We start from the raw sequence: 72,089 nt of genomic DNA, 5'->3' as shown, positions 1-72,089 counted from the left end.
AAGTTCAATAGAATCCTTATCAAACTCTGTGATTGTATCTTCTAGCCCTGAGATTCTACCTACACAATTATTTCCATACCTTGAAAGATCAATTCTCAACTTCTTATTGAAAAGCAAAAAACCCAAAAGGGCTAAAACAATCCTGTCCAATAAAAGATCTTCTGGAGTAAACTCCATTCCTGATCTCAAGCTGTACTATAGAGCAACGGTAATAAAAATGGCATGGTACTGGCAAAGAAATAGGATGGTTGACCAATGGAATCTAACTGAAGACCCAGAAGTAAAACCACACACCTAAAAACACGAACTTTGACAAAGAAGCCCAAAGTATACAATGGAACAAATATAGCATCTTCAAAAAATGGTGCTGGACTAACTGAATGACTAGATGTAGAAAAATGTAAAAAGACCTTTAATTATCACTCTGCACAAAACTAAAGTACAAGTGGATCAAAGATTTCAACATAAAAGCAAACACTAAATCTGTTAGAAGAAAATATAGGAAAGAGTTTTGAACCTATTGGCATGGGAGACAATTATGACAAGGAAATATTGATATTTGTAGGCAAAGAAATGGAACTAGATTCTTTCTGCTTCTGGGTTAACTCACTCATTATGATCATTTCTAGCTCAATCCATTTATCCACAAATTTCGGGAATTCCTTGTTTTTAATAGCTGAGTAATATTCCATAGTGTAAATGTACCACAGTTTCTTTATCCACTCTTCTACTGAGGGACACTTAGGCTGTTTCCATGTTCTGGCTATTATGAATAAGGCTGCTATGAACATGGTTGAGCAAATTTTCTTGTTGTGTGCTGGAGCATCTTCTGGGTATATTCCAAGGAGTGGAATAGCTGGGTCTTGAGGAAGCCCTATTCCCATTTTTCGAGATAGCCACCAGATAGATTTCCAAAGTGGCTGTACTAGTTTGCATTCCCACCAGCAATGAAGGAGTGTTCCTCTCTCCCCACATCCTCGCCATCATGTGGTGTCGCTTGAGTTTTTGGTCTTAGCCATTCTGATGGGTGTAAGATGGAATCTCAGAGTTGTTTTGAATATACTCACTTATATCTGCATACTAGCCCAAGGGGCATGTCCCACGAACGCCTTCACTTACCAGGAAACTGGGACAGAGGGGAGGGCATCCTATTGGGACTCTAAATGAGAGACACATGGGAGAATAGCAAAATAAAAGGATACAGAGGGTCCTAGAAATCTACAAGTAGAACAATATGATAGGCAGATTTGGGCCAGGGGTCCCGCTCAAACTAAGGCACCAGCCAAGGACAATACAGAGGTAAAGTTTAAACCCCTTCCCAGATCTAGCCAATGGTCAGAATATTCTCCACAGTTGAGTGGAGAGTGTGATATGACTTTCTCACATACTATGGTGCCTACATTTGACCATGTCCCCTGGAGGGGGGAGACCTGGTGGCACTCAGAGGAAGGACAGCAGGTAGCCAAGAAGAGACTTGATACCCTAGGAGAATATATAGGGGGAGGTGATCCCACTCAGGAATAGGGGAGGGGAATAATGGGAAAATGGGGGGGGGGAGGAATGGGAGGATACAAGGGATGGGATAAACATTGAGATGTAACAAGAATAAATTAATAAAAAAATAAAAAGCAAAAAAAAAAAAAAAAAAAAAAAGAAAGTTATGGAACTAGAGCTGGTCATCCTGAGTGATTTAACCCAGATCCAGAAAGACACACATCTTATATACTCGTGTGTATGTGGATATTAACCCAACATAGAATTCCTCTGAAAAACAAAGAAAGGTATTGGGACTTGCAGCTCAACCCTGGACAGAGAGATGTGAGTTGTATTGAAGACTTTGAGAAGTGAGGAATTTATGGGCCCAGAGGTGAGAGGTCAGGAGCTCCATAGAAAGACCACAAAGGCAAGGGTATCTAAACATGGGGGGCCTACAAAAACTGATGCACCTACCAAAGACAATGCATGCAGAGTACCTAGAACCTCTCTTCAGATGTAGCTGATGGACAGCTCACTCATTCTAGATGTGTGTGGGGAGAGAGGAGAGAGGGGACTGCCACTTACATAAACTCTGGTACCCATGATTTGACCACAATAACTTGCTGGATGGCGTTGCAAGGACACCGAGGAAGGTGATGCTGGCTGCCATGAAAAGACCTGATCGATTGCGATCAGAAGGTGAGAGAGGAGGCCAGTCAGGGATCTAAGTGAAGGGAATACTGCAGAAGAGGAAGGGAGAGTAGCAACTGGAAGAGTGAGGGGATAACAATCAGAATGTAATGTGAATAAATTTTAATATATGAATAAATTTTAAAATTTAATATGGATACCATTACTCTCATCTTCATATTATTAGAAATATAACCAAACCCCAGAATGTTGGCTTCGTAAAACAGTAATTAGTATTGAATCGTATTGAACTCATTCTGTCAAACTGTATAGAATTTGGAAATCTCTACATAGTTTTTCTTCAGACAAGGTCTCAAGAAACTCATGCTGGATTAAAGCTGGTTATGGTGTGGAGGAATGCCTTGAGTGTATGTAGCAGTTGCCAATAAAGAGCATTTTGTCCAAAAAGCTGGGCAGATGGACAGGAAATGGTAGGGAGTAGTTTGAGGGTGAGCAGGAGGAGGTTGGTGGAGCAGGTGGTGGAAAAAAGAGACTGAGTGATAGAATCCACCCCAAGAGTCATCAGACTGGCAATGTATAGGTTATATGTAGATTTTAAGGTTATTAGGATTAGTGTAGCTCAGATTCTGCCAAGCATAGAGCTTGCAGCTTAAAAATAAACCATAGTCTATGTGTCTGTCATTTGGAAAGTAGCTGGTTAAAGAAAACTATTGACTTAAAATTTTACTGTGTTGACTAATGCAGGAAGAATAAAAGGTAAATCAATACTATGAAGCAGACGGTGATTTTCAGTATCTAACTTCATGTAAGGAAGTAAAGTCACGTTTTTTAATCAGGGGAACCACCTGGGACTCTAGTTTGGAATGTAATTCATCAGGAGCCCTTTCTTCCCCAGAATAAATGGCTAATCCCAGACAGTTAGGGTGGAGTGATATAGCAAGACAGTCTTTATTTGTGAATCAGAGATTTCTAAACCTTGGGCAGTGAAAAAATATTTAAGGGTGAATGTGCCTGATTTAATGAAACTAGACATGCCATGGCTATTTAATTTATATATAACAAAACAGCTTTTTCATGAGAAGAAAATGTAGTGTTTAATTATACTATAGGAGGAGGATAATCTCCTTTTAACTAAAAAGTCATTGGTTGAAATCCAAGACACCAACACATCTTGTTACCATAGGGTCATTATCTCCAAGAATCCCCAGGTGCTTGCTGGACAGGATTCTTATCAGGAAAGTATTGGGCCCATAATATTCCCTGAGGGTTTTGTGATATTTCTTAGGGGAACTAGGGCCCCCCATATCAGGTAAAGAGTGGACCCAACAAAGAAAAGGAGTCTACTATTCTTGTACCAAGTCAGAAGCTTTCCAGAAATGCTTGACTTTGTGTTTCCAAGCAGTGCCCTGAGAGAGAGAGAGAGAGAGAGAGAGAGAGAGAGAGAGAGAGAGAGAGAGAGAGAGAGAGAGAGACATATCATTTATAGACCAAAGAATAATTAACATAAAACAAATGGGTTAAGAAGCTCCTATCCACAAATTTAGAAAGTCTCTCATTTTATTTTACTTGAAATATATGTTAAAAATACAGATTAAGGGAGAATTCCAAGATGGCGGCACCTATCACACACTGTATCTGATCTACATCACAGAAGCCAGGGACTGGATTGGGAGCCACAGACAGCAAGAACTGGAGAACACTAGGTGAGTGGGGTCTTCCACAGTGCAGACCAGAGGTGGGCTTGGCCTCTGGCCAAACAACAGCCCACGGAGGACCTGAATGAACTTTCCAGACTTTGGAACGGAACCACCTATGAACTGCAGCTGGCCTTTATAGCCCAGGAATAGTGTGTGCTATGGTGGAATAGCAGAGAACATGGCCTGGAAAAGTCTCAAGGAAACAAGTGAATCTCTTCTCGGACACCCCCACCCATGTCACCCCAATCCAAGTGGAGCCCCTGGAGGCCATGGCAAAGCCAACAGTACCCAGAAACAGAGTACATGTTTGGAGTGGATCTAGCCAGAGCCAGGCAGCTGGCCTCAGCAGACCGAGGCTGCAAAATTGGACTGATAGAACACAGCTAAGACAGTCCCCATGGCCTGACAGGGAATCCCACACTAGTGGGAGAAGCTGGACTGCCCTTAGGGTCTGAAAAGGGGTATGAATTGTGGCCACAATTCAGTGTGAGGGAGCCACCAACGGTGCACAATCTAGACTGGTCTGCTATCTAGACTGATAATGGCAGGAACCTGTCACGGGCCACAGTGGTAAGGGCCTGGATAATTGAGCAGATAAAACCACAGACCCCACAGCCTTGCAGGGACTCCCATGCTTATGGAAGAAGCTGGACTTCCCTGGGTATATGGAGGGGGATATGAGTTGTGGCCACAGCTCCTTATGTCTGAGCCACCAAAGGTGTGCAACCTCGATTGATCCACTCTATAAACTGCTCTGGGCAGGAACCTGTCTGTTGACCATGGCGGACTGGGCCTGTACAACTGGACAGATAAAACCACAGTACCCACAGCCCCAGAGGCACTGCCCAGGCTTGGGGGAAAAGCTGGACTGCCCTGGGTGTTGGGAAGAGAGTCTGATTTGCAGCTCTGACTAGATGGGATTAAGCCACTAAGGGTGTGCAATCTAGACTGGTTTGCTGTATAGACTGATCTGGGCAAGAACCTGTCTGTGGGCCAAGACAGTCTGAGCCTAGACTATTGGGCAGATAATGCCACAGTCCCCACTGCCCATCAGGGTCTCCTACACACTTGGGAGAGGTATCGGGACAGTAAATTAAACAGCGGCCCCCAACACAGATAGTCTGAATCTCATCAATAGCATGAATGGAATCAGGCAGTAGCCTACCTCTGATAAGCCAGTCAGTAGGTTATCGAGTAGAAAAAATCTCCTGGAGAAGAAACTAGGTTTCCTGCTTGTTCCAGAAGAGAACTCTCTGATCCCCACAAGCAAGGACATGTGACATATTCACTCACCAAGTACCCACTCTCACACCAGAAGTTACCAGCAAACATTAGAGATAGCAAGATGACTAAAGGACACTGTAAGAGTGTAAACAACAAAACCCAAAACAACCTGTCATACCCAGACACCAGCTATCCCAAAGAAAGTAACCCTGAAAACCCAAACACAATAAAAATAAAAGAAAATGACCTCAAATCCTTAATAATAACAATGATAATGGAGGAAATGTATAAAATCCGCAATCAAATGCAGGGAGACACAGCCAAACAGGTGGAAGACATAAAAGAGGCCTGTAGAGTGGCACTGGAAAAAAATCAGGAAAATACCAACAACCAGATCAAGGAAATAAATAAAACACTTGAAGATCTGAAAATGAAAATGAAAACAGTCATAAAAGCACAGAAGAAAAACGGGAACTAGAGACCTTAGATAGGAAAGTAAACAACACAGAATTGAGTTTCTCTAATAGAATCCATGAAATGGAGAAATAAATCTTGGGATTAGAAGATACAATTATAGAACTTGAAGTGCCATCAAAGACAATGCCAAATCTGAAAAATTCCTGACACAAAATATCCAAGAAATCAAGGACACCATGAGAAGATGAAACCTGAGAATAATAGATATCAAGGAAAGAGAAGAGACCAACTCCAAGGCCCAGAAAATATATTCAAGAAAATCATAGAGGAAAATTTCCCCATTTAAAGATGGAGATGCATATAAACATACAAGAGGCCTACAGAGCACCAAATAGAATAGACAAGAAAAAAATCTTCCCTCACATGATAATAAAAACACAAAAATATACAGAACAAGGAAAAAATATTAAAAGCAACAAGAGAAAAAGGCAAAGTAGCATGTAATCACAAACCTATCATGATTACAGACGACTTCGCAGCAGAGACCATAAAGACCAGGAAGGCCTGGACAGAGAGTCCTGCAAACCCTAAGAGACCAAAGAAGCCAGACAAGACTACTATACCCAGTGAAAATGTCAATAACCATTGATGGAGAAAAAAAAAATGTTCCATGACAAAAACAAATTCAAACAGTAACTATCCACAAATCCAGCATTACAGAAGTTACTAGATGGAAAATCCCACCCTAAAGGGACAAGCTGCAACCAAAACTACACAGGAAATAGATACCTACACCATCACAAAACAAACAAACAAACAAACAAAAAATTATACAAACTCTCTACTGTAACAAACATCAAAAATTAAGAGACTTAAAAGTCACTTGTCACTGATATCTCTCAGCATCAATTGTCTCAACTGTCCAATAAAAGGACTTGATTAACGGAATAGATACTTAAACAAGATCCAACATTCTTTTGCATTCAAGAAACACATCTTACCCACAAGGATAGACATTACCTCATAGTAAAAGACTGGAAAAAATAGACCAAGCAAAGGGTCACAAGAAGCAAGCTGGTGTAGCCATTTTAATTTCTAACAAAGTAGACATTCATTCAAAATTAATAAAAATGGATGAGGAAGGACAGTTCATATTCATCAAAGGTAAAAATCAAGCAAGAGGACATCACTATTTGGAAAAACTATGCTTCAAAGACAAGGGCACCATATTTGTAAACGAACTATTAACAAAGCTTAAAACACAAATCTGTCAACACATTTTAATAGTGGGAGACTTTAACAACCCAATTTTACTGACAAATAGGTTATTGAAACAGAAACACAGGGCTGATATCAATAAATTATAAACAAAGAGAAAAATTCAAAGAATCAACAAAATCTTTGAGAAAATCAACAATACAGACTAACTGTTAGCAAAACTAACGAATAGGCAGAAAGACACTATCCAAATCAACAAAGTCAGAAACAAAAAGGGAGACAACAACAGACACTGAAGAAATACAAAGAATCATAAGATCCTACTTTAAAGGCATATATTCCACAAAATTTGAAAATGTAAGGGAAATGGAAATTTTTCTTCATTGATTTCACTTGCCAAAATTGAATCAAGATCAGATAAATAAATTAAATAGCCATATTTCTCATATACAAAGAGAAGCAATCATTGATAGTCTCAAAAAAAAAAAAAAAAAAAGCCTTGGCCAGATGGTTTCAACTCAAAATACTAGCAGACCTTCATAGGAGAGCTAATACCGATACTCTTCAAGCTACTCCAAAAGATAGAAATGCATGGGATATAATCAAATTCATTCTATGAGACAACAGTCATGTTCATAAGTAAACCCCCAATAAAAAAGAGAATTTCACAACAATTACTCTTATGATCATTGAAAAAATACTCAATAAAATACTCACAAGATGAATACAGGAACATATCAAAGATATCATTCACTATGACCAGGTAGGCTTCATTCCAGACATTCAGGGATTGTTTCATATATGGAAATCCATCAATATAATCCACCATAAACAAATTGAAACAAAACAACACGTAATCATCTCCTTAGATGCAGAAAAAGCATTGAACAAAATCCAACACTCACTCATGTTTATAGTTTTGTGGAGATCGGGAATACAAGGCACATACCTAATCATAATAAAAACTATATACAGTAAGCCAATAGTCAACAACAAATGAAATGGAGAGATACTCAAGGAAATTCCTCTAAAATCTTGCACCAGAAAAGTCTGCTCACTTTCTTCATTTCTATGTAATATAGTTCTTGAATTTCTAGTCAGAGTCATAGGACAACGAAAGGAGATCAAGGTCATCCAAATGAAAGAGGAAGAAGTCAAATTATCCCTATTTGTTGATGATATGATAGTGTACATAAGTGACTCCCAAAATTCCACCAGAGAACTCCTACATCTAATAAAAAAACATCAGAAAATTGGCTTGATACAAAATTAACTCAAAGAAGTCTGTAGCCTTCCTATATACAAATGACAATCATGCAGAGAAAGAAATTAAAAACATTATGCCATACCCTTCACAATAGCCACAAGCAATATGAAATATCTAGGAGTAACTCTAGCCAAGCAAGTGAAGGACTATTTGAAAAAAACTTTAAATCTCTGAAGGAAGAGATTTTAGATGACATCAGAAGTTGGAGGGACCTCCCTTGTTCATGGATTGGGAGCATTTACATAGTAATGGCCATCTTACCAAAAGCAAGTTACATATTCAATGCAATCCCTGTCAAAATACGTACAACATATTTTAAAGACATTGAAAGATCAATTCTCAACTTCATACGGAGAAAGAAAAAGCCCAGAATAGCAAAAACAATCCTATATAATAAAAGATCCTCCAAAGGAATCTCCATACCTGATCTTAAGCTGTACTATAGAGCAACAGTAATTAAAACAGCATGATACTGGCACAGCAATAGGCTGGTGGATCAACAAAATGGAATTGAAGATGCAGAGATGAAATCACACACATTTGTTCAGTTGAATTTTGACAAAAAATCCAATTTTATTCAATGGAAAAGAGCATCTTCAACATATGGTGCTGGTCTAGCTTGATGTCTACAGGTAGAAAAATGCAATTGGACCCATATTTGTCACCATGCACTAAACTGAAGTTCAAGTGGATTAAAAACCTTAACATAAAACCAGAGACACTAAATAGGTTGGAAGAAAAATTGGGGGAGAGCCTGGAACACATTGGCACAGTAGACAACTTTTTGAACAGAACATCAACAGCACAAGCCTTAGTCACCAATGAACGAATGGGGCCTCATGAGGCCAGGAAACTTCTGTAAGGCAGGAGATACTGTCAACAGAACAAAGTGACAGCCTACAGACTGGGAAAAGCTCTTCATCAACCCTACATCTGACAAAGGTCTAATATCTAAAATATATAAAAAACTCAAGAAATTAAACACCATCAAACAAAATAACCCAATTGAGAAATGGGGCTCAGAACTAAGCAGAGAATTCTCAACAGAGGAATATTAAATGGCTGAGAGACACTTAAAGGCATGCTCAACTCTTTAGTCAACAGAGATATGCAAATCAAAATGACTCTGAAATTCCATCTTATATGCATCAGGATGGCTATGATAAATAACACAAGTAGCATCACATACTGGCAAGTATATGGAGAAAGAGGAACACTCCTTCATTGCTGGTGGGAATGCAAACTTGTAAAACCACTTTGAGTGTATTTGGTGCTTTCTCAAAAAAATGGGAATAGCGCTTCCTCAAGACCCAGAAATCGCACTTCTTGGAATATACCAAGAAAATGCTCTGGCACACAACAATGATATATGCTCAATCATGTTCATAGCAGCCTTATTCATAATAGCCAGTAACATGAAAAAGCCTAAATGTCCCTCAGTTGATGAATGGATAAAGAAACCGTGGTACATTTACACAAATGGAATATTACTTAGCTATTAAAATCATGGCAATCTTGAAACTTGTGGACAAATGGATGGGACTATAAATGATCAAAATGAGTAAGTTAACCAAGAAGCAGAAAGACGCACATGGTATATACTCACTTATAATTGGGAACTAGACCAAATGGAACATCCCACAAAAGTCTTCACTTCCCAGGAGATTAGGATAGATATGATGACATCCTAATGAGACTCAAGGTAAGAGGAATATAGGAGATGGGTAAATTGAAGGACCCAGAGGGTCCTAAAAATCTACCAGAAGAAAATCGTGATGGGTTTATCAGGGACCAGAGGGGTCTTCTCAAACTATTGCACTAACCAAGGACAATACAACAGTAAACATTGAACCCGTACTCTGATCTACCCAATGGATAGGACATTCCCACCAGTTATGTGTAGAGTTGGGACTGACTTTGACATAAAATCTGGTGTTCCATAATTGATCACCTCTCCTTGGTGGGGAGTATGATGGCACTCAAAGAGAGAATAATCATGCTACCAAAATGAGACTTGATAGCCTATGACCATATCGTGGGGAAAAAGGTCCTCCTGTGTCTTAGACCTATGGTAGGGGAATAGGGTAATGTGGGAGACATAGAGGAATGTGAAGATACAAGTGATAGGATAGTAGTTGAGTTGTAACCTGAATAAATTAGTAAAATTAAAATTCAATAAAAATAAAACAAAAATAAGTTGGAAAAAATAAGGATTTAGTAAAATATGTTACATCAAAGGGATCTGTAAAATATATCATGTAAAAAGGATCCAGTCTCATTCCCAGGGTTTGTGTTATGGTTTAGATTTCTTTTTCTACTTTGCTTTATTATTGTTTATGGAAAAATAAAGATAATCACAAACCCTAAAAGTACAGGACTAAATGTAATACAAGAGTATGGCTAAAATCTTTCATCCATTCCTTTGTAAATCCTTACTAACAAACCCTGTGTGCACAGCTTTAAGTCTATCATGATATGTTTATGCTCTACTCCCCCACCTGTCTATCTAGATATTATTTTAATTTTTTGTGTTTGTGTGTGTGTGTGTGTATGTGGGTCTTTGTGTGTACTAGAGGAACCTCAATTTTCTTTTTTCCAGTGTCATTATCCCCCTTTCCTCCCTTTCCCCTCCCCTCTCCTCTCCTCCTTTCTGCTACCTTTCCTTCCCCTCTTCTTCCTTTCTCAACTCTGTTTTCTCTTCCCTCCTCCTTCCTTCCTTCCTTATTTACTTTCTTTTGAGGAGGACAGACTCAAAACCTCTAGTTGACTTGTAACACCAGTTCAGCTAGGCCAGCTGGTTGAGCAATACAGTCTGCATCACTTGAGTTCCAAGCACTGGTCCCCCATTTCTTGCAATTCTTTTTTAAAATGTTGTTTCTGAGAATCATGCTCAAGTCCTCATTTTTACAAGGCAGCTCTCTTCCCTCCTTAGGTAGCTTTAAAAAAAGACTGATTGAATCTACTGTTCAGACATTGATCACAATTTTGCATTTAGTATTTTTATCAAGACAATGTAAGAAAGGATCCCTCATTTTCTGTCCATCACATACCTGAGTATTTTCCTAAAAATAGACAAATTCCTGAGAAAGATATAGCTCTTTCTGGAAGTGAGAAGAGTATTCACATAACTTTGATTTCATACAGATTTCACTTATTTAAATGCCAAATTACTCTCATACTTAGTATTTTAATGGATGTAGAGTAGTTGTGTGTATTTTTGTATGTAGGTATACTTAAACCACGATTGAGAGCAACAAGGTGTAATAGGAACAAGACTTAATGCAACTCTTTTAACATTTTTTGAGAAACTAAGAAACATAAAGTAGTAAACTATATTATTCATAACATTTAACTTTTTAACAAAATTTAATTTTGTATCTTCAATTTTCATAGATAAATATGAAAATTAAATTACCATGTAGTTATATAATACTTCAGAAGTTTACATCAATTAGGCTAAAATAGAAGACCGACTAAGAGTGTTCGGAATCAAATATAACTCAAGTCAGCTTATATCTAACTTTCATAGAAACACTTCTAAAGTATGGAAAAAAGAATCTTCTCTGGGGAATAAGCAACATGTTCATGAGTCTACCCAACATTTCTTCATGTTAGACACAGTAGGTCATACCTGCTTGGAAGGGAACTGTATTTTCACTGACATGGGTATGCAGAGACAGGATGAGAGGAAACTGGGAAGACATCGTCACAATTGCTGTTTTAAAATATGTGCATTTGAGCCCATAGTGTTAGGAGAACTGTGGCATATGCTTATGAAGGACACCACAGCCAAGCCACTAAAACATTCTCTTTTTTTCAAAATATTTTCTCAGAAGTTGAGGAAGACTTCTGCACCATCCATCAGGAGCCTTCTGATGTGAACCTTCTTCAAATCACTCCAAGCCTTTATGCCCTGGGCTAGGATTGGATCAACGAGCACAGTATTTTTCATGTTAGAATGGAGGCTGTGTTTGAATGCCAAGAATCACATAAAAGCTGGGTGAGCAGTGTCTGTCAGCCTATTGTCACTATAGAAGAAAGGAGGCACAGAACAAATAAATCTCTGGAACCTTAGGGACAGCTAACCTGACGTGCTCATGTATAATTATGAGCAAAAAGATACTGCACAACAAATAATATGTACCTCACATTGTCCTTTACTCACTGTGCATTCCTACATGAAAACATGCAAATACACATACCTCACAATCACACATGAGAAAATGGTAGTAGTAATAGTTATAGTAGTAGTAGTAGTAGTAGTAGTAGTAGTAGTAGTAGTAGTAGTAGTAGTAATAGTAGTAGTAATAGTAGTAGTAGTAATAGTAGTAGTAGTAGTAGTAGTAGTAGTAGTAGTAGTAGTAATAGTAGTAGTAGTAATAATAGTAGTAGTAGTAATAGTAGTAGTAGTAATAATAGTAGTAGTAATAATAGTAGTAGTAGTAATAATAGTAGTAGTAATAATAGTAGTAGTAGTAATAGTAGTAGTAGTAGTAATAGTAGTAGTAGTAATAGTAGTAGTAGTAATAGTAGTAGTAGTAATAGTAGTAGTAGCAGCAGCAGTAATAGTAGTAGTAGTAGTAGTAGTAGTAGTAGTAGTAACAGTAGTAGTAGTAATAGTAGTAGTAGTAGTAGTAGTAGTAGTAGTAGTAGTGGTAGTAATAGTAGTAGTAGTAGTAGTAGCAGCAGCAGCAATAGTAAACCAGAATTTTTGTGGAAATATGTTACCAGTATTTGTAATATCATATTTCTTCTGAAGGAAATATTATTTATTATTGGATTATGTTTTAAGAATGAAGAAATTTGTATTAAACAGTCATTCAATTCAATCTAACCAGTGCTGAAGGTAAAATGGTCCTATGATACTCATCTTTTCAGACATACTTTGAGTCTGTAGCCAAACATTTTTGACTTGCCTCTTTCAGAGTTGGCTAAGAATAGAAGCTCTAATTTGCTATAGTTACTATGAAATGACACTTATAAATAGAGGACTAAAACCTGTTTTGTAATCTAAGATGTATGCTTACTGTTACTAATAAGTTAGAAAACCTGTGACAATCAGATCAACATGGTGACATAAACTGAGTCCAAGCACTAAGGAAAAAAGGGAGAAAGATCAAGTATTTAAAAATATACATAATTACTAAGAGAAAGCCTGTCATAGAATTTTTTTTAGATCACAATGCCAAGCCTATATAACATATTTTTACCAATGTCTGTAAATCAAGGCTCTAAAATCTGGGTTCATTTATCCAGTGTCTGCCAGAAAGAAACACCCATTAAAATAAAATGAGAATCACTACAGACACAGGGGTTCAAGCAGCAGGAGCACACCATGGGGAGTGAGGTGGTTCCTAGAACTTCCTCCTCAAAATAAAGTCCTTAATGCTTAGAACATGAATGTGTGCCCTCTATCACCAAGAGAAAGTATCTTCTCATGGTCATGAGGAGAAGACATCTTGACATCAGGAAACAATACATGCGAATAACCACACACCTAGCTCACAGTGACAAACTATACCTTCCTTTCATCTACCACATTTTTCACCACTACTTTGACAATCAATGAAGCATTTTCTTTTTAGAGATGTTCCATGAGGGCCAGGAAGCATGGCTTCTAATCTTTGTGCAGTAATGAGCTGGTGAAAGTATTTACAGACACTTCAGGATTGATCCTTATCCATGAATACATAGAGACTGCAAGGCTGGAATGCAAGTGAGATGGGGAGGGAGCTCTGCCAAGGGTCTTCACTCCAGATCTTCCTAAGACATTCCAGTTTATACACAGGACACCTGAGGTATGGGATCTCCTGCTTCACAAAACATTTCCTCATTCTTTAGGAAAAGCTAAGGGAGGACAAAGGTTCAGAGAAATGAAGATGGGGACATTTGGTGTAATTATGACAAGGAAAGTCAGTTGTTACCATGATTCTAGGTCCTTTTTGGTTCTGAGCCTGGTTGATTATGAATTATCCTTTATCCAGTGATGTGCAAAAACTTTCATACCCATGCTTCCACATACCTAAGAAAGCTTTAGCATATCTCATCTATGTAAAGCTAAGGATACATCCCTGGGCTTCAAGGACGATAGGTAAGCTCTCTACCGACTGAGCTACAATCCCTACATTTAATATTGTTTAGTGATATAGATAAAAGAAGTTTGAACAGATCCGGTGAGCCTGATAAAGATTACTAGTGGCAGCATCCAGTCAACTCAATACCTCATGATATCTCCTGCACTCTTGAAAATTGAGGAGACTGGAGCCACCAGACGTGAGCACATAAAAGCTTACTCCAAGTCATAGAAATGCCAAGGCATTGGAGATGGCCCTGAAGTTATTAATTTAATACATACTTGTTCCTGAGCATGTGTTATACAAGCACAGACTCAGACATCTCCTGCACTCTTGAAAATTGAAGAGACTGGAGCCACCAGATGTGAGCACGTAGGAGCATACTCCAAGTCATAGAAATGCCAAGACATTGGAGATGCCCCTAAAGTTATTAATTTCCTACATACTTGTCCCTGAGTATGTGTTATACAAGCACAGACTAAGAAATTCTAATGTGTTGGCTCACAACTCCCCCAAACCATGAAAAATTGTCCATTTCATGACAGAGCCTGGAGAAACAGCATTAAGTTGGCCTAGCTTCATCTTTTGCATAATGAGGATTGCATTTGATGCCTCCTTGTTCCTATACTTGCCCTATGTAAAGAAGCCCAAAGATCCCATCGAAACAACACAGGCTCCATATGGATAGCATCAGGGTCAGTCTTTTGACTAGTTTCAGGAGGTAAAATCAGAGATTAGTCTCTGTTGTTCTTCTGCTATTATCCTGATTACATTAGAATTAAATGCTTTCCCTAAGGCACATGAGCACCCTCTCAGGAATGCCACATCATGAGCCACCCTGTTGCTCCTTCTAATACTATGAAACTCTATATCTATGGAGAAGAATGGATGACCAATATAGTGCCCCCAAGGTCTGTGGACTCCTCCACCCCCAAGGAATCACAATCTAGCATCCCTTGAATGTGTCTAGTCCTGAAATTTTTTTGATAATCACTTGAACACTTTACTTTCTACTACAAACCCAAAATATCCTCTATTCTGGTAAAAGTCCACTGGCAAGCTCGCCTGGCCACCACACATGCTCCTGTCACTGAAGCTCAGGACATAGACTCTTTACTTTTCTAGCATAAGGAACTCTATCTAAGAGTCAAAAGAGAACTCAAAGTGAGGAATGAAAAAAGTGTCCCAGTGGAGGAAGAAGAGGAAAAATGGAGGGAAAGCAGAGTACAAGGAGACAATAAGGTAATGAGGAGGAGTAAGGGAAAAAGAAGAGGAGATAACAAAAGGCCTTTAGGAATGTATGGAAAAAACTAGTGACATCATTCAAGGCCCTTACTACAAAGGTGAATATCCTTTGCATGAGGCACTTTACTGGAAACCATCTTCTCCAGAGGCTTCCTAAGTATTGGGTACACATGTAGCCATGGACTATTAGCCTGTGTTAGCCCACATAACTACACATGTCATTGCATAGCAAATATCTGCCACAAATCCACCTCCTTAGTTACCAAGGAAACAGTCACAGGAGGAAAAGCTTTGTGTTAGTGCAAAATTAGCTGTGCTCATCCCTAATTCTCAGCGCAGGCAAGAGGTAAGCCACTACCCCTCCACTGCCTTTGCGACCTCACTGCAAGATGGAGGCAACCTGCTAAGCAACTTCATACAGACATGGATGGAGAAGACTGGGCATTTTGTCAAACATGTAACAAAACAGCCAGATCTTTTTCAGATGATCAGGTAGGTGCCTTGAATCACAACAGGCAGTGCTAGCAGCCTGCACTGCCCCTCAACTTTCCCTACCTTTCCTAAACCACAAGTGTTGTGAGTATCACACCCTTTCTCCTGGTTCTTTGTGCTTTTAGCTTCGCAGTTCCTCCTCCTTCCATTTCTTTTGTTCGGGAGGCTGTTGAGCTTTCCATCATGCCTGTTCTTCTGCCTCTCCTCATAAGCTTACCAACAGACACTATTTCACTTCATTTGTCAATGCCTTCTGAGTCTTTGTGATTTAAGTCCCTTCTTACATGAAAGAATGCCCCACCTAATGTGAACATATGCTGAGGTGAGACCTGATACAAATATAATCCACTAAAATTTAGCACTACTGCAGCTCCTCCCTAAGACCCTGTGTCCCATCCTGTATTATTCAAGCCTCTCTTCTGCAAAAGGGAATCCCCCTCACCAATATGTATAATTTTCTCCTCCTTCCTTTACTACCATTCATCAAACCTTTTTTCCCAGGATCCTCTTCCCAGCCTTTTCAAGCTCAGCATATGAATAGTGGGACAATAGACTCTGCTTGCTCTTCTAGAGTTCACTGTAGTGTAATCACTTCTGGAAGTGCTTAATCAATGTTTCCCTTGAACCTGCAGTAAAAGACCTAATAGATAGCACTCATCATGGCACGGGGTCATCACTGTCTAGCTCTTCCCATCATCATCAGGCAGCAGTAAGTCAGAATGAAAACCACAGAAATGAAAACCACAACAATCAAGATGCTGTTTCCTCTCCCAGAATGGAAAGCAGTCCAGTGCTCATGGGAACACTGATGGGTAGGTTTAAAAGCAGGCATTCACTCATTGCTTTGCTAGCTTTCCTATTCTGCACTAAAACAACCAGAAAGCACATATATATGTTCTCTTATCTAGGAGTATTAAAGAATTTATAAAAGTTTTCCTGCTTGGGCTCTTTTATTTTTATAATCATACATAATGGTTGTGATATTCAGCTGTATTTTTGTATACTTGTGCAATCTGTATTTTGTGCATTAATGTTATTAGATTTACACCAGAAATGACACAGTTTACTGCCAGTTGGAAGTCTTTATTCCAATCGGCAAGAACTACAATCAGATATTTCAGGACCGAGGTGTAGAACTGAGCATTTATTTTTAAGTAAAAACCATATCCTGGTATTTTAATCTGAAACTGTAGGGGAGGTTTGTCCAAGCAAATAGTTCAATAGATGTTAATGTAACTCTTTAGTTTCTTTGCGAGGTTTGTACAAGCTCGCAGTTTAACAAAGCTAACAATCTCAAATTCCTGGAATAGATTTAAATAGTTCTCCATGAAGACATCAAATTCTAGTTGAACCTGAAATTGCCTCAGCAAGAATACAAGATGGAGAAACCTTTGTCACACTAAAGCTTATTTCTGAGTAGTCTTTTCCATAGATCAAAGTTAGTATAGTGATTGAGGTCTTGGTAGTTTTTCTGTTTTGTTTTAGTTATTAAAGGGGAAGCAGCTATTAATGCTCTTATGAAAAATTTAAAAATGCATTATCTAGTTTTATTAATATATAGTGTTATCTTTATAATAAATTTGAAGTTATTTATTTTTCACATTTTAACAAAACAAAGGAACACTACATCATTTACTTGCTATATCAAGTGTTTTAAATGAAGTTTTCATTTATTGTTTGTTAAAGTCACACATGTGTTCATGGCCCATAGGCCCATATTCCCCGCTTATGCCTTCTACACATCACTCTGATAACTCCATCATTGTGGGAAGCTCGGCATATCAAAGGCAGAGGAGCTTATTTTATTCCTTTATTTTAATATTTATTTTTGGATTACAGACACACATGAATATTTGACAGTTTCACAGTCACTGTTTTGGAACTATGTAGATATAACAAATTTCAAAAGGTAAAACAAACAGAGAAATTTGTGATAAAATACAATGTAAGAAAATGTCAAGCTGTTATAAATGATATTTAGGGGGATTACACAACTTGTTTAATCACATTTCTAGCCTGAGAGATACCACTTGGACCAGGCTTGGACACATGCAAGGGAAACATTCAAAGATTAAAAAACAAAACAAAACAAAAACCAGAAAACCAGCAAACATATCACAAAAGTCTATATCCTTAGTGCTTCGATAAAAATAAATGAATAACTAGTGTGGCATTGCATGGTGTAACCCAAGTGCTAGGAGAAGGCAGGAGGCTGCTAGGGACGTGTTCAGTCAGCATGCATAGCTCCTGGGAGTAGACTGTGCACTGCACACCACTTCTTCACTTACCACACTGGAGAGTCTTCAGACGGGGAAGTGAGTTGTCTGGGAAACATGGAAGTTGGTCAGTGTCACAGAACAAACTCTTTGTTGGACTACTTCCTTACCCTCTTCCTCCGATATGCTTCTCCTTTTTCCACCATTTCTCTATTCTTTCCTTTCCTCCTCTATAACACATTTGTTAGCTCTCTCTGTCTCTTATTTTTAACCTCCTCCATCTTCTCCATCTAGTCATCTTGGCTGTTCTGTTATTTTGTTGCTTTCCTCTCCATACTTTTCTTCATTTTCTCCATTCTCATCTCCCACTCCTCTTCCTTTCTCCCTTATACCCATGTTCATTCTCCCTTTTCCCTTCTACCCCTCTTCTGTGTTCCCAACCCTTTCCCTTCTCCTCTTCTAAATTTTCCCCTTCCTCCTTCTGTTTTTTCTCACCTCTCCTTTCATTCCGTGCCTCCTCCTCATCATTCTTGCAGTTTTTCTCCATTTAATTCCTTTTCCTTTAACTTTCCTCCCCCTTCTGTCTCTGGTGCTTTGCCTCTGTCCCTCTTTCTCTTCCTCTTTTTCTGCTTTGCTTACCTCTTTCTGCTCTCCTCTTTTCCATTCTCACCTTCCTTTTCTTTTTTTTTTCTCTTCAACATTTTCTTCTTCCCAAGTCTTCCTCTTGCTTAATTTATTTATTATAGAAGCCTGTGTTAGCATCCTTGTCTATAGGACAGTATAACATAATGAAGAACTTGGATGTCTCTGACCTGAAGTAAATGTCCTTTATTGGGCTTATAAGAAGCAGTGTTTTGTTGGAAAAAGTACCTCAATATGCTTATTGTGAAGAAAAGCATAACCCAACACAATGAAAGTTGGCAGGTGTTCAGAATAGAAAAGGCTTCAGGGTCCTCATAGAAGTCTTGGCTATTTTCTTTTTTGCTCAGTGTGAGTGAGAAATTCTAGAGCAGCCTAAGGATGTGAGGATAAAACAGAAGAAATCAGTGATATGATAGGTAGAAATATAGACTTGGAAAACTCCATTCCCACTGGGAGAAGCAGTCAGGAAATGGCCAGGTGATGCTTTCCAGAGAAGTTTTTAAATTATAGGTGTGTGACATAATATCTGGAGGGTTAGAGATGTTCTGACTTGAGTCTTGTTCCTTCTTTACTTCATAAACTCAATTATAACAGAATTATCATATGAGGGACACACTGAATGTTCTGTCACTTTTCTTTCTAGCCTTTAGTCATATATGAAAAGGAACAGCTACTGACATATAATGAGGTGACCAGAAAGAAAAATGATATAGAATAATGAAAGAGAAAACTGAACTGCAACAACTGTCTTCTTACCTCCACATATGTGTGCTGTGGAATACATGCCACATCCCATACAAAGAGTAAAAATAATACAAAATTGAAAAGAAATGCACACATTTCTTAGGAAACTATAGAATCAACCTAATTCCCTTGAATATTAGAGGGATCTTTGGTTTTGTGTTTTAAAAACAGTAAACAAGTATACAGTAAGTACCCATCATATACTGGATGATGGTAACAGGAACTCACACTGTGTCACCTGAATAAAGTTCAAGAATATAGGCAGTACCCAGGAGATCCTATCCTGCCTACTCATGACAATCTGTCTTCAAGAGAAATAATCAAACTCCCAGTTTAAAAACTCACACTTTTTGCCTTGATTTTCAGCTTCTAAAGTATTTACCATGCACCATTTCTGTCAAGAAATGTGTGTTCATCTGCAGAATGGAGCTGTGATATATTTAATGTATTTTAGTTGACTATTACATTGCATATGTAAGTAATGGTAATCAATCTTGCTTATTTTGGTCTGTGTTACTGAAACAGTACAGTACCTGTTACACAAACAAGTGAGAGGACCTCAGTTTGGCCTCTATAACTGACACATATCCATAAGGTGGAAGAAAAAAGTGACTTCTGAAAGTTCTGCTCTGACATGCACATGCATGGTACAAGCATCCCTACTTGTGCACAATGTGCTCAGAGAGAAAGAGAAAGTGAAAGAGGAAGGGAGAGAGAGGATGAAGAAGAAGAAAAAGAAGAAGAAAGAAGAAGAAAAAGAAGAAGAAGGAGGAGGAGAAGGAGAAGGAAATGGAGAAGGAGAAAAAAGGTAAAACTAAAGCCAGTCACTATATTACACTAACACACATTTTTTATTCCACCCTGGGGTTGGGGAGAAGAGACAGGTGGGTTGTAAAACTCACTGCCTAGATAGTCCAGTCAAGGAAGCAAGCTTGGAATCAAGTGAGAAACCTTGTATGAAAAATAAGACATAGAGCAAGAGAAAAAGACATCTCAGTATTAATGTCTTGCCTCCATATGCACCTGTCCATATAAATACACCTGAACATATGTTCACATGTGTACATATGCTTACATTATATACATATATGCAAAATGTCATTCTGTTCACTGTTGATACAAATGTAAGATTTTCTTTCTCTAGTGACTATTTCTGAATTTATGTGCGACAGGGAGCTAGAAGAATAGATCCACAGTTAAGAATATACAACATTCTTGAAGAAGATCTGGGTTCAGTTACCAACACACACATAAGGCAGCTCACAACTGCCTATAACTCCAGATTTGGGGGGAGTTGCCTATTACATCATTTTCTGGCCTCTGCAGGTACCTGCATGCATACACTACACATAAAGTTACACAGGCACAAGTAAATAAACAAAACAAAATAAAATATTTAAACTTATATTTAATTTTGGAATCTCCAGTTCTTACTATAGTATTCATTGTTTGTTTGTTTTTTAAAAGTACACATTCTGTATCATATATCATTAAGTTGCCTATCATAGCTGCCCTCTGAGAGGCTCTACCCAGTATCAGATCAAAACAGATGCTCAGACTCACAGCCAATCATTGGGTGGAACACATGCAGGCTTGTGGAAGAGTAAAGGAAGAAAAGAAAGACCCCAGAGGACACAGGAGCTCCACAAGGAGACCAATAGAGCAAACTAACATGGTCCTAGTGGTGGTAACAGAGACTATGGGCCAAAACAAGGTTTGTGCATGGTCTCAACCTAGCCCTCTTACACATATGTAGTCAATGGGTAGTTTGGACATCATATGAGTACCCTAGAAAAGGGAGTTGAGTCTGACTCTGAGATAGACTCTGTTTCCTGCTTTTCAATCACTTTCTGCTGGCAGTGCTGCCTAGGCAGGCCAAACGGGAAGAATATGCACTAAGTCCTGAGGTGACTTTATGTGCTGGTACAGGGGAAGGGGGAGGTGCTCTCCTTAATTGAGGAGTATGGTGAGAGAGAGTAGGGGGAATAGAAATGAAGGATGAGAACAAAAGGAGAGGAAGAAGGGCCTATGATAAGGATGAAAAAATTTTAATATAAAAAAATCTTTTTAAAAAGTACACATTCTCTGTATTTCATTAAGTTGCCATTTTGAATTCCTCACTCTACAAGAAAATTCATGTATCTTGTTGGTGCATTTATATTATGTCTAAGTTTAATTTTTTGTCATGTATTCTAGGGATTCCACTAAGCAACAGGAGGCAGAAAGATATAAATAAAGACCACAGTGACTGCAGAAAAAGAACACACTGTTGTAGCTATTTAAGCTACTGCCTAGCTCTTTGTGAGTTATCTCACTTATGCTGCTTCCTGTTGCTTAATGGAAAAATTTGTTCATTATTGGCTTTGATGCCAATAAACTGGTTTTAATGAGTATGTATTCTGGATTAATTCTAGATCATTTCTATAACAGAAGAAACAATGCTTGGTCCAAATTCCAGTAATCAGACAAAAGTTTTGACTTCTAAATTGTGCTTTATTAAAATCTCTGATCAGAAGCCAATTGGTGGAACAAAGAAACAAACAAACAACAACAAAAAAGAAAGCATAGAACAGAATTAGCATCCCTTTTTTTTTCTTCTGGTGTATTTGTTTTCTGCTGAAGTTCATTTTTGGCATCACTTATATAAAGATAGTGAGGAGATAAAAAGTAGTAACTCTAGGACAGACTGATTATGCATGAAGTAATGTGACATTCCTCCTTAATAGAACTAAGGTCTACACAAGATGCATAATGTAGTGATATGAGTATTTTGAACAGCAAAGGATAGTAAAAATGTTAGGGAATAAAATCAGAAATTTTTTTCTTTTTTTTTTTATTAATTTATTCTTGTTACATCTCAATGTTTATCCTATCCCTTGTATCCTCCCATTCCTCCCCCCGCCCATTTTCCCATTATTCCCCTCCCCTATGACTGTTCCTGAGGGGGATTACCTCCCCCTGTATATTCTCATAGGGTATCAAGTCTCTTCTTGATAACCTGCTGTCCTTCCTCTGAGTGCCACCAGGTCTCCCCCTCCAGGGAACATGGTCAAATGTGAGGCACCATAGTATGTGAGAAAGTCATATCACACTCTCCACTCAACTGTGTAGAATATTCTGACCATTGGCTAGAATTGTTAAGTTTCTATTGACTTCATGTTTTGTCTTTATACTGTTCCTCTGTCCTTTGGTTTTAGTAACCTAGATGAAAACCTAGACTATTCAGAATATTAGGTGTAGCTACCAATATGTGCAGAAATGCTTTCAAAAGACTATATTTCTAGCATAAACAAAGAGAAATCGGGCCTCTACAGAGGAGAAATGATGAAGGAGCTTCTTTAGGTTCACATGCTGTTGCAGGTCTGTCAGAGAGGAACAGAAGGACCTGACTAAAAATGTCTCTTATGGGCCTGGGGGAGAATCTTTTCCATTTGTGGTGACAAAGTTATGAGGGAATGACTTTGCTCCTATCAAAGTGATACTTCTTCCCTAAGACAGAATCATAAAATATTAGAACTAACAAATGCACACAAATGAAACTTGTGTTCTGTTTTTGTTTTGAAGAATCAGAAATATGGGGCCTTCAGTTCCAGAAAATGTAAAATTATCTAGAGAAGGGATAACAAAATGACTTTTAAAAATCTCCTCAATCAAGGTCAATTTGTGCTTCCTGATCCAAGAAGTATTGCAAACTTTGAAAACTGTACAATACATTGATACTGCTTAGTTCTCAGAGTTGCTGTTGAATGACAGAATCCAATGATTGATAATACAAATACAAAGACTTCAGAAATTACATGAGATCAGATCCATAACTCTCATGTCTGTAGAATTTTGGTTGAGGAGAACATTATTATCAATCATATATTTTTTTTATTTTACTTTTTAGACTTTAAATTGTTTACTGTTTAGACTTTAAAATGATAAATTTGGAACATATTTTAATGTGCTAATATCTGTTAACCATTGTCCTTGAAACATGAACATTAGCTTTCTCAACAAGAATTTGAGACTTCATCACTTTACTCATGGAAGATTAACCCTACAAAGATGTTGAAATTCTCAGTCTCATGCCTAAATCAAGTAGCAAGCATATTGGTAAATACACATAAGACATGATAAGCACTATCATTGAAATACAACATAACAGACATTCATCTTACAATCCATCTAAGTGTAGAAAAACAAATTATTTTCCAGTATACATTAAACATAGACAACATAAATCTAAACATTTATCACAAGATTATTCTTGAATTCATAATATTAATATGAACCCAGAAGTAAAGGATAAAACTTTTCCAAAAAAATGAATGAGTATCTGTAAAGAAGTGAATAGGAGAATGAAAAATTTAGATAAAGTAACTTATAAAACACAACACCAAAAGATACCTGGTCTGTCCAAGTAGCAGATAAGAGCAACAGAGGAAAGAGTTAAAGCATCAAAAAGATACTTTTGCAAATATTCTATCATAAAAAGAAGAAAATTTAAATAAATAAGCAAGCAAATATATAAATAGCCCTTGATAGCTATAACAAAAAAAAAAAAAGAGAGAGAGAAAGTTCTAGCTGAAATTCGTTTTAGCAGAACAACAGAATGAAACTAATAACAGCATGCCTTAATAAGTATAGGAGGGGCTAGAAACAACAGCTTAAAATTATGATTATTTTAGCAAGTAAACTGGTATAGGCCATTCAGTTGGATGAGTAACTGTTTCAGTGGGAAACCTAGAGCATCAGAGAGAAGAGCAGAAGGAAGGCTAATTGCCTGCTTACTCATAAATATGCTCCTTTCTCCTCTAAATGCATTGATAGCATGTACATGAACAATGTTACCATTAAAAAATGACTGTCAATCCATGAAGAAAAGAAGTAGTAACAAAACAACACTGACTCTTATATATTGGTAATAATCAACAGCTTTGATCAATAGGAGAGGATTTCAAACTTTGCACTGTAAGTCTTGCCAATTATGTATGATTAGTGATGTAATGGAGCAAAAAGGAGTGCCTTTTCTAGAATGAAACTCAATTATTCTTATTATAATGCCTAAAACACAACTCCAAATGAATCAAAGATCTCCACATAAGACTTAATATTCTTAATCCTGCCCTGTCTTTGCACAATTTGGCCATCTACTCTGTCTTGCATCTAAGCTTGCCCATTTTAAAGGCAGAATTTTGTGCATCATCTTGAGGTATGTCTTCTAAGGGAATAATTTATAAAAAAATCAGATAATGAAACAGCAATGAAATTTATTTTTTTAATTATATTGCATTTGTATGTAATGTAATTATAGACTTTTAGGCCAAGACAGACATGGGGAAACTAGGAGACATCTTTATGGGACTTATTTTGACCATCTTTATATGGTTATCAAGGTCAGGTTTCCAGCTTTGCACAGCACAGAAATTTTCTACTGAGCTGTCTCACTGATGTTCAAATATGATTATTTGAAATATTATATCATTAAAACATTGTCTTATTTTTATTAAAAACATATTTTCATCTAAGGATGGCATAAAACAGTATGATTTGAATAATAATATACATTTAATAACAAAAAAGCAAAATGTAAATGGAAACTACTTTGAAATTTCATTTTACTCCACTCTATGTTAAGATGATATGAAGAATAACAACAAACAACAAAAAATAAATAATTACAAATGTTGAATTTTAGCAAGGGTGTGGGAAAGATGAAGCATTTATTTTTGGTAAGAGAGTGAACTCATGCAGGAAGTATGGATATCTTGTGGAGATCCCTTAATGAGTAAGGAATACATCTACCACATGATCCAAATATACCACTCTTTGGTTTTTACCCAAAGGACTCTTTTCTCCTACTATAGAGACATATGTTCAACTATACTCATTACTGCTTTGCAAACTAAAGCCAGGGAATGGAAGTAGAATGAATGTTTAATAACTGATGAATGGATAATGTAATGTATTTACACAATTGAATATTATTCAGCTATTGAGAAAAATAATATAATTTTGATGTAAAGTACGGAAGTTAGAGATTATTTAAATTGAGATGATGCATAACTGGTCTGGCAATGCGTCACTGTTGTGAAAATGACACAAATGTTATTACAGTAACCATTCACTCTTTCAATGGTATTAATCCCCGCTCCACAGGATGAAACACATACCTGACACTATCATTGGGCCAAGAATCCACAGCTACTCTGGATCATAGCTTGGTAGTTCTTTATTTTGTAATGAACAATTATCATATAACAACATCCAAGTCTTAATTATTTTGTCATAAAAAATAAATCTGTATATAAAAAACTACATAGTAATGGCAGATTCAGATATTATTTTAGCTTAAAATGTCAAGGTATATACTCACAATAGGCTGTAGGAATATACTGCAAGTGTAGGGAGATGACTCAGGATAAAAAGTTTGTTGTGCTTGAGCTCACAAATTCTGGGCCCATGTAAAATTTGGGAATGGTGCTGCTGGCTGTATCAGTGCTGTGTAACAGAGATAAGTAGAAACTTGAGGGTTGATGATCATCCAGGCTATCCAATGCAGTGAGCTGTTGATTCAATGACACATCCTCTAGTAATCATTGTATAAAGCAATAGAGGATGATAACTCAAGTCAAACTCCAACTTACACATACACAAGCACAGAGGGGCGTACTTGTACTGATATGTGTCCAGGCACAGCTCTGCCCACACACCACCATACCACCACCACCACAACAACCAACAATAGCAAGAACACTATCAGGCATTTGCACAATTATTATCAACAATAAAAACACATATAAACTTATTCAACACAAAAATCTTATTCAATGATTCTGTTTGTAAGCTAGTGTGAAAATGTCACATACATCTCGAGTCCTTGTAGAGGATACTGTTGATCAATACTATGGATAAAGTTTTCAGTAAATGCCAATTGTTATTGCACTGGGGATAATAACAAGAAACTAGAGCCTTGGGGAATTAGTGGGCTATAGAGCTGTTCTGTAACCCAACAGTTATTGTTCTTTATATTCTAATCAAAATGGATTATGCAGCAGAAGGAGGGGAGGTTATTGCATAGAAAAGAAAAGCCTTATAAAGAAATGCATAAGGGAACAAATCATTTGTGGCAAACAAAGGTAAATGAAATATTTTTATTCAGCTTAAAATCGTATGGTTTCACATGAAATTTTGAATCTTTGGATGTCTCCTAAGCAGTAATAAAAAGTAAATTCTTGAAAAAAAAAAAAAAAGAATGTACCAAAAGGGTCAACCTATAGACCAATGTGAAGGTAAAGTGTACAGAATACAGAGTTTGGGCTGGTAACAACATCTCAACCAAGCCTATCATTAATTGAAGAAAATATCATTGATGTTGATTATCACTGCACATGAAGTGTACTGTCTGCACTGGAGCACTGGCTAAGTGGTTAAGAGGTTTTGCTGCAGAGACATCTGTTCCCAGAATGCACATCAGAGAGCTCACAGTAGCTTTTGCTTATTGCTCCAGAGGATCTGAAATCCTCTTCTGGTGTCGATGGGACACAACATATGAACAGATAAACACACACACACACACACACACACACAGAGAGGAGAGAGGAGGGAGAGAGAGGAGAGGAGAGGAGGGAGAGAGGAGAGTGGGAGGGAGAGAGAGAGAGAGAGAGAGAGAGAGAGAGAGAGAGAGAGAATGTAGTAATTTTCTCTGAAAATTTTTGGAATAAACAGGATTGACTTACTTCATTGGGTCAGAATCACTGCCGTATAGCACCTGATGGACAGGGTTTTTCAATGCAAACCATCTCAAACTGTCTCTGGTCAACAACTCCAACTCCTTGGTGATGTCTTCTCTCAATGCATCAATCCCTAAGCTGAGGGTGACAAACTGAAATTTATATATATTGCAAGTTATCCATACTTTGAAAATAAAATGTATTTTCAGTTGGCTACCGAGCAGTTATGATGTGTGAAATGTTCTCAGAAATATGTTTTAATCATCATCCAAAAATCACTCTTTCATGAACATCTTTCTCTTTTATTAAATTAAACATTATTATATATTCCTTGAAAATGTCACATGCATACGATATCTTGACCGTATGCAATTCTACTTTTCTCTATCTTTCTCCATTACACTTTCTTTCCAACTTCATACCCTCCTTTTAAAAAATTCATTTAATTCACTGGCTACAATTAGTGCCAAGCCCAATGTGAAGAGGAGTGAAAGGTCATCCATTAGGTCATTAGTAACCTACCATTGGCCATCCTCCTACAGAAAATTGACTTTCAATCCCTTAACAACCATTTCCTCTGCCCAAAAACAAAATCCAGTCAATCAAAAATTATTTTGACTTTAAGCTATTTACTTGTTAGAGAGAATCAATGGGGATGCAGTTAACAATCTCTCCCAAAAGGCTTCTCTTTGCAAACACAATTTCAAAGGGTACTCCATGCACTGCAGTTATTTAAAACTAGCTTATGGGTAAGGCATCTGTATCCTGCTGAGTGTTATATAGCTATGCAGTAATAGGCATGTGTTCTTTCTGTACGAAACTTTCTTCAACTCTTACAAATCATCTATGTTTTTGCTTGCCACTGCCTTTAAAGATATCTATTTATAAGATTCAGCAAACAGTGCAGCTGAGAGAGGCCATTCTTTTGATACTGTAAGAATTCCTTGAGGGCTGGGATATAGTTCAGTGGCAGAGAACTCACGCAGTTAATCCTGGGTTACTCTTGTATGGTAAAACACACAAACCAGGCCAGTGGGTCATCAATGTGATCCCAGCTCATAAAAGGGAGGCAGAAGGATCAGAGGTTCTAGATCATCCTGAGTTCAGTGTGTTCAGGCCTAGCCTGGACTAGAGATCCTGTAAAGCAAAAAGAGAAACAGAATTCCCTTCTAAGAGATGAAACAGTACAATCTGACAATGTTAGTCTCTACTAGAACTGACTGAGATCCTAAAAATATATAAAATATTTCTTAAGTGCACAGTTCTTGATATAGGCACACATATTATAAACACACAGTCATAATCTCATATATAAAAGTAGAAAATATTTATAAATCCCAAACCTACCAGAGTCACATTCACTGTAGAGACCACCAGGTATCATACACATGGGGAGGCACATCTTTCCTAATATTTCCCTGACATTTGTTCTTTTCTATATTAAAATATTTCTTTTGAAATCATTACAGTAGCATTGCTAGCTTTTTATCACCATGGAGCTCTGAAAGTGTTCTGAAGCAAAGGAAGAAACTACAACTCCACATTACCTTGCCTCACCCTGAATTATTTCTCCGTACATAAAGCACTTCAGCTATATATACTTCTGAGAATTCAGGAGAGCAGACTTGAGAGCAGCCTGGAGAGAATTCATAAAGTAGCAGGATGCAGAGGTTGACCAGAGTGGAGGGAGACCCTCTAACAACAATCAGCCACAGCTCATTTGCCATTAATAACAGGCACTCTGCTTTCCTGGGCTATTCCAACCTGCTAATAGGTGCTTTCCTTGAGTGTCATTCTCGCCCTTCCAAAGCAGAGTGGAGCCATGGAGGAGCTTCTATGGCCCTAAAGGATTGTGTCCAAGAATCATAGCTCTGTACACTTTGAATGTCAGAGGACTCCTCTGTTCAAATGGAAGAATATCGGCTTCCAGGTACCCTGCAAATGAGGAACTTAAAGTCATTCCACCTGCTTCAATTTAACATTCTGTCTGTTAAAAGCTCAAACCATTGATTTAATTAAAATTTTAACACCAGTACAATCTAATCTCTAATCCTCACCCTTTCTGTTTGATTTACCCTGGGTTGTAGCTTCAGTTAGTAATCACAGAACAGAAACGAGAGAAAGAGCATAAGCCAATTTTACAGGCGGATGAATGAAAGCACAGCTAGGGAGGCCTGAGGATAGTGAATCAACAGATGCAGAATGAAAACTACCAGATTTCTAACTCAGCAAGAATCTCATCACCTTGTTATTTTAGGTAAGTCCCTTCCATTTACCTGGTATCTTTTCTGATTTGTTGAATGACCTGGTCTTATAAACTTGACAATTTATGAGACATATGAAAGGGTGTAAAAAAAAAAAAAAGAACTAGAATTCCAAGACTTTGTTACAATTGGTGGTCTAAATTCCAAAGAGAGCATGGAAAATCCCTAGGGCTTGCTCTGTGCCAGTAGAGTTCCCTGTTCTCTGTTTCTCATCATTCTTTCTGAATCTCCTGGCTATCCTGTGGTACATACATGTCGGGTTATAGGCAGAAAGAGTCAAGTCTTCAAAGCTTTTTACACAGTTCCTGTAGATATCAAACACTACAGAAGGATGTTGAACCAGAACCGTATCAGTACTAGGAAACTGAAAACCAGAATAGCACATTTTATGTGTTATCGAAATACTGCTTTGTATGTGCTGCTCTGTCTGCTTCTCTCCTTCATTCTCAGATACAGGGAGAAAGCCTTCTCAAAGACAAAGTGAAGAGGGACTGAGAGGGACACCCAAGATTCACCACGGGCTGCTACCTGCACATACATAGTTGCATACATGCACCTGCACACATGTACTTACATGTATGAACACACACACACACACACACACGAGAGAGAGAGAGAGAGAGAGAGAGAGAGAGAGAGAGAGTTAGAGAGAGAGATTCTTAACTCTACTGTACTAGACAGTATTTGACATCTAATATGAACCAGTGTATTACTGATCCATTTGTGCATTAATTATGTTCATAGGGATTTTAACTGATTGGCGTTTTCTAAATTCAAAGGAACAAATCTCTTCAAAGTATTGCAACATTGAACAGTATGTGCAAGCAAAAGTGGAGATATTTTCCCCAATGTCTTGCTTCTGACACCGTGAGTCATTTCCTGACATTATAGAAGAAGGCACATTAATAATGTTTTACCTTTTAAATTTTTGATCTCTAAAAAAGATTTATACCTCCAAGGTCAAAAATCCCTCAGCTATATCTGCATAAACAAGCACTTTGAACATTTCATCAAAAAATCCATTTAGCCCTTTTTGATGTTTCCTACCATGCTATTCTTCTTGCCCAGTTGGGAACATCCCTGCACCTCTGCTTTCACTGACAATGAAGCTGATTCTTTCCAAGCCAAGCCTAAGAGTAAATTAATATTTTATGAAACATCTTCATTCTGGACAAGTATTGAAACCACGAGTAACCACATTCGATAATAATACAGTGCAGTTGGTTTTTATAAAGCTAAATGGATGGGGTTGATCTTTTACAATCATGTTTGCAATATTAAAACCTGATGCTAGGGATTTTCCTATATGCACAAAACGTAACAACTGAAGAATGATAATACTAGAAGCAAAATGAAAGGGAAAAATTTATGCTAGGTTTTATACTACTAAGTTTACAGAAAATCAGAGTAGAAAGTCCAAGAACAGCTTTTGTTTCTGTTAAGCAATGACACTATGATTTAGAACCTCGTTGTACATGTAGATTTTCTGATTGTGATAGAGCTTCTACTGTATTTATATTACAAGTTCCTAAACAAGCTCACTTAATTCTCTATTCCTCAGTACATTTTTTTATAAAAAGAATAATAAAGGATAAGGTTAAGAGCACTTTTTATTTTGTTGAATATAGGGATACAATTACCAAGCCCATATGCACAGCTTACAATTTCCTGAAACTGGAGCTTCTGCAGATTTGACAGCCTGTCTGGCCTTCACATGCTCTCTGTCTCTGTCTCTGTCTCTGTCTCTGTCTCTCTCTCTCTGTCTCTCTCTCTCTCTCTCTCTCTCTCTCTCTCTCTCTCTCTCTCTCTCTCTCTCTCTCTCTCTCTCTCTCTCTCTCTCTCTCTCTCCCTCACACACACACACACACACACACACACACACACACACACACAGAGACACAGACAGAGACAGAGACAGAAAGATACAGAGAGAGAGAAACAGAGAGGGAAATGGAGAGACAATATGAATGAAACAAATTGTTAAAAACAATACTAAAATATCTCTCATAAAATAATGTTTCTGTGAACACTCAATGGGATCTTACAAGTAATAGCCTGGAATGGCATCCCAACATCTACCTGGTTATGAGTTACGTGTAATAGCCAAGAGTAGCACCCCAACATGTACCTAGTTTTGAGTTGATGTTCATGGCAGGCATTTTCACTATTATTCAATATTCTTCTTACACAAAGGAACTGTTATTTGTTTTTAAATATTCTTTTTCAGATCCCATTTCTCAGGAGTAGGATAAGGGTCTTTGTCATCTGACATATCACACAAATTTTGTGGGAGAGGAGGGGTGGTTAATGATCTTGCTTAGAAGTAAACAAACTTGCTGTACAATTCTGATGTACTATTTTAACCCCTGGAATCAATTCAGAAAATTCAGATGGGGTAGCTCAAAACTATAATGGCAGCTTGGGACTTTAAAGGTAAGAAAGAAGAATGTTCACCAAGCACTTAGATGTAATGCAGAGACATGGGAAATAAGCTGTAAGAGAAAACCTGCTTCATTAACAAGACAGAATAAAAAAACTGCCTAGTAAAAAAATTAAACTTTCTTAATTACTATTGCTTTATAGTACAGTTTGAGATCAGGTATGGAGATTCCTCCAGAGCACCTTTTATTGTACAAGATTGTTTTAGCTATTCTGGGATTTTTGTTTTTCCATATGAAGTTCAGATTTGAACTTTCAATGTCTTTAAAAAATTGTGTATGTAATTTGATAGGGATTGCATTGAATACGTAGATTGATTTTGGTGGGATGGCCATTTTTACTATGTTAATTCTCCCGATCCATGAGCAAAGAAGATCATTCCATCTTCTCAGGTCATCTTCAATCTCTTTTTTCAGAGTTTTGAAATTTTTTCAAACAAGTCCTTCACTCGCTTAGTTAGAGTAATTCCTAGATATTTTATATTGCTTGTGGCTAATGTGAAGGGTGTGGTTTTTCTAATTTCTTCCTCTGCAAGCTTGTCATTTGTGTATAAGAAGGCTACAGACTTTTTTGAGTTAATTTTGTATCCAGCTAATTTGCTGAAGTTGTTTATCAGCTGTAGGAGTTCTCTGGTGGAATTCAAGGGTCACTTATGTACACTATCATATCATTTGCAAATAGAGATCATTTGACTTCTTCCTTTTCCATTTTGAATACTCTTGATCTCCTTTTGTTGTCTTATTGCTCTGGCTAGAACTTCGATTACTATATTGGAGCGATATGGAGAGAGTGGGCAGCCTTTTCTTATTCCTCATTTCAGAGAAATTTCCTTAAGCATTTTACGCGCACAACAACAGGCTGGTTGATCAGTGGAATCGAATCGAAGACCCAGATATGAATCCACACACATATGGTCACTTGATTTTTGACAAAGAAGCCAAATTCATTCAATGGAAAAAGGATGACATCTTCAATAAATGGTGCTGGTCTAACTGGATGTCTATGTGCAAAAAAAAAAAAAAAAAAAATGCAACTAGACCCAAATTTGTCACCTTGCACAAAATTCAAATCCAAGTGGATTAAAGACCTCAACATAAAACCAGAGACACTAAGCCACTTAGAATAAAAAGTGGGGAAGAGCCTGGAACATATTGGCATAGGAGACAACTTCCTGAACAGAACACCAACGGCCCAGGCCTTAATGTCAACCATTAATAAATGGGACCTCATGAGGCTGAGAAGCTTCTGTAAGGCAGGAGACACTGTCAAGAGAACAAGGCAGCAGCCTACAGACTGGGAAAAGATCTTCACCAACCCTACATTTGACAAAGGTCTAATATCCAAAATATGTAAAGAACTCAAGAAATTAAACATCACCAAACCAAATAACCCAATTGAGAAGTGGGCCTTGGAACTAAACAGAGAATTGTCAACAGAGGAATATCAAATGGCTGAGAAACACTTAAAGAAATGCTCAACCTTCTTAGTTATCAGGGAAATGCAAATCAAAACAACTGTGAGATTCCATCTTACACCCATCAGAATGGCTTAGATCAAAAATTCAAGTGACACCACATGCTGGTGAGGATGTGGGGAGAGAGGAACACTCCTTCATTGCTGGTGGTAATGCAAACTATTACAGCCACTTTTGAAATTTATCTTGTGCTATCTCAGAAAAATGGGAATAGGGCTTCCTCAAGACCCAGCTATTACACTCCTTGAAATTTACCCAGAAGATGCTCCAGCACACAATAAGAAAATTTGCTCAACCATGTTCATAGCAGCCTTATTCATAATAGCCTGAACATGAAAAAAGCCTAAGTGTCCCTCAGTAGAAGAATGGATAAAGAAACTGTGGTACATATACACTATGGATTACTACTCAGCTATTAAAAACAAGGAATTCCCATATTTTGTGGATAAATGGATTGGGCTAGAAATGATCATAATGAGTGAGTTAACGCAGAAGCAGAAAGAATCCAATGGTATATACTCACTCATATCTGCATACTAACCCTAGGGGCATGTCCCACGAAAGCCTTCATTTACCATGAAACTGGGACAGAGGGGAGAACATCCTATTGGGACTCTAAATGAGAGAAGCATAGGAGAATAGCAAAGTACAAGTTTCCAGAGGGTCCTAGAAACCTACAAGTAGAACATTATGATAGGCAGATTTGGGCCCAGGGGTCTCGCACAAACTAAGGCACCAGCCAAGGACAATACAGGAGGTAAACTTTAAACCCCTTCCCAGATCTAGCCAATGGGCAGAACATTCTCCACAGTTGAGTGGAGAGTGTGATATGACTTTCTCACGTACTCTGGTGCCTCACATTTGACCATGTCCCCTGGAGGGGGAGACCTGGTGGCACTCAGAGGAAGGACAGCAAGTAGCCAAGAAGAGACTTGATACCCTATGACAATATACAGGGGGACGTAATCCTCCTCAGGAACAGTCATAGGGGAGGGGAATAATGGGAAAATGGGGGGGGGAGGAATGGGAGGATACAAGGGATGGGATAAACATTGAGATGTAACAAGAATAAATTAATAAAAATAAAAAATAAAAAATTAAACTTTTTATTGACATCCACACCTGTATTTTGGCTCATGTCTAATTGTGTGCATGCATAGGAATGCAAACACACACACACACACACACACACACACACACACACACACACACACACACTTTGGGTTGGAGATGTATTAGTAAATGAGCTGCTGTAGCACAAACACTAGGAACTGAATTTGAATCTATAACATAGGTAAAATGTTGACATCCTAAAACAGCCCAACTGTGGCAGAGGCAAAGACAGAATGATAGCTGGAGCTCTGCCAATACACTGGGAGACCCTATATCAAGGGAATAAGGTGGTAGTGTAGTTAGGGATTTTAAAAAATATTTTATTAATTTATTCATATTACATCTAAAATGTTATTTCATCCCTTGTATCCTCCCATTCCTTCATCCCTCCCATTTTCCCCTTATTCTCCTCCCCTAAGACTGTGACTAAGGGGGACCTTCTCCCACTGTATATGCTCATAAGGTATCAAGTCTCTTCTTGGTAGCCTGCTATCCTTCTTCTGAGTGCCATCAAGCCTATTATAGTGAATAGGTAACATAGGCATGGCAACTATTATAAAGGAAACAATTAATTTAGGGCTTTCTTCCATTTCAAAGGTGTACTACATTGTCATCCTGGTAGAAAGCATGGAAAAATGCAAAAGGCAGTGCTTGAAAAAAATTTTAGAGTTCTACCTCCACAACCTAATGCAGCTGGAAGAGAGAGTGACACAAGGCCTGACCTTGGCATCTGAAACCTCAAAGCCTTCCCCCTGTGACATACATCATTCAATAGGGTCACATTTACTACAACAAGCCACATCTACTAATAGCCTGTCTATGAGCCATTGAAGGCCATTTTCATTCAAAAGACTACAGGAGGAAAGTGAATAAGAATGATATATCATATCTTCCTTTAGTCTCTAGGTGTTCACATGTATATGTGTATATATCACACACAGACACATACACACACACACGTAGGCTACATACAGACAACCAGAAATAAGCATAATAAGTATATGTTTAAATAAATGTTTAAACAATACAAGAGTTCTAAAAAGTGTGAGAGTTAAAGAATTAAAACATAAGAGAGGCATGTGAAAGATAAGTTTAATTAGACAAATTCAAATTGAAAGAAACTGATTGTACTTAAAAGACACTATAGGAAGAGGATATCACATCAGATGTAGTCAACAATATTGTGGGGTTAAAAAATTGAGTTAATGAAAAAATCAGTGAGAAATTAAGGTTCATTTCTTGTTCATAAATGTATATTAAAATATGGATTATCACGATAGCCATGGAAAATCATTTAACAGTTTTTAAAAGGGCGATTAAAGTTGAGAATTGTGTTTTCAATACTTCTGTTTGCCTGCTATTTTCAGGCATGACAGGCAAAGAGCAGATGAATGTACTGGAAATAAGGAAATTAGTATGGTATGTGAAATTAAGATATGTGTGCTGGAGAGAATGAAAGTGGCCCCCATAGTCGCATTTCTTTGAATACTTGATTCCCAGTTGGTGGAAGGAGTGGGAGGTGAAGACTTGTTGAAGAAGGTGTGTTGCTTAGGGAAGGCTTTGAGGTTTCAAAATTCCACAACCTGCCCAGTTAGCACTCTCTGCTTAGTGAGCTCTCTGCTTCTGATCCAGTATCATGGTATCATGCTTACTGACTACTACAATGTTCACCAACATGCTGGTCAAGTGCTCAAACCTTCTGTAACTCGTAACCACTGATCAAATGATATATTTTGTAAGTTGTCTTGGTCATTGTATTTTACCACAGAAATTGAAAAGTAACTAAGACAAACTATGATAGGAGATGAACAATTAGAGAATGTTCCTGGAAACACACAGCGCTTGGCACTGATAGGATATGGAGGGTTATGGGGAAACAGAGATTTTTTACTTTAAAACCCAGCAGTGACAGTCTTTTGTTTCCTGAGGGTGGCAACACTAAAAACACTAAATTCCTATATTTGGGGCACACCATCTACAGCCTACAAATAATCTATGTGTGAGCAAGTATGTGTTTATGTTCATGTCTATATGTAGTTTGTAGGTTCAAAAGATTAGGTACATGTCTATGAAGGTCATAGGACAACCTCAGGTGTTGGCATTTATCTTTTACCATCTGTATGATCAAATATTTCTCGGCATTCACTGCATATACCAGCCAGTCAAACTAAACTGTGGGTTTCCCAAAATCCTCCTGTTTCTCTTTCCCATATCCCACATGTTTCCTTAGAAATATGGGAATAGAGACATGTATGTAACTCTACCCATTTTTTATTTGTTTTTACTTGTATTCTTTGAGTCTCAATAGACGTCACCAATTTAGCAAGAATTTTACCCACTGAGCCACTTTCTCAGCCATTACAATGGTTTCTCTATTGCCACAAGATAAAAGAGAATATCAGAAATACAGCTGTGTATGGATACTCCAAATGGGGGAATAATTGGCTTGAGATATAATTTTCTACAGAGATACCATGAAAATATGGAACTTCCTCCATACAACAATTACAGATTAATTTTTTTAAACTGAAAATGAGACCTGAGGATCTCCACTGTATAAAGACTCAAGAGCAGAGATTGAAGTCTGTAAAGGGCTTATAAGCAAAGTCTTAGGGAAAAAAGAGTGACCAGAAACTAGGAGAAAAGTGTGTAGAATAGCTATAGTGAGAGACAACAACTAAGTAGAGATGCTACAGAGCTTATGAGAGATACCAGTACTGAGTGAGGAATCTTTATTGGTTAATCTCATGGATTATGTTAATAAACATTTTGAGGGCCTGCTGTAAGTTGGCATATGAAAACAAAGAAATAGAATAGAAGTGTAGGGAGCTCTAGCAGTGTGGGTCACTCAGTAAAGCACTTACCTTATAAGCATGAGGATCAGAGTTGAACCATCAGAATACATAGGGAAAAATAAATCAAAGTTGAGCAGAGTGACAGGTATTTCTTTTCTCAGCTAAAGAAAAGCAAAGACAGGGGCTTCTGGGAGCTCAGTTTTCAGCCAGCCTATGCTACCTGCTGACCTCCAGCACATTGGAAAGGTTTTTGGGTTTTTTTTTTAATCAAAATCAATGATGAAGGCACCTGAAGAACAATATCCTAGATTGTCATCTGGCCTCCACACATGTGAACAGTCATATGAGCAAACTAATAGCACTCCTGTAGGCACACACAAAATCAATCAATCAATAGATTGAAGTTGTTTTTCTTTTCTGTGCAAGACAGGGAAAGAGTATATTAATTTTCATTAGAAACTGAAGCCTAGATAGTGTGTTTTAAATGTTAAATGATGGGGAGCTTGAGCCATGGCTCCATGATTAAGAGAATCTGCTGCTATTGCAGAGAACCCAGCTACTGTTTCCAGCACACACATTTTGGATTACAAACCAGAGTAACTTCAGTTCTAGTGGATCATATCCACTCTGCTGGCTTCTGACAGTCCTGCTAGCACACGGGGCATAAAAAAATGCAATAGGACCCTAGATCTTAGCACAATGAACACAATAGAAACAACAGTCAGGCCTTAAAACCCAGCATGAAGGCAGTAATGCCTGCACAAACAGGTACAATGACCTAGCCACCTGCCCAAAACAGGAACAAAGACTAAGTCAGCAGTTCTGCCATGTGTTTCTGAATGTGCCCCAGTAAAAAGCCTCTGCCTCGTCTACCTCTGCTCTTTTGCTTCTGTACTTCTGCTTCTTGCTATGTGAAAAGAACCAATTGGGAGAGAGTTTTTGTGTGCACAAAGGGCTAAGAACTTTAAAGTGTGGGCTGCATCATTTTAAAAATTCTCTATGCAGCTGCTGGCCAGCAATAAAAGACTTTAAGAATGCTCATGCAGGCAAATACTCATTCACATAAATTAAAAAAATAAATCTCAAAATATAAAAAATTGAGCTGATTGAAAGTCTGAAAGGCAGTTTTTGCATTTGTAAAAGAGGAACTCACATTGTATAAATCCAGGGAAAAAAGTAAAAAAATGGAGAAATGTGGTTTTTATTTTTTATTTTTTATTTTTATTTTTTTTATTAATTTATTCTTGTTACATCTCAATGTTTATCCCATCCCTTGTATCCTCCCATTCCTTCCCCCCCCCCCATTTTCCCATTATTCCCCTCCCCTATGAGATCTAGCCAATGGTCAGAATATTCTCCACAGTTGAGTGGAGAGTGTGATACGACTTTCTCACATACTCTGTTGCCTCACATTTGACCATGTCCCCTGGAGGGGGAGACCTGGTGGCACTCAGAGGAAGGACAGCAAGTAGCCAAGAAGAGACTTGATACCCTATGAGAATATATAGGAGAAATGTGTTTTAAGATGGGGAAAAATGCATCCATGAACACACCCTTCAATGCTGTGCTTCACCAAGACAGGGGAATGTATGGAAGTCCGCTAAAAGTTTGTTTATAGTTCCAAGAAATTTTCTTACTCACAGCCGCACTCTTAGTATCTCTAGAATTTATGATTTCTTCATATTTTATATTATTTTGAAAAATTAGTTAAATTTATTAAAATATAAATATGTATTTTTTAGTAATTCATGTTTTATGAATTTATGCATGTGTGTATGTATAGGCCGGAAATAAATGTCATGTGTCCTCCTTTATCATAATCTACTTTATATTTTTATTACTAAATTTTGTATCTGTATGTGTGTGTGTGTGTGTGTGTGTGTGTGTGTGTGTGTGTGTGTGAGTGTGCTTAAAAAATATATTCCACTTTTGTGCAGAGGTGACCAGGGTGACCAGAACGTACATAATTGTATCCCCTGGAACTGGAGTTACTGGGAGTAATAAGCTGCCTGAATTGCATGCTGAGAATGGAACTTAGGTCCCTGGAAAAGTAGCAAGTCCTTTTAACTATTGAAACACCTTTTTTGTTTTTACAACATCTTCAAATTTTTTGAGACTGGGTGTCTCAGTGAAGTTCTAGCTCCACAAAAAAATCTAGAAAAGCTGGTCAGCAAGTCAGTGTAATCCTTTTGTCTTCTGAACTTGGATTTTAGCTATGTGATACGATATCTTATTTTTTTAATGTAGATTTTGGGAATTATTTTCAGTTTCCATGCTTGCACAAAGAATGGTTTACCTACTTAATTATTCCCCCACCAGCTACTTTATTTTTAAAACTATATTCATATAGGACAAAAAGCATTCATGACACATATTCTACATCAGACATGGTTTCATATGTCAACTCATGTGATCCATTCATCAGTGTCATAAATCCAGTCAACTTATGAGCATGTCATATGCACACCTGCTTTCCAGGTAAGAGAGCAATATTCAACAGAGCTCTCTGTTTGAATATGTGATTCCTGAGTTCAGAATCATTGCATCCTATTCTTTTCCATTCTTACCCATAGAAAAGTTAAAATAGATTATGAAATCTCTAAATTCAAAGCAGTTAAGCAACCTGATCCCTATAAAGGCTCCATGTTTTACATTTTGTAGAGAAAGATTTTGTGAACTAAAATATACCACTTCTAGGCACGTTGGTACTCTTACATTTTCTGCAACTCCATACATTTTCTAGTTATATTTGGGATGTCGAGTAGTGGGAGTTTTTTGTTTATTTTTATGTTCTTTTTCTTACTAGAACTATATTAAGTATGATGATGAAAAAGTTGATGGGAAAATAGTAAGGATACCACACAATGAACTCTATTGAGATGGTCAAATTAGGAAGACTAATTGATTTAGCTTGGTACAAACCACAATGTTTGGGGAAAGGAGATTGCATTAGCTCTCATTTTATTTTGTTTTTAATGCAGAAACATTTAATTCACACTGTGAAAAAGAAAATTTTTAATTCCTTTAAAATTGGTACAGATTCATATGTGTGTGTGTGTGTGTGTGTGAGTGCCTGTGTATGAATTTTATATGAAACTATATGTATGTGCACGTACACATGCACTTGTGTGTATATAGAGAGCAGAGATCAATGTTAAGTTTTTTTTATTTACTCTGCACATTAATTTTTGAGAGAGGTTGGAACACTGGACCCAGTGCACACCAATTGGCTAAGCTGGCTGAACAGTGAGTTCCAGGAGGCCAGCTGTCTGCCTACCAAAGGTGAAATTAAAGTGGGAAGACACCACCTTTTAAACATCTGCAAATTGTAGAAATATCATGTTTCTTATTGAAAAATTAAATCTGTTTAAAAAAATGAAACCAGAAAAAGTTATAACTTCAATAAAAGCCAAATTACTGGTCATGCTTACACAATTAGATGCAAATTACAAACTTTTATCTTGATTCCCTTCTTAATAATAAGAGGTGAATTCCGTGTTCACTAGGTAAAAGTGCCTGTCAAGCGCGATGAATTGAATCCAATCTCAAAGACTAAAATTGTGGAAGAGGAGAGCCAATCTCTGCAAGTTGTCCTGAGACATCTGTACAAGATATCACATATAAACACTGTCATACACACACACACACACACACACACACACACACACACACACACACAGAAAGAGAGAGAGAGAGAGAGAGAGAGAGAGAGAGAGAGAGAGAGAGAGAGAGAGAGAGAGAGAGAGATGGGGTAGGGGAAGGAGAGGAAGAAAGAGAAGCACAGACATACTAAAAATTATTTAAAAAATAAGGAGAAAATATAGTTCAATCAGCAGCATTGCTGATTATGCAATCAACATGCCATAATTGAATATTTATCTTTTTTGTAGTTAGTTTATTGCAAACCCATGGAACAGGTGACTTTGTAGCATGTCATTTTTGTAAAGTGAACCCCCCAAACTTGGAATTTCTAGGTTAAAAAGTACTGATGATTCAAAAATACTTGTTTATGATATTTTCCAAATTATCGTATAATTTGGAGATTTCAACAATGAATTTCTGGTTGTGTTCTCATTGTAGTGAATGAAGGGATTGATGAACATTTGCCCTTCTCTTTTGGTAACTAGTAGCAGCTAGTTAGAGAGATGTGGTTTGTACTCTGTTAGATGCAGTTATTTTAAAAATACTTTTGTGTTGTCTCAATTTTCTTGGCGAATGTATTTATTACAAACTTATTAACTGAAAATACCTCACTTATAATCTGACTAATCTAAACAATGGAAAAGAATATTAAAGGATACATTAATGAAATCGTAAGGATATAAGTTCCAAGAAACGATTCTCCTGGCTTAATCAGCAGAATTTCTTCTGATGAAATCTGGAGCAACCACAACCTGCAACATCAGCTACAGCCTGGATCCCCAAAGCCTTCCCTCAAATGATTTTCTCTAGGAGTATCTCGAAGTGGAACGATGAGCAGCCAAAACTATCCCCAGTCTCCAAAATGCTCCTCTCTTGTTTTTGGCTCATTTTTATACCTAATCTCAGAATTTGTTCAAAGATGTTTTTCAGCTGGTTAATAACCAACCTCCCCAACATGGTGGTTTAAATTATAAGGGAATAAACAATACCATTTGTGATCTGAACAAAAAGCATGTTTATCTCTTCTTCATCTCCCCCTTTCTATTAAATAAAATGAGCTATATACAGCAAAATAAGAATTATCCATTAAGTTATATTTACAATGACCAGTCCATTTTAATTAACAATTTTTAAGAAATTATTCCACTATTTCTCCTATACTACTTATTCTTATTTTAATGTCTAGAGTTTTTTAAATTAACTTATATTAATACTGCGGCTATGTAGTCTTCAACCCCATCAAAGATCCCAAAAGGAAAAACTATCTAATATGAAGGAAATGCAGACAACCAACTTCAAAAAGTATTGATAGGACAGAGAGATGCCTCTCCATTGTCAGGGCATCCAATCTTCAGCCAGCAGGTCCAAACCATATGACAGACTGCTTCTGGACTGTATCAACTTTATCTCCATGCTAGGTGCATCCTGCCTTCAGCCAGCCAGCCCGAAGCATCTCACAGAATGCTCAGAAGCAGGAATCCTGAAGGGCTGCAATCCTTCTAATTTCTGCAAGGATGGGAAGCCAATTTCTCAGTATCAGGCTTGAACATAGTGGATGGTCATTCTGTCATCAGCAGTACAGATAAATAAAGTTTCTCAGACAAGTGTTTATCTGCCACTATTGTATCTTGATGCTCTAATGATTAGCCTGGAAGCATTGCCAGGAACGGATGTGTCTCTCTATCATTAAAGCCCTTTATAACTAGATGCCATTTTCTGTGAATCTCTGATGTGTTTGACGACAATCTATATATCTATTCTATGCATCATCTATCTCTTCCTTTGAAAACATATACAAAAATAAATAAAGCTTATTCTATAATTAAGTAATTTAGTATCTAATGAGATTTATAAGTGACCAACAACCTGAACAAGTTATAACAGTTATTTTTCACATTTTCAAATAAGTTTCACAGGTATATAAATTAAATAAATATCAAACAAAATGATCTTAAGTTTCTGACAACATACAATATACAATTGTTTCTATTAAAATATCATATACAATACATAAAGCAAAAGTTGCAAAAGGAAAAAATCGTAAATTTACATCAACCTACACTTTTGGATACATTATTTCATCCAAAAACTCAAAATAGATGGAAAAGCAGTTATTAGTTTCAGTACAGGTGGAATATTTAAGAATAATGATGTTCAAAAAAATCTGCTAAGAACTGAAATTCCTGAAAAAAAAAACATGGACTGCTTCTTCCTTTTTCTCACAGAGCTCTTTCTCTATGACGAGGCCCTATGTGTGCAAAAACTCTTCCCAACAACATAGGACAGGACAAAGACCTCAAAACAAATATCATTCTATCTAAGTTACCCATTATAATGGTGTATCCCTTAACTATGTCATTGGTTAAATGTAATAACTGACAAAAGGAACTTAGGGAGAGGTGTGCACCACAGTTTTGAGTACAGTACATTATGATGGGGAGGGCATGATGGCAGAAACAAATGGTGATTGATCATATTTCATCCAGTCAAGAAGAGAAAGAGATGAGCACAGATACACTGATCATTTTCTCCTTTTTATTTAGTCCAAGATACCTTCCAATGGAATGGTGTCACCACAGTGATGATGGGTTTTCAATTAACCCAACCTAGGAAGTCACGCATACAAACCTAGACTTGTCTCCTGGTTGATTCTGGATCTTGTCATGTTGACAAAATTGATCATCACAGCTGACAAATGTTTACCCCGTTTAGAATTTTGTCTGGCCTCATGCTGATATCAAACACCATCTAGAGTTGAGGAAGTCCTTTAAAGAACTGAGTCATTCTTTTATGTAATTAATATGAAAAAAGGAAATAGCAGATTCATGGTCATAGGCAAAGTGGTTTATGTCCATCTCTATAAATTACTGGAGATAGTTTAAGGAAGCCTAAACATATACCCACCTGTGTGTTTAATATGTAACAGGAAGCCTGATATATCAGCCGTCTCACTCTTACTCTTGTATAGTCTCATTGTTTGGTCACACATTTTACTTCTGTATTTTTCATAGAGAATCTGCAGTGAAATCCCGTTTCTTCTTCTCAATTCTCATAAGTGGTTATTTGATTTCTTGGTTGACTTTATGTCATGAACCCCAGATAATTAATCCAGCCTCCACCAATTCCTTTCATTTCCTTAATTATCTCCATTGCAAGAATGTAAGCTAAGTGTTCAAGACAGATATAAAATTTTTATGACAGAAAAATTTTGCAAGTCTTCAATTTTATCATATCTAGTTATGTAATTTCTAGCCCATTTAATAGTTTGTGTACACAGAGAAGGCACATATTTTTATTAAGCCTTGAATTCTCATTTTATGCTATTTTTGCCTCAGCAAGTTGCTAAATTTTAAAGTAATTTTCTCAGTAATTATTATTGGTAATGGTTGTGTAAGATTTCATGGTATGAATATACAAAATGCATTTGCCAAATTGTTACTTATGAAATTATTATATTGCTTTTTAATTTGTGAACATAAGGTATTATGGTCCTCTGTATATGTCTTTCAAATTCTATATCTAGAAAAATTTACTTATAGCCAAATCTAAGTTTGGAAGAATTTCATTATTAAACACTACAGAAAAGTAATTTTAAAGAGTAACAAAGTATGAACACCCTTGTGCTGAGAATATAGCCTTGATCCTTTGCCCCATCACATACACACACACACACACACACACACACACACAGACACAAACACTCTCACACTCCCACACACATGCTCACACACACAATTAGCAATGTAGAAATAGTTGATATGTATCTCATAATTACATTCTAGAAGTAATATCATTGACACTGCTTATATTTATTTAAAAAATGTTTGTAAATGCTCACGAGATATAATCTAAGGTATTGTTAAAAAACTTGATTTAAGAGATAATTGAATTTGTGAATTATTATCAATTAACATTATTCTTGATTTTACATTCATGCATGTCATAAAATAATATGTAAAATCAGTTTAGAATTAATGGAACACATGGTAATATGCAAGGACAATTTAGGACAAGAAGAGATGTAGGCTCTTGTCAAATGATAAAACTTCAAGTCAAGTCAGAAATGAGGCATAGTAAAAATCAGAGAAAAATATGAAGACACAAAAAAAGAAAGAATCCCTGACCAATAAGTCCATTTAAAATCTCTTACCAAATGAGGAGCAAAAATTTAAATATGATCAATATTCCCTTAAAGCGTTCTTGACATATAGACAATATTGATTGTGTATATGGATTTTTGTCTCTAAAAAACAGGAATCAAGATTAGAGTCTGCACTAGAGTCCCAATAGGATGTCCTCCCCTCTGTCTCAGTTTCCTGGTAAGTGAAGGCTTTCATGGGACATGCCCCTTAGGCTAGTATGCAGATATAAGTGAGTATATACCATTTGAGTCTTTCTGCTTCTGGGTTAACTCAGTCATTATGATCAATTCTAGCTCAATCCATTTGTCCACAAATTTCAGGAATTTCTTGTTTTTAACAGCTGAGTAGTATTCCATAGTGTATATGTACCATAGTTTCTTTATCCATTCTTCTACTGAGGGACACTTAGGCTGTTTCCATGTTCTGGCTATTATGAATAAGGCTGCTATGAACATGGTAGTAGAACATTATGCTAGGCAGATTTGGGCACAGGGGTCACGCCCAAACTAAGGCACCAGCCAAGGACAATACAGGCGGTAAACTTTAAACCCCTACTCAGATCTAGCCAATGGTCAGAACATTCTCCACAGTTGAGTGGAGAGTGGGGTATGACTTTCACATGAACTCTGATGCCTCATATTTGACCATTTCCCCTGGAGGGGGAGACCTGGTGGCACTCAGACGAAGGATAGCAGGTTACCAAGAAGAGACTTGACACCCTATGAACATATACAGGGGGAGGAAATCCCCCTCAGAAACATTCATACTGGAGGGGAATAAGGGGAAAATGGGAGGGAGGGAAGAATAGGAGGATACAAGGGATCGGATAACCATTGAGATGTAACAAGTGTAAATTAATAAAAAAAAAAAAAAGATTAGAGTCTGATTTAAAAAATTTCTCTATTGTGATAAATTACTCTTTCAAATGAAACCTAAAGAGAGAAAGATTTATTCTGTTTCATGGTTCAAATGTGTTAATCTTGACAGCTAGATCAAGGAATCAGAAACCTAAAGCAGCAATTCACACTACACCAACAATCAGAAAACAGAGAAGATGAATGACTGAATGGATGCACTCTCGCCATTTCATATTTTTTAGGAGTCTTTGTCTGTGAATAGCGTGGCCCATGATTAAGGTTTGTCTTTCCATATCATTTAACCTAGTCAAAATACTTTCTTACTGAATGTCTAGTGATTTATAGACCAGGTGAATCTCCCATCAGGCTAGTAAACGTTTAACATTAACTCTCGCAGTGTCTGACCCTATAAGACTAAGAACAGAGACCCCTTTCTTTCCTCTGTGTTTTCCAGGGAATCTCACAAAAGATTGTGAACTCTGCTAACAGTGGTCATACTCCACCTTCCTGCCTCCCCATAATCTGGAGTTTGTCAGATGCTTCTTAGGAGAAAAACCCATGCCCACATGTAGTTTTCTTTGTAGCCAGCTAAGGGTAATAACTCCAAAATATTCTCAACTGTAGGACAATTGTACACACAGTGAAACAAAGCTTAGAGATATACACACTCATGCTATGTGTCTTTCTTTCTGAGCACCTCTTTCTTTAAACCTTTGTGTTTAATGCTATATGAAACATCTGTATTTAATCACAATTCAGCTCCACACTTCTCAGTCCTGCAATTTCTTAATATTTTGAAGAACAAATTCTGCTTTGGCATGGGTCAGGGCCACTAAAAGCTTTCAGAATATCTAAGCTGGTTACATGTACCTTCAGTTTTGAATCCCTAACCATAGAGAGAAATATGAGGGTTTCATTGTTCTCTCTTTTCTCTACATTGAACAAGGTTTTCTTCCAGGATTGATGTGAAGATCACTCACAATTTGAGTACAGAAAAATAGAAATATGTCTGTCAATATTAGACTACAGGGTTTTATTTTTAACAAAATAACTCGTTCTCTTGTGAATTCTAGGATCTAATGCAAACCTCAACATTGCTCCATTTATCCACATATCTTGTATGTTTGAGATCATCTGAAGTGAATCTGGAATTGAATATTTCTGTGGAAATAGTACTAGTCAGAATCATATTTTTAGTGATTCTATTCCCAGCCTATTTGCATTCTGTAACTTTCTTAACTAGTGTGGGCTTTAGAGACAATGGATGTTTAGTATTTTTTGTGAGGGAACTTGTCTTTCAGAGTAAAAGAAAAGTTGTTCCTGTAGTTTAAATTTCTAATACTGCTTTTAAGACAGCTTTACTCTTTATGAACATCATAGAACTATCAACAGTGTCTCTGCTTCTGTTTTCTTAGGAATTTAAATTTAGAAAACTTGGCATGAGTAGAATCTCAGTGCATAAAGCACTTGAAACATGGGCATAAAGAACTGAGTCAGATTTCACAGCACTCCAGTAAAGGCAGACATGGTACAATAAATGAACAGTATCAGTGATGGGAGGCACAGACAAATGAATCATTGGAAGATTGGGCACCAGGTAGCCTGGTGTACAGAGCAGGCTACAACAAAGAAGTGTTCCTTGCATAGGTGGTTATTAGGATCAACACCAGAGATTGCCCTCTGCCCTCTGTGCATGTGCTATGGCATGTGTTCAGCCACTTTCACATACACACACACACACACACACACACACACACACACACACACATATATACAGAGAGAGAGAGACAGACAGACAGACAGACAAACAGACAGACAGACAGAGAGACAGATAGAGAGAGACAGAGACAGGGAGACAGAGAGAGACAGAGACAGAGACAGAGAGAATGAGAGAGAAACAGAGAGAGAGACAAAGAGAGAACTGAGGAAGCCAGTATGTTTGGAACTGTTTTCTCCTATAAGCTAATCTCTAAGCCTGGCTGTTTGGAGACTTCTCTCTTCTACACTGAAATTATGAATAAAAAGTGGAAAGAATGAAACCAAGTGTAACAACAAATTCAAAGTTTGGATATAAACCTAAAACTTCCTATAAACTATCCCCCTGTATTTTTATTGCTAATATCTGTAGCATTTTCAGAATCTAGATATAAAGATTATCCCACTTTAGCTTAATAATATCATTTCATAAGTATCATTCTGTTTGTGTGGCCTAAAATATAAACAACATTCGCTTACCCAATAAAAACTCTCATCATCTCTAAATGACACTCACAGCTGTCTACTGGATATCTCCAGTTCTCTCAGCACTGCTGTGTAAATATTTTCTTTCATCCAAGTAGATACTTATTAGCTCTGTAATATGCAAATTTCATATTACTGAGTTTTAAACGGACAGACTCAGTTTCTCTTTCTCTCCCTTTCTTAGTTCATACCTCATTTAGTAACTTAGTTGTTTGGATGCCTAACATTATCCACGTCTAGAATCAACTTTAGGAAAAACTTTAGCTATTACCTACTCCATGTGGCCATTCTTCCTAACCACATATTAAACAATATCCAGTGGTTTTAACAGTATCAGCAATACCCGCCCCAGGGATCTAAGAAGCTTGTATGAGTAGATACTGCCAAAGGAAGAAAAACTGAATGGAATGATTTCATCAATGTGTCCCTGAACTACTTCTATGCAAAATAAATATATGTGGGAAGAAAAGGAAGCCACCAATTACTACCCTCAAGTGTTCATGATGGTAGTCAACTAATCTCTATAGCTAAATCAGTCAAAGTAGAAAAAATTAGTATCACAGGTAAAGTTCTCTGTTACAACACCCTATGATGAAGCATCCTCTTTGTCTCTAACCCCATACCTTCTGGAATTACCATATTTTCTGTTTAAAAGTAGAATAAATTCAACCAAGGAGTGTATGAATAGCTCAAAGTCAACTGAAATAAGTAAACTTCCTTTAATAGTTTTCTTAAGAATTTTTTCAAACCATGTTTTCCTCTTGCATAGTATCTCCCCCCAAAACATCCAGTGTTGTGGGTCTAAAAGTACATATTGAATATTTATGAATAAAAAAACTAATCTAATTCTCATCTTTGCTCAAAGAAAAACTGCTGGAAAACAAGCAAACAAATAAATAAGGATTAAAATCTCTTGGATCTGGATACTTCAATGTAGACGTTTATGATTCATTCTGGATATTCTTCTCAGATCTCTCTAATGAGCAGGTGTCCATTACAATCCTGTTCTACCCAGGTAGTGGGTCGACCTGAAACCTTTCAGGAGCAAAATGCTCCTGGCCTTCAATCACACCACATCTGGGACAGAGTCAACCAGCTCAACTCTTTTTATGTATTACTGCCTTTGACCCTGTTAGTCCTTACACAAGACTCACCAAGACCAAGGTTATCTGGTCTTAAGTCTGGCCAAAGAAATTACAGAAAAGGAATATACTTGTCACCTGTGGCTTTGTTGTAACACACAGAGACTCCATCCAGCTGAAGTACCTGTAGTAGGAACCAGAGGCCAATGGCATGTCCATTGATGATTATTCCCCCAGAACTCATTACCATTCTGATTGCCATTCAGACTATCCTGGATATACCTGGATGCACCCTATTTACTTCACAGCTAAGGTTTACTGCAATAAACTTTAACTCACTCCAACATAGGTACTGAGCACAAAACATATTAAAGTGTTTGTAGTTGTTGTTATTGTTGTTGTTGTTGATAATGATAAAAATGATGATTAGGTTTGTTGTTGGGTTTGGTTTTTTGTTTCATTTCTTTGGTTTTTCTTATCTGATAGTGGGCTGAAGAGATGGAAAATAGCATTGGAGGCAAGAGCAGGAAAGTATGATGGCAGGAAGGTTCTGATAGTTATTGATAGTTCTGCTGTGTAAAGTAGTCTGGCCTGGCATCTGTGGTCTCTTAGGGTTTGCAATGTCTCTGTCCATGCCCTTCTGGCTTTTATGGTCTCTGCTGAAAGTCAGGAGTAATTCTTACAGGTTTCCCAATGTATGTTACTCGGCCTTTTTCTTTTGCCACTTTCAATATTTTTTTCTTTGTTGTGTATATTTTGTGTTTTTGTTATTATGTGGGAAGAAGTGTTTTTCTGGTCTATTCTATTTGGTGTTCTGTAGTCCCCTTGTATGTTTATATGCATCTCCTTCTTTAAATTAGGGAGAATTCTTCTGTGATTTTGTTGAAGATATTTTCTGGACCTTGGAATTGGGTATCTTCTCTTTCTTCTATATCCTCAGGTTTTGTCTTTTTATGGTGTTCTTCATTTCTTGGATATTTTTTGTCAGGAATTTCTCAGATTTATCATTTTCTTCGATGTCTACAATTGTATCTTCTAGTGCCTATATTTTTTCCTCCATTTCTTGGATTTTGTTAGAGAAACTCACCTCTATGATGCTTACTTTCTTCTCTTAAGTGTCTCATTCCTGTTTTTCTTCTGTCTGTGCTTTTATATCTGTTTACATTTTCATCTTCCGATCTTGAATTTTTAAATTTATTTTTTTCACCTGGTTGTTGGTATTTTCCTGATTTTTTTCCAGTGACTGTCTATAGGCCTCTTTTATGTCTTCCACCTGTTTGGATGCCTCTTTCTGTATTTGATTATGGATTTTATTTGTTTTCTTCATTATCATCTTCCTTACTACTGCTTTGAGAACATTTTCTTTTATTTTGATTGGTTTTGGTTTCTCAGAGTTGCTTTCTTTGGTATAGTTGGGGCTGGAGATGACAAATTGTTTTGCTTTTTCTTGTTTATGTTCTTATGCAGTCCTTTAGTCATCTTTCTATCTCTGATGTTAGGTGGTAATTTCTGGTTTCATTCACTGGCCATTGAGAGTGGGTAGTTGGTGAGTTATTATAGGTCATGTGGCCTTGCCTGTGGGGATCAGCGAGTTCTTCCCTGGAACAGAGTTGTGACCTGGTTTCTGATCCAGGAGACTTTGTTCTACACCTTAGGGTCCCTATTGGTCATCAGAGGTAGATTCTACCTGATCCCATTTATACCACTGAGGGTATTCAGACCAATTGTGTTGGGGACCTCTGTTTAATTTTCTGTACTGACCCCTTAGGGCAGTCTAGCCTCTCCCAATTGTGTGAGAGAACATGCTGGGCCTTGGGGACTAGCCGGACCAGGTTTTAACTGCCCAATTGTCCAGACCCAGACCACTGTGGCTAACAGTCTGTTTTCTTCACATACCAGTCTAGATAGCAGACCTGTCTAGATTGCATACCTTTGGTGTTTCAGTACCACTGCATTGTGACTGGAATCCAGACCCATTTCCAGACCACTCAGGTCAGTCCAGCTTCTCCCACGAGTGTGGGAGTCCTTGAAGGGCCTTTGGTACTGTGGCTTTATCTGCCCAATTGTCCATGCCAGGACTGCTGTTGCCCACAGGCAGGTTCCTGCCTGGATCAGCGTAGGTAGAGGACCAGTCTAGATTGTGTACTTTTGGCGGTTCAGTCCCACTGAGATGTGGCCACGAATCAGATACCTTTCCAGACCCTCAAGGCAGTCCAGCTTCTCCCACAAGTATGGGAGTCCCTGGGACTGTCCTGGCCAGGTTCTATCAGCCCAATTTTGCAGGCTCAGTTCACTGAGGCTGGCTGCCTGCTCAGGCGGGACATGCCCAGACCACGTGGGCTGTTGCTGGGAACGGTGGGCTTTGCTGTGGCCTCTGGGGCTCCTTGTGGAGTGGGGTGGGGCAGGTGGGGGTGTCCAAGGACAGAATTACTTGTTTCCCTGAGAGTTCCCCAGGCCAGGATCTCTGGTGTTCCACCTTAGCACACACTGCACCTGGGCTATAGATTCTGGCTGCAGTCCGTAGGTAGGTTCCGTTCCAAAGCCTGGTTCAGGTCCTCTGTGGACTGCTATTTAAATTGGTGCCAAGTTCGTCTGTGGTCTGGACTATGCAGGACCCCACTTTCCTAGTTCTTGCAGTCTGTGGCTCCCAATCAGCTCCAAGCAATAGATCAAATACAGTGTGTGATAAGCACCACAATCTTGGAACTCCCGACAAATGTCTTAATAGAAAGTAATTGAATTTATTTACTGTGACAATAGAAGAAATTAATATGTATTACTTACAAATATATAAACATGACTTTATAGTACTGAGCATGAACCTACATAATTCAGAAAAACTAGAAAAAATAAGAGTGAGGCATCTATGCATTTGTCTTTCTCTTCTGAGACCATGTGCATCCATCTTCAACTTTTCACAATGAACAATTCTACAATGTATAAAGTTTCTCAAAGAGAACCTTCAGATCTCCTTTCTCTCTCTCTCTCTCTCTCTCTCTCTCTCTCTCTCTCTCTCTCTCTCTCTCTCTTTCTGTGTGTGTATATGTGTGTGTGTGTTTGTTTTGTTGATTTATACTTCCTACTACTCAACACAACCCTGCTGGCTCTAGGCTAATATGATATTTAAAATTCTAATAAAAAGCATATTAGAGATATTTTCCAATCTGTTTTCTATCATTACTTAAATGCAAACAGGATAAACAGGCACTAAAGGAAAGTTTACATAATAGTGGACAACTTGGAAATCAATATTTCCTACTGAATATTGATTTCTTGAAAAATATGATTTTAGAGATCATTATGAGATTATTAGCCCACTCTATACTAAAATCTGCCAAACATCTTTTGTTCAGATATTCTTCTGAATTATGTAAAATTCTTGGAGGGACCTCAAGTGTGGTAGGTATCTGTTTTCTGTCATTAAATTCATCAGACTTAGCAACAGCACTCTGACTATTCAACTGTTTCCTGAGGGACAACAGGATTATAGAAACTCTAAAGAAATATTTTTTATAAATATGGAAATTTCAGTCATATTTTAGCTCAAGTGAAGAGACTCAAATGCACGTTGATGTTTAATAAGCATTATTCCACCTTGTAGAGAATTCAAGTATCATTAGCTTGCAATTAGATCTTGTGCTCTGGTGTTAAAGTCATTTACTGTTATGACTAAACTGAAAAATAAATGAGGCTGGGGAGACTGCTCAGTCAGTCAAGTATTAGCTATGTAAACAAAAAGGCAGATTCCTGTACCCACATAAAAAGGTTGACATGCCAAATATGTCTAATACCATTGCTGGAGAGGTCATTGAGAGCATTCTTTGATCTTGATGGCCACTAGTGTTGCCAAATCCAAGTTCATTGTTCCAAGTTCCCTGAGGGACCTTGTCTCAAAAACAATAAGTTGTAGTGGCTGGAGGAGTAGGTCAGCAGTTATGATCACTTTTTGCTCTCCCAGAAGACCTGAGTTCAGTATCCAGCAACTTCCCCAAACAGCACAAAATGTCCCATAACTCCAGCTTCAATGGATCTAGTATGCTTTTTTGGACTCTTCAGGTGCCCACATATAGGCAGCATGTGCAGACAAAGAAATGTAAGTAAAGTAAAAACTAAAGACAAATATTTTCTTAAAAGGAAGAGAGTGATAGAGGAAGACACCCAGCATAGACCTACCTAATAAGCTTCTCTGGTTATTACTGCCTGTCCTCATGAGATCCTGCCACTGATGTGGAGAAGCTACAGGAATAATTTACTTTTTATTCACACATGTCCCTTTATCTTAAGAAGAAAATTGACCTTTTTTTTCACTTGTATTTGTCAGATACCAATCATACAGCAAGCATCAGATAACTACTACAGAAGCCTGCAGCAGTTGTAATAGACTTATTCTACTTAGGATTTAGTCCTCAGGCTATGAAGCAATCAGAGAAGTTGAAAAGAGTTGTCAGTCAGGAAGCTTCTTGTGGAGGGAATGAGGGCCAAGTAACCATTGGCATCTAATAAAAAGTAATGATAAAATCTGTGCACATGGATGTTGTTCACTTAGTTCCTGCTATTTGACTGTGGTGTGTCAGTATGTAAATTGTACATAATTTTCTAGAATTGAGTATGATGTTTTTAATAGTTTGTTGCTATTTTTACTTTAGGTATAAAAATGATAAATTGGCTTTTTAGATAGATTTTCACATTGATAACTCAAATTCTATTACAAAGTTATCATCCCACATTCTGTTCTATTACATATTAAAGAACACCAAAGGTAAACACTGCTTGCGTCCATGTATTATAGTTTTTAAATCTTGTTGCCAGAGACTGCAGGGACAGTTCTACATTAAGAGTACTTGCTGCTCTTCCAGTGGACCCAGGCAGGCTATATTCCTAACACTCATTTTAAGTGGCTTATCACTGTATGTAACTCCAATGCTCCAAGGATAAGATGTCTTTTTCTGGATTCCATGGTCTCCCATACACAGGTGACTACACACACACACAGACACACACATACACATACAAACACACATAAGTATGCACATATGCACACACATATAGAATAAACACATACTTATGTACACCCACACATATGTGACACACACAAATGCATGTACACACACATATGCATGCATGCATACCCACACACATGCATATATTCACAAGTACAAACAGACAAGCACACAATATATAATCCCATGCACACATCTGTGTGCATATCCAGGATATATATATATATATATATATATATTTAATGAGACTGTATCTCAGAGAAATCAAGCTCTGTGATAAAGCTAAACATCATACTATGCAGCTTCCACACCAAGATCCTGTCTCAGTATTTCAGCTTCGCTCCCAGAACACATTTGGTCAAATTACTGAAGCAGGCTCCTCAGGAAATATAGAGTTTATCCAAATGATGTTCTGCTCAATTTGGAAAGACAGTCCTTTGAATATACACAGGCATTTTAAGTGAAAAATAGATATTCTTTTTGACATATCACTTTGAATTGGACATGTCAGGTCCTGTAGAAATGTAATTATGTGCACAATTTGGAAGGAAAACACTCCTCCACAAATGCAAGCACATCCATTGGAAGTACACATGCTCTAGAAAACGTTGGTCATTATGTGGTCTGAGTCCATGGCCATTAATATAGATGTCTTCCCCTCTGAAATAGTAGAGTTCTGCTTTCATTATACTAAGACTCAACTCTCCTATTAATGCAAATACACCTGACTTTGCATGACATAGACTGTAGTCCACCACAAGGAGACAAATAATTGATTCATTATGCCACATGTGACTCTCTCTTTCATAGGAAGTAATCTTTGTAAACTTAAAATCTTTAACAGAACTGCAAGGGGCTGCAAGAATAGTGATATTTCCATAGAAATGAGTTTTTTCATGTATAAAAAAATTAAAGGAAAATATGAACATCTACTGTATCAATTGTTTTTACAAAAAAGAAAAAACCAAAAAAGATAAAGCAAGCAAACAAAATCCTGAAAATGTGGTAACAGGAATTATCTTGCAGTCAACAAAACAAACCGTGATGTCTAAAGTAAAAAAGCACTCAAAATAATGATTTCCAAAACAGATTAATCAGTGTGGTCATATGTAAGCTGTGTTTCTGTACATTGCAACATCAACATTATAGGGACTTCAAAAGAAAGGAAAACAGCCAGGGAAGGGTGTTCATTGGTCAGAAGCCAATGAGTAGAAGCCATTAACATTTGTACTATTTAATATGTCACCATGTCTCCTCCAAGAACCCAGTAAAATGAAGATGACCAAACATATCACCCAAGAATGTCTCTCAAAAATATTATATGTGTCTTCTAATATCATTATGTACCTTCTTAGACAGTATTCCATTTGAACTCAAAGCCCACTATTTGGATAGACCATTTAGCCAATGAGTGATGGAGATATACCTTTCTCCACCTCCTACCCCATGACTAAAGTTGCATATATGACAAATGACACCAGGATTTTTACTTAAAATTCTAAGGGAGTGAACTCTGGTTCTCAAGCTCATATGTACTTTTCAAAGTGACACAAACCTCATTTGTATTTCTTTCTTTTTTTTTTTTTTTTTTTTTTTGAGTAAGATTTTTGTTCGGGAAGATGTACAGATGGATTACTGTAACACATGGATATTACAAGTCTTCACTGTCTATTGTCCTCATTCTTATTAATACTAAACATCCACTAACTAAGCAGATGCTGTGTGCCTCTTCAAACTCAGATGCTTGGCAGGTACAAATGATTCAATGTGTAGCAATATAAAAAAAAAATATACAATTTAGCATATCTCTGTCATATGGCAGCTGCATCAAACAGGCTAAAAGCCTTATAAAAAATGTTAAATAACAATCTGGCTGAAAAAAGTTTAATATTGATTAATATTCTACCACACCTAAAAACTCGTTCCAGCCAGAATGCCCTCAGAAGGTGGCATTGTTTATATTTTTGTCTGTGAGGAACAGCTGTTTGCCCCTCATCACATTTGGCAGCAAAGTAAGATTGCTAAAACATTGGGAAATCTTAGACAAACATCTGCTGGGTAAAGCTCAATGTTTCTCTATGAAGAGGTGTGTTTGAAACAAATAAACGAAAAATACAACCAAACAACTATAACAACAACAAAACAAACAAATATGGATGTAAATTAGATTTATATATTATATACTAAGACTGCAAATGGGCATCTAAAACTAGGATTGATTGTATTTACTAACAAAGTGAAAATAAGTCACAAGTATGTACTATAAGGTAACATGTTTCTACATTGTATGAACATGTAGCACATTTCTGTGGCCCTGATGGGTAACCTTACATGATTCTGATAGAATAGATGGAGTTGTTAAATCCCTTATTGCTATTTTTTTACTCAATCAAAATATATTTTGATGCTATTGAGTAACATTTTCAGTATCTTTTTTTTTCTATTCAAAAATGCTTGAATGAGCTGACCATAGTGGTACACACCTTAAATCTCAGCACTTAGGAGGCAAAAGCATGCAGGTAACTGTGAGTTTGAGACAAGCTGGGTCTACGAAGTGAGTCTACAATAGCCAAGGCTACACAGAGAAATCCTGTCTCAGAAAACAAAAACAAACAATAAAGAAAGAAATAAATAAAAAATGAATGAATGAATGAAAGAATGAAAGGAAAAGAAAAAAAGAGAATGAAAAAAGCCAGGATGCTTCCTTCTATAAAATACCACACACTTTTACCAAATAAGTAAAGACGAGTTGATGCCATCTTATGACATAGTACTGAATACACACACATCAATAATTTGGGACAAGTTACAAGATGGTTAAAGAATTGTACATTTCAAATTCATAGAGAAAACCGGAAATAAATCAGGCTATAACTAGTAGCATCAATGAGTAAACATTGGCATATTCATAAACTAGAAAACAATATAGTGTATAATAAGAAACAAGTAAGGATTTTGTATCAAAATGTTAAATTTCAACAATGACATTTAATAGATTAAAACACAAAAATGAAATAAGTTGATAACACTTTTAGAGTTATTTGTTACATAACGGATAGAGTGATAAGTTTATTAAATAAGTAGATAGATATAAAAGCCATACATATGTTGGGAAAGTGATTTCTCAAGTAGCCTTCTTTGCCTTGGATTCCATATGCTGTCTAGGATAACCTTGAAATTCTGATCCTTTTCCCTCTACTTTCATAATGATTGCGGTATGAATATGCACCATCAGGCACAAGAAAATGCATTCAGATTTGTAGTATTAGGGATTGAACCTGAAGATTCCTGAATTCTAGATAGGTACTTTGTCAACTATATTTTCAGCATGACCATTTCTAAATATATGAAAGATGATCAAAATAAGTCAATGTGGTATTTAAGGACAAAAATATTGATGAAACCCATAAAAGCATTATATATATAAAGGGGGAGGAAGTCCCCCTCAGGCACACTCATAGGGGAGGGGAGTAGGGGAAAATGGGACGAAGGGAAGAACGGGAGGATACAAGGGATGGGATAACCATTGAGATGTAACAAGAATAAATTAATAAAAAAAGTGGAAGAAAAAACTAGAAAAAAAACTTAAACAATTTTCTAATACTCATGAAATGTTACAAATATTTTATGGCAAAAATTTTTAAATGTTTTGAGTTCTGTATTAATATTTTATTCCTTTATGATCTGTCCAAGAGTTGAGCCTGTTTAGAAGATGTAGCAGTTAGGAGCATTTTCTGCTACTATAAAAAAATGGGGAGAGTGGGCAGCACACAAACATCTGTAACTCAGGTTTCAGGTGATGTGACACCCTTTTCTGACCCCTGAAGTCACTGAATGCATGTATTACAAATACATACATGCACACATACACATAAACACATATATATAAAATGAAGATTTTAAAAATATTAAGAAAAAATCTAAATATTACATACACTTAGAACATACATAGTGAATATATGTTCAAGACCTTTAAAGTGTGATTAAACTAGCCAGAAGGGGAACATGGAATCTGGAACTCCCCCAAAGGCCAGAGCTGGGATACCAGCATCTCTGGGACTATCTATAGAAAGGCTGAAGGTGAAAAACAGCCCAATCAAAGAGACTTAGAATCCCTATACCCTGCTGCTTTTCACAGTCCCCTTCCAACTGGACAGGAAAGGTTATGTCCCTCAACATTGACATTTTGGCACTCAAAGCCCCAGTGTAAGGCTATACTTCAGTTCCATACATGGAATTTACTATGACCCAAGATCTGAAGACATATAGTTTTTAGTTAAAATACAGATAGAAGGATATTTGCATACAGCCATAAGACTTTCAAAATTCTTTAGTAAAATGAAGATAAATAAAACTGCCACTTGGTCCAGTATTTATTGAACTGGCTTTCAATATTCCAGTAATTGGAATTGGGGCTCTGAAACTACAAGAATATGGATGGGATTTATGCGAAGGTTGTTTGAAACCAAGCCCAGTGTCCAGTAGCAACAAACCTGGAAGCAAAGGCTGTCCGGAATCTGGATTATAAAATAAGTCTGTGTGCTAACTAATGATGGGGATGAGAAACCAGTAAGAGAAAAGAGAATCAATTTCCTCTGATGTGGAGAGAGCCTGGAGATTCTAACTTAATTGTAAACCTCACAGAGAAGACATTATTAATGACTCTTCATTTGTTAACATTTGAAGGTTTCTGAAAGCTTCACACTAAACACAACGTAAGTTGATCTAAGGCAAAGCAAGAGAGTCCAGATGCATATGCATGCTAAAAGTGAAATTACCAAATATTTCTAATAAAGAGCATGGGGAAGCAATCAAAACTCGTGCTTTCCTTTTTAGATTTAAGGTTTTTAAAAATCAACCACGGGCTCATATCCACTTGTCTCTAATCATCTTTCAGCCCATGCCATTTACAATTTGTTTTAAAATGTTTCTCTCTAATGGAACTCACAGAACAAATCAATCTGCAGTACTTGTGGAAGCAGTGTGTCAAAAGTGACCAGGAAGAGATGCAAATGTTGAAGGTCTGAAGTCTAAGGGAGCAGTCACATCCCTGACTGGCTCAGCCAGAAATCCAAAGTAGATCAATACCAATCAATTACCCATCCCTGCAGGGGAAACTGAATTGCACAATTCAAGCTTTCTCTGACTCTTTTTGTAAAACGAAGCAAAAGGCGTTAGACATCAGGTTAGGTCATTTCCAAGCTCTCCATGGGAAAATCTTTTCTATTAAGGCTTCTTTCTTCCAACTTCTTTAGGCATCGCTTCAGCAGCGTTGTTCCAAAACCTGCTTTAAATGTCAATATCTGTCCCATAATTTGTGAGGAAGTGAAAGATATACGGTAAGTACTTCAAGACGCTGGAATGTTTGGAGGGAGTGAGGGTGCTTCACCATCTACTAGCCTAAGCACAGCTGAGCATTTGCTAAAGGAAGCGTAAGTGACCACAGACATTCCCAGGCCATTCTTACTGGCCAGCGCAGGGCGGGTCCGTGTAGGGGGCGGTGCCGCGCAAGCTGCTTCCATTAGGAGCTGTCCGCCACCGTTGTGCTGAATCCAGCCTAGTGCCGCAAAGAGGTGGTTTGGCCCTTGGCAGAGCTGAGCACCAAGGTCCACCTTCTAGTTCGGATGTGATCTTTAAGAAAGGGAATACAGAGAAATCCCAGGCAAGCGAGAAAGGCAAGCACAGAAAAGGACAGTCGCAGGAACTTTAAATCTCGATCACAGCTCTCAGCTCCAAGGAAGCCCTGCTGTGTTTTCTGTGGAGTGTATGAGGAGCAGGATGGAGTGAAGGAGAAAAGTGTCTGTTTATGGGGTGTGGAAAGGGGTCCGGAGAGCATAGGATAGGATAGGAGAGAGACAGAGAGGGAGGGAGGGAGAGGGGGAGAGAGAGAGAGAGAGAGAGAGAGAGAGAGAGAGAGAGAGAGAGAGAACAGAAGGAAGGAAGGTAGGAAGGAAGGAAGGAAGGAAGGAAATGAGGGAAAAGCCAAAGCTGGTGCATGTGTATTCGGGATTTCCCTGGAAGAGCTCCCTCACTGGGAGAAATGGATTCTGTACCAAGACTAACAAGCGTTTTTACTTTCCTGCTCTCTGGCTTTTGACATTTAGGAATAGCAGCAACAAACTGTAAGTACTTGGAGCTGGAGGCGGGAAGAAGATGTGGGATAAGGTGTTACTCTGAATAACCTCTGTCCGACTGTATATGCTCTGGGTAAAAGAAAAGAACAGGGTGAAAACCCTAAGCAGTGCAGTTTAACTATTCTAGCCATCCCAAAATTTAACAGCAGTCTGATAAACTTCTTCTGGATTGCTTACACTTCTTTGGAAGAATAAAGTTTGCTTTGTCTGCTGTTAGGTCTGGGTTCTTAATCACAGCCAGGCATGCTCTGGCCAGGTGCAAGCCTCTAGACTCAGAGATGATCCAGAGCCACTAAGCTCCATGATAGCAGTGTACTGTAGATCCCCCCAAATTGCAGTGCTCACAGAACACATCTACACCAACCAACCTCCATCCTAAGCACCTAATTTTTTCCATGGGCTTAGCCTTAAGTTAGCGAATTTTGTAAAGCATGTTGTGGATTAGGAATTTTTATCTAAGAACTGTAGCCCCAGGGTTCAAAGGCTGCCCTATTAGAGAAGGAAGAATTTTAGTACACACTTCCTCCTCAAAATCCTGGTGACAGTAAAAGGATAGTGAGTATGCACTATGTTGTCCACATTTTCACCCCAGAAAGCACAAAACACTTAATTTAATAGGAAGGAACTCCCATAACTCGGCCCTTTGAACTGTGTATTTAAAGAATCAAGTTTGTCAAACTTCAATACATCACTAAAGCTGTGAAAGGTACAAGCTCAATTTCTCGGCTAATTCTCTCAGCAGAGGAGGAAAGTTTTTCCACCCTGGGAACTCCTAAGTGAGAAAAGATACAATTAAGCTATGTGCATTATTTGAAAGGATAGCTTACAACAGTTTCTGTGTTTGTTCCTTCACCTATTCTTACACTGAACTTCAGAAATATTATACAGATTTTAACAATTTGATTCCACTTTTATAATTTCTATTGGCAATACAACTAAAACAAAAAAAAAAAACGTTGAGTAGACTTCCTACTACTTCTACCTGATTGATTAATACTTAGAGGATCTTGTCTGAGAGTTTGCATTCCAGAAAGAAGACATGTAGTAAATGTTTACAGTTACTGTTTCTGTGATCCAAAGACTGCAAAGCTGACAAGCTGTAATTGTAATATTTTTTAAAGTTTATGTAATAAAGGAGGGCAAAGGAGGTTACCTTCTCTCTGCATGGGATATACTTGTAAATTATTTTAGAGATTGCTACTCCCCAAGATCAGCTCCAGAAATGGCAAAGATGAGAGAAGACATGTAGATCCGTGGTAAGGAGAATTGAGCTAAAGTTGAACAGCTGGTTAAAGGAAACCAGAGGAGCTTGTTGTTGAGGAAAGGTTGAGGAACAGAGGAGAAAGAAATACCTGGAGACTCTGGTATATGCTGTATAAGCTGAAGGTCTTAAAAGCCCAAGAGAACTTTTCTTCTGTCTCTCAATCTGTCTCTGTCTCTGTCTCTGTCAGACTCCTTGCTCTTAGCTTCTTACTTGTTTGCTGTCTTTCTATCTAAATAACTATCTTTTTGCTTACTGTGGCCTATCTTCTTTCTCTTTGCTTCTTCTTACCTATCTTTCTAATTTTCTGGCTTCCTGTTGTCCATCTTTCTACTTCTCTTTTCACTCCCCATCTATCTCTCTTACTTTTCCCCATCTCACTGTATCTCTTGCTATTCCTCATATCTTTCCAGCTTACTCTCTCATGTCTGTTACTTGCCTTTTATTCTCTCTCTCTTTAAACCAACTCCAGTATGTTTTTTAATATTTTATTATTAATTTATTTTTGTTACATCTCAATGGTTATCCCATCCCTGTGTCCTCCCATTCTTCCCTCCCTCCCCTTTTCCCCTTATTCCCCTCCCCTATGACTGTTCCTGAGGGGGATTACCTCCCCCTTTATGTGCTCATAGTGTATCAAGTCTCTTCTCAGTAACCTGCTGTCCTTCCTCTGAGTGCCACCATGTCTCTCCCTCAAGGGGACATGGTCAAATCAAGTTCAATTTTTTAAATTACAGATTATATCATGATTCTTTTCATCGTTTACAATCACTAAGAAAATAAAATTTCAACAAAGTAACAAGGAAATAAAAAAAATTCTGTAACCAACAACAAAACATAAAACAAAAATCAGTTAATTTCCAAACAATGGTAAGCATATCCTGCTCATTATCTTTTAAACAATACATGGGAAAGTTAAAGCATAAATTTCTCCAGGCTAAAGCCAATGTGTTTACAAGATGCACATAGCAACATAGCTTGAACTATATATTCCCTAAAGAATAAACTTGACCCCCTTCCAGTGCCAGACCAACAGGTATGCTATCCAATCCTAGGCTAACTACCAAGGGGCCCTCTATTCTAAAATATCTGTAAAGCATGATGTTCCAAGCCCAACTTCTATTGCTCTCAACACAGATTCTAAAGAAATGTTTCTGCAGGCAACAGTATCTAGCCAAGTACTGTTATGTCCAGGTCTTATCTTTCTTATATGCAATTTCTGCTTGGGTGCTCACAGTCAGAGCAAAAAAACTCTATCATTGTCTAAAGCCATTAGCCAGATGTCCTCTTTCAACATTCTCTGTGGGAAAAATTTTTCCTTGTATGAGTTTTCTTAGAGCTGAGAAATAAAGAAAAAAAAAACACTCTAGGTAAAATGGTGGATATCTAAACAGCACTATACCTAGACATACATAATATTTGGGGACAGTGTTTATCAGCCAGAGATCTTCGGAACTTTGGCAAAAAAAAAAGCCCCTATGACTTATCCTAATATCTGTGACAAGACAGTATATTGACACAGGTAACATTCAGGTAAATTGAATTTTCTCATCTGCTTTGTAACCTTTCCATTCTCTCTTCCCCTTTCCTCCTTCTCTTCATCTCCCATTCTTGAAATTATTCCCATGGCCAAGAAAAAGACCTAAGAGCCAGGGGCGTGCAGTTAGCTTTGCTACTGAGCTAGTTTATCTACTTTCTGGAACACTAGAGATCAGTGTTGTCCAAAGGTGCAAACATGTGGCGCTAAACTCTGTTTACCTCTTAGCACATTCTGTTATCTGTAGATAATGGAACCAAAAGGTGGGAGAGAGTGATAGGAATGAAATGAGTAGAAGCATGAGTGTGTGACATAGGCTTCCTCAATTATTACACTTCACAAACATACCATCTTTGATCCATGTCTTCTGTATATTAATTTAACCATGGTCAATATACATACAAGTAAATGGAATCAGTTTAATATTTCAACCTGTAATAGCCAAGGCAGTTACAAAGCGTGTTCTGAGGATTTAAAATAAAAGTTGGTGGTAACCATCTTCAGAATTTCCAAAGTGAATATTGCATCTCCAATTTCTAAGCAGCAGAGCTCTTGACTGAGTGCTGCTTGCTTAACATTCCAGAGCCATTTTTCTTAAAGGGTGACAGTGATTGGCTATTGTATTACAAAAATTGTATAAATTCAGTAAACAATAGTTTTGCAGCAAAAACTGATTCTGAAATCAATGCATGTTAGTGATAATCAGAGCCTATGAGACAAACCCTCTCAGGATAATCATGAATATTTCCTAGTTTTTCTAGGCTGCTGTTCACAATTTTTATTCATCATGGGTGGATATTAGATTTGCTACGAATCTCCTCCCATTTGTATACATGCTTTGATGAGTTATACAATTCCTTTCCAATAGTTTGCTTTCAGTATAATGTGTGAAAATAATTTTTAAGATTATTTTTTCCTATATTTTAAGAAATATTCCATGCCAATAATAACAGTAGCCTTGAAAACAGATTGTTTGCTCAGCTTATTCCATTGTGCACAATTGCAGGTTAGGGTTTCTTTAAAAATATGTTTTAGTTTCCTGTTGTATTTTGAAATGATTTGCTGTTGCTGTTATTGTCGTGTAGTACATCAGTGTCTAAATGTATATACATAGTGTTTTCACATACACTGTCTTAAACATAGATACTTATCTCAACAGGGAAAAATGAATGCATACTGAATTATAAATTTTATTAAAATAAAGTCATGTTACAAGGTGTTCAGATATTACAAATCTATGATGAGAATGTAGCTATCTACCAGTAATAAAAACGTCTGGAAATTTCCCTACTCTAAATTTTCATGATATTGAATTTCTACAGTGTTTCCTTTGAGTATATCCTGAGGAGACTGGTTAATTTTGAATATAGATATAGGTCAATGTAAAAATTTTAAAAGCATTATATACTCATCTCCTTTTCAGAAGTAGCTATGGTATGACTTGGGGGGGCTTAATTAAATGATACCAGAGATTAAAATCTAAGAAGTTCTAGTCCGTGTGATTTGTCAGTTCAGGGTACAATACATATTCAATTATTTTAATTACTATACTCCCTGTAAAAACAGTCAGACATTGAGCTATGTGTCTATTTCAAATTAAACAGCAGCTAAATATCTTTCTAAAGCTATATATCTAAGATTAGGCAAATTAAAATTTTATAACAGAAGTATGGTGTTCAGAAAACAAGAAGTCTGGATGTGACACAAACAGAGATACCGTTAATTTTAGTTTTATAAAAATATATTGCCTAATGTAATCTTTAATTTTAATTTAAAATTGCTTTAATTTTTCTGAAATAACCTAGACCAAACACTAGGTACCATTTTGAAATTTTTTTGCTGCTCATTATTAGAGTAACAGAGATATGTTACTGTGTAAAAATATAAAACTCTCTGTTCTAGATTTTGCTTACACATTGAATTTCACATGATCTGTGTGGATGTTGATCCTGAATGTGAAGAAATATCAGACCTTTAATTACCTGAAGGCTGTTACCAAACCAAATGAAAGAGTAATATCACCAATGATTCTTCTGTTCTTGCTTGGCAGGAGCACTGCTATGCAGTGTTTTCTGTGACATCTAAACTCAACAGAAGTGAGTTGACACTGTTCAGTTCAGATCATAGTCTATGGACATTTTCTCCATTACCAAACTAGCTCATTTTGACCTTTAGTGGTCCATAGGAAATCACTACACATAAGCCCCTATCTAAAGCAGACTAACTCTTTGGAACTATAAAATACAAATCAAGAATTAGAGAAGGTATTTCAAAATAAAAGAGCAGACTTGGGAGACTTGTCAACTTGAGCAGCTCTGTTCTCACTTGTGTTCTTTTCTAAGGAATGACCACCTTCCCAGTTTTAGACTTTCCTTTTCTTTACCCATCTATACAACTGTCTTCAATTTTCTTTGAGTGCAGTACTTTATTATCTTGTATCCACTTATTACAAACTTATATGATTTGAATATTTCCTAAATTATTTAATTAGTAATCAAATGTCTTTCAGTTGATAATCAGAACTGGGAGGAAATAGGACCACCATGTGATAATTATTCACAACAAATAAAAAGATTAGGAATTGGTTTAGCTATCTAATAAGAGAAAAAAAATGGTTTTTTGAGTTTTAAGGACAAGTTGTACTGATTTGGAAACATTTTTTTTTTATTTCAAAAGGAAACTGTTTTATTCACCACACCTTTGCCTGATGACATTGGAACACATACACGCTTCCTCCAGTAGCGTTGGTTTGTTGAATAAATGCCTGGTTTTAGTTACTAAGACAATGGTTGCAATGTGTCTTTATTGTTAACTACAGATGCTACTTACTGATTATTTCATTTCTCTGTGATTGAGGTCAATGCACTTCCAAACTGGGAGACAATTTTAAGAAGAATAAGAGTTTAATGTAATTTTAATTCCTACCAGTCAGCATGTAGCCTACTTCACACAATTTAAAAGGATATTCAGCAAGACAGATATTAACTGATCTAGTTCATTGGAATGAATTACAGATGAATAGAATTTAATCATTTACCCCAAATCATTAATCTAAACAATGAGAAAAATCTGATCTCTATCTATATTAATTTTTAAAGGCAAACATCTTTGCAACAAAGTATCTTCCAGTGAATTCACTTCATTAGGTAGTTTGATTAGCACTTGCATAAATTTGGCAAATGTTCTTGAAGATCAGCCTCATAACCCTGGAGAAGGGCATGATCTTGCAGATTTCTACAATACCAACTCCTATGTCATACCTGAAAAAAAAATGCCAGACGTATTTAAATTGAAACTTGAAGCATCACAGTAAATATCACATTGTTCTAAGAAAAGAAAATTTATACTTGAACTTGTACACCAGCTTAGGTACTTGATTTTCTTTCATATTTTTTTTCTTTTTTTATTAATTTATTCTTGTTACATCTCAATGTTTATCCCATCCCTTGTATTCTCCCATTCTTCCCTCCCCCCCATTTCCCCATTATTCCCCTCCCCTATGACTGTTCCTGAGGGGGATTACCTCTCCCTGTATATGCTCATAGGGTATCAAGTCTCTTCTTGGCAACCTGCTGTCCTTCCTCTGAGTAACACCAGGTCTCCCCCTTGCACAAAACTCAAATCCAAGTGGATTAAAGACCTCAACATAAAACCAGAGACACTAAGTCACTTAGAGGAAAAAGTAGGGAAGAGCCTGGAACATATTGGCACAGGAGACAAAGTCCTGAACAGAACACCAACGGCCCAGGCCTTAATGTCAACCATTAATAAATGGGACCTCATGAGGCTGAGAAGCTTCTGTAAGGTGAGAGACGCTGTCCAGAGAACAAAATGACAGCCTGCAGACTGGGAAAAGATGTTCATCAACCCTACATCTGACAAAGGTCTAATATCTAAAATATAAAAGGAACCCAAGAAATTAAACACCACCAAAACAAATAACCCAATTGAGAAATGGGGCTTGGAACTAAAAAAAAGAATTCTCAACAGAGGAATATCAAATGGCTGAGAAACATATATTTTCATTTAAAGTTTAATAAGAGAAAAAGAAAACCTTGAGGAACACTTTAAAAAATACTGTTGTTCACATACAAGATCAAGACATTGTCACAAAGGGCATTTATATCGACATTCTGTTCCATGAGTCTGTCAAGGTCAGTTCTTGCTCTGCTGAGGTAGTGCATTGAAGCCCCATAATGAATGACATGGTACAAGGCCTGATAAGGCTTTGTGTAATAATCTAAATCTCACCAGTAATATCTCTTCTAACAAAATATGAAGCTGTAAGCCTTACAAACAAATCACAGTGTCTCATATCTCTTGGATTCATTTATATGTGATATTTATTAATTTGGCCTATAATACAATTTTACCTTATTTGTTTTCCCCACAGTCTGCCAAACACACACACACACACACACACACACACACACACACACACACACACACACACACACTCACACACACTTTCTAGTGTGGGATGTGTTAGTAGTATCTGGAAAAATGGAAAGGTAGAATAGCGATGGTAAAGGGCAAAATATATTGCATACTTGTAGGAAATGTCAAAAAATAAATTAAATACATTTTCATATTTCTCAGAGTAGGTTATGTGCCCTATTTATCTCATTTTGTATCAGTTTCAGCAATTCTTACTACCTCAACTAAGATACATTACCTCTTTGTCATGGGTTATTTGAATTACTGTATCCAATGCCTAAAATGCTGAGCAAGTTGATGAATGAGGGAATGATCTAATGATTTTCTAGCAAGAATTTTCAATCTTAAACTAAGATTTTTCTTCTTTATGTTGGCAGCGTATTACTTGTAAGATATGTTTGCTTCATGTTGCTATTTTAACTTGTCACTGTTGTGGAAATTCCAAGTGGAAGTCATCATTAAAAAAAAGTGCAGATTGCCTTATAGAGTGTGAGATCTGCACCATAGACAGCACCCTACTTCATGCTTCTCCAGATGCACTGTAGACCCTGTCTAATGAGGGAACTATGAAGCCATTTATGTCATTAAAAAATTCTTTATCTAACTGACCGTACTATAACTTGAAGCTCATTTAAAAACTTTCTTCACTCAATGTTTTGAATGTTCACTCTATAATCTGAAAAAAATACATCTCCCAATTGCCATAAGAAATGACTTTTATTGTCTTAAGTTTGATATTAATGGAGAATTTGGATTCTATTTAATGGAATTTTGTGCTGGATTGTTGAAAAGATATTTATTTAATAAAAAACAACTTAATTACTCTTATAAATGAGTTTGAGACACCATGTCTTCGTCTTAGCTCTGTATACTTAGCTATGAAAAGGAGTTAGTGTCTGGCTTTAATGTGTGTTACTCATTTCAAGAAGTTGCCAATGACATTAGGTCCAAGTATTTTTTTTCAGCCTAAAAATAAAATCTCATACGTAGTTGGAGAAGTGATGATTACCTAGCAAGATGTATTACATGAACTACAGGCATGGTGGAAAGCTTAGGGGCTAGGAAATAATTGGCTAGTCATTTCAGTGCTAAAAGTTGCAACACAAGTGTGCATGGTTGCAATGGAAGTAATAAAATGAATATCTTCCAGGTAAGCTGGAACATCCAAATGTGCCCTTGAGGAAATTAAATTGAAGGTAAGATTTGAAGAAATTCAGCAAACCAAAAGAGGGGAGCTTTGTGAATATAAGTAGGGATAGAGGAGAAAGTAAAGTGGGTTAATAGGGAAACCTTTTCTTTTAAATTTAACAGATGCAGTTTCACTGAGGAGTTTTAATCTTTAAAATATTAATTGTTATTTACATGAGTGTTTTGATTGCATGTATACATGGATACATACATGGTGATTTCTGCTTATGTAAGCCTGTTTTGTTTGGCTTTCTGGCATACCTGGGAAGCTAAGCAGGCCCAACTGCCTCTGACACTCAGAGCTCTGTGGAAGCTGGCTGGAAGAAGGCTCATTCTGAGATCTGGTTACATGGGACTGAGAAACAAGGGAGCTGAATGTGGGCACCTGCGTATTCTTGGGCTGATGGGAGTCAGATTCTCATGCTGTCTGCCAGAGGATCTCCCGCTACTGCAGGGGAAGGCAGCATGGGACATGAAATAGTGCCAGGTTGGCTAGCTCGCTCTGTCAGTATAAGACAGACAAGAAACACATAACTATGTTTTAATTCAAATACTGAATCTTATACATTCAATCTAGAAGCAAGAGTCTGAGCTAAGCTAACAAAAGGGGAAATAAAGGAAAAGCCAGGAAAATGGAGAAAAAGAAAAGACTGGAATCAATATGACAGACTAAAATGACCAAAAAAAAAAAAAAAAAAATTCCAAGTAGGAGACACTTGGTTTTTATTTTGTTTACATTTTTATTAAATATTTTTTAGTTTTTACATATACATTTATACTGTTATACATATATATATAACTAACTACCTATAACAGAAAATAAATCAACACAATCAGGAGTTATATAAATATTACATTCTTGGTGTTTTGATTATTTGTGTTTGACAGTCATGAAGAAAACTTCTTTCCTATCTTGGTGCATATAAAAATTTAAAAGCGAGCCGGGCATGGTGGCGCACACCTTTAATCCCAGCACTCGGGAGGCAGAGGCAGGCGGATCGCTGTGAGTTCGAGGCCAGCCTGGTCTACAAAGTGAGTCCAGGATGGCCAAGGCTACACAGAGAAACCCTGTCTTGAAAAACGAAAAAAAAAATTTTTTTTAAATGCAAATTACTCTACATCACATCTTTTCAGTCTCAACTTAAAACAACTATCTAGACCTATAAACACTTTAATGCCTAAATAACTAAGCTTCATTGTAAAACTAAACTACCGGGTCTTTAACATCATCAGAGACATGAGAAGAAATAAACTTAATTAACTGAGTATTCTGGGACATCAGGTTGCTGTCTTTCCAAATGAGAAGAAAACAGAGACAGTGTGCTACCTAAATGGTCCCCCAAAATGCTCTATAACATTGAAGCATCACCCTCAGCTTTCTGGCCCAATATATTAGACAGACATATTTGTGAGTCAGGAACTATTGATGATTTTTTTAACCTATCTTGGCAGAGTTTGGCCATCAAATTTGCCTGTCTCCAACTTGCCCTCTTAGGCGGAATTCTGTCTGTGGTAGAAATGACATTATGCCAAGGGGCTTGTTTGCCACATTGAACCTATCTCGATGAGCAGGATCTTTGATGTTCATCATACTTTTTGAAGTAGGTAGGGTGTTGTCAAGGGTTAACTTGTCTCATTATAAGTGAATTTTTAAAATAATAAAAAATATTTTAAATGCTGCATTGTATATGTCTTTGGTGTTTTTGAAGATCTTATCTAACTATTTTACCTTAGCTTTCTATAGAATCATATCTACCTGTTATAGCTAAGATGTATATTCTTGTGATAAAAGTAGGATAATAATTAATATGACCAGGATATCATCAAATAACAATTTATCTTATATAACTTATTTATCTAAACAGCCTGCAACAGCACTTTCAAAATACTGGAAGTAACTGGAAGTAAACCTTGTATTATAATTAATTTATTTGTGTACAATACCACTTATTAGAATATAATTATTCTAATATATATTCTAATATATATTGTGTGTGCTAAGAGTAATCTTCCACTTGAATTCTATATATCACTGAATCTAAAATTAAACTTATTTTGCATCCATATCCAAATTTTTTTACCAGTGAATTAAAAATAACCTTTTGAGTGACAACTGAGGTATTAAGTTGAGGAGTAGTGGAACTGTCACACTTCCTCAGATATGACCACTGTCAAAGCTTTCAGTCCACTTTGTTTTAGTCACTTGCACAATGGAAAGCTAAATAAAAATTATTTGCTTAAATTAATAAAAAAATCTACATTTTTTATCTTCTCTATATATTTCTATATTCCCCAATCTTTCTTTTTAACCCCTATCTCCAAATCAAAGAAAGAAAGGAAAAAAGAGACATCTTTGAGTCTAACTTTGTTTTCTCTCTTAGAAAGACCAATAATAACTTGTAACCAACTCCCATTGATAATAAACCTCTATAAAGCAAGAAAGCAACCAAAAACCTACCTGATCCCCCTTAAAGGAAATTGGGCCTCATTCTCTTAAAATTTCTTCCTGCTTATTTGAGACAAATAATACTTTTGTAGGGACCGAAATAAAATTTGGAAAATGGTTAAACAAGCTAGTAATAACATTTGTGGTCCAGTTTCTAAATGTTGAGAAATTCCAGTCTTAATTAGAGTCCTGTGTGGGACAGTCTAAAAGGCTGGACCAATTGGGATTGGAAGGTTTCTTTGAAAGTGTCCTGGGAGCTCTTGTATTCTGATGAGGAACAGCAATTGAAGCAATTGATGCTGGAACCTGAGGGATACAGCATGTCAGTGTCCAGCATGCTGAGAGGAATGAATCGTGTCTGGTCTGATCTAATCTCAATGTCCAGGTCTTTTTTTCTGAAAGCATATAATTTCTTCCAAGCATTATACAGTCTTAAAATAATAAGTGTTTAAGGTGTACATGATGTACACAACAAATAAGGCTGGTTTTCTGCTCATTGTATGAGCAGAAAAAAAGACATCTGTGATCTTTATTCATGCCATATAAAGAATGGAATTGAATACTAATCCAATGAGGTTCTTAGCCAAGAGAAAGCATTGTCTATTTCCAGACATTCATATCTCAGCCACCCAGAGCTATTCCCATATAGTATATAGTGGAATTACCAATATAAGTTATCTGCTTGTTATGCATTAAAAATTCCTCACATCCTGATTCTATGCCCCTCCCTTATCCCTCCCAGATCATCCTTTAATCCCTCACCCCTCTCCCTCTCTCTCTTAGTCCTCAGAAATAGGGGCCCTGCTCCCATACCATCCTGCATCAGCCTATAAGTCTTATCTGTACTACCTGTAAACTCTTCCTCTGTAGCTTGGCAAGGCTGTCCTACTAGGGGAAGTGATCTAAGTTTGATGGCCAGAAAGCATGTCCAAAGTAGTCCCTACTCTCCACAAGTG

Source organism: Acomys russatus, chromosome 6 (genome assembly GCF_903995435.1).
Source record: "Acomys russatus chromosome 6, mAcoRus1.1, whole genome shotgun sequence".
In the NCBI taxonomy this organism is placed as follows: Eukaryota; Metazoa; Chordata; class Mammalia; order Rodentia; family Muridae; genus Acomys; species Acomys russatus.
This window is presented reverse-complemented; position numbering follows the sequence as displayed.